Here is a 72,089-nt window from a genome sequence, read left to right on the forward strand (position 1 = left end):
ATTTTCAACACTTCTCGACCCAATGCTCACTGATATTGCAGTGAGTATAGAAGTTATTTTGAGCTCCTCTCAGCTCACTTGCCTTTAACCTTGGATGAGATTTTCCCTTTTTGGTATCAATTCCAGTAGACATAAACATCTTCTTGATGATTTCGTTCCTTTTATCACACTTATCTACATAATGGTTAGTTGAAAGGAAAAAGGTGCATGGAAAATACTCAACAAATTATTCAAATCTATGTGTTTTTTTCCATTATTAACAACATTTGAATTAACATAATGGATATACCTCTATTTGTTGTCCTTTGGATTATGCTGGCTACGTGAGGAAGTTGCGTGGCAATAAGAATTTAGCTTCCCTTCTTCTTCAACATTTCCATCTCTCTTTAGAGATGCTTTGCACTTTGAGTCCTCCTTATGCTTGAGGAACCAATTATGGATGAAACTCCCAACATCTTGCCTCCTCATGTCTTTTCTTACAACAAAAGGAACATGATACCCATGTGTTGTCGCTAGAAGACCATTCTTATTTTGCTACATAGCATAAGCCTTCGTATTTAGGACTCTTTGCGGCCTCAATTGGATTTTTAATGCCTTGTTGGTTTACTCAAAGGCCTCCTCCCTTGTAACCCATCTTGGTCAGGAGCTTGGATCCAATGCACTTACTTTGTTTTTCAAAGGCTAAAAATGAATTTACGTCAACACTTTCACATAAGGAAGAAGCATGTAAATTCTTACTATTTGTTGCATCTTTTGACTAACATACAAAGATGTTTTCAAACTCCCTTTTGATTTTGGATGTGTCCTCTTGGAATCTTTGGTTGTCTTCTTTCAGCTCCTCAAATTTAGGTGCTGGTAGAACCTCATCTTCCACATCATGTGGACAAAGGGTACAAAATTTTCCATCTATCTTCTCTGAAGGACTTTCTACACTAGCATCTTGCATAAGAGTTGTAAAAAGCCATGAATATTATGGAGAAGAAGGTGGTTTATCACTATTCTTGTTACCTTCTTCCCTTGGAGAACCTGGAGGTCTAGAGATTTCACCTTGCAATTTGGTATTGCTCTCTTCATAGAGGACTTTCACCATTTCTTCCATATCTAAGAAAGCCTTTCTAAAAGCCTTCACATCCTCTGACATCTTTGCAGGCTCTCCTCCTTGGGACATTATTTCCTTGAAGCTTCTACTACAATTTGAGGTACAACTTGGTGGTAGAGATTATAACAATCTATCTCTCTTTTCCAAAACCTTATCCTCACTTGAGCTTCGAAACACATTCACTTGCAAACAATAGTCAATTCCTCCTTGCACAAAGCAAACCTAAGATTTGATACCAACTTGATTTGTAATGGAGAATATTAGTAATGTTGTGCTAATTCCCCATTCAAAATATAAAAATGTGCTTGAGGTTTGTACTCCAAAATAGCAAGTAAAAACATGAATTTTATGTGCATTTACTTAATTTAGTTTCACAAAGAAAATTAAAACATGAAATCAAAACACTAAATATAAGCATGCATCAAACAGTAATACACGAGCCATTGTTAATGGAGGTCAACCCTCCTAGGCTACATCTCCTTGGATCAACTCTAAAGGCATGAACCCTTCTCATTATGCTCAAAATTCTTCAGTAATAAAGAGTACATAACTATGCTGATAAAAAAAGTGGCTAGTTTCCCCTTCAATGAAACATTATTCTGCAAAGAAATCTCACTCTAAACACATGACAACCTACAGTTAGTCATGAAACAATCAGCAAGCTAAGGGTTCTCAAATCAACACCCCATACTACAACTTACAAGAGCATAAACAATACTACAATCCACTTGAAGTACTTAAACAAGTCTGTTTCTCCATACATATATAGAGAAAAGAAGAAATAAAGCTATAACATTGTTGTAATGGCTACTGTAGAAATAACATGGAGGCTGAGAGACCCCTGCAAGGTCATGTCCATCTTCATACTCCTACATAAACTGAATCAACACTCTTGTTGACCATGGCACCCATAGGTTTCACTTTTCAAAAATCCTATCCAGGAGTGCTCCTTTGATTCTAAAAATTGTTCCAATGAGCTCAAAATGTCAAAAAATGGCTATCTAGCTACTTTTTGCATCCCATTTGGTTGAAAATTGCCTTAGTTATGACTTATATCAGTCTTTCCATAATTTTTTCCTTGAAATCTAGCTTACTACCAGTTAAATTCATTATTTGGAGTTAAGTATGGCATTTCCACCAAAATCGGTGATCCTTCCATCTTCCCCACCTATATTGTAGTTAAGGTTTGATGGTCACATACAAAGTGGTCAATTCGGCGGTTAAGGTGATGGTTCCATAGCTCTATCTCAAGTTGCAATCAGCATAAAATCCTGGTGGATGATATTGTGAACAAAGTTGGCAATGTACGATGCGATATCAGTGAACACATAGAGACTATTAATCGCAACCTATGGTGGCATTGCATATGGGATATCCTATCACATTTCGCATTAATGGAGAACCGAAAATAATATAATATGGGACTTTTCTGTGATTGCAATATGAGATAAATCACATCACAACTATGACTGCTCCAGGGGCCGATTCTGTAACGTTTTTCCACCTTCGATTTCTGATATGCGATATCGCTAATAAAAAATTGGCAATGCTTAGGGGCCAATTCTTAACCCACGACCTCTATTTTCCCCTATATGTGATATGTGGGACCCAATGGCAACCTGCCACTTGGAGCTTCCCATTTCCAGGGAGCTTTACCATGTCATCCAATCTTGCCATGTGTCCAAGTCAAACCTTAACTTTGACTTGATCTAACTTCTTCATACAAACATGGATTTGAGTGTCGTTCACACCATTAGATTCAGAATGATGAGCTCTTCTATCTGAAACTAATCTTATCAAGATTTTGATACGTTGATACTTTGGCAAATATTGAGCTCTTGATCACTCTTCCCCACAGAAAAAATTTTTGTCTCCAAAAGTTTACTTTCAATTGTTTCAGACAGAGTATTTGACGAGATGGGTGGAGGCACAACATGTGAAGGACTGTATGGGGGCAACAACAACAAAGTTTTTATTTGAATATGTGTTGACTAGGTTCAGTTGCTTGAAAGTATTGATGAGTGACTGTGGTACACATTTTCTCAACGAAACGATCAGTGCACTGACATAAGAGTTCCAGGTTTACCATCAAAAAAGTATGTCATATCATCCTTAGGCCAATGGAACAGTTGGGGATTTTCATAAGATATTGGAGAATGTGTTAGCGAAGGTTTTTAACACGTAGTGGAATTATTGGGACTTGCACGTACCAGCAGTATTATGGGCATACAGAACTACTTGCAAAAATCAAACAAGTTAGACACCTTTTAGGTTGGTCTATGGCATGGAAGCCGTAATGCCTATGGAGTCTATCATGACTAGTCTATACATAGTGGCTTTCATAGGAATGGTAGACTGCAAAGCCTTAGAAGAATGACTCGCATAGCTAATGGAGCTCGATGAAGATAGGATTTTGGCTGGATTCCATCAGCAGGTTTAGAAGGAACGAGAAAATGCTTGGCATGATCGGCGCATCAAATTGTGCACCTTCAAGGTAAATGATTTATTTTTACTATATCATTGTAAGTTTGCTAAGTTTCTAGGGAAGTTTCAAATTCACTAGCTATAGCCCTATGCCATCAAAGAAATTACAGATGGTGGCACAGTCCACCATGCAAGTTAACCAAAAGAACTGGTATGGAGGTTAATCTAGTTCTTTTGGTTAACTTGCATACCATTTCTTTCCATGAATAGCTCCCCTAGTTAACTGGGGGGTTAGACGGGGGGTAGAGCCCCCCGTGTCTAAGGGGTTTGAGGGGGGAAGGTAGCCCCCCTCTATGGGGTCCCGGGCAGTGCCCCGTGGAATTTTTTTTTTGGACCTTATATTAGGTGGGGTGAACCTACCTATGGTTTTGTGCATGGTTTTCACACATGGTTTTGGACGGGATGGTTTTCAGTCAATGGTATTGTATGCTTTAGCATGTATATATATGTATTGTAACATTCAAAGGAACATAATGAAAAATCAATCTAGTAGTCCCAGTTTTTGGATCCAAGGGAAACTCTCTATGTATATGTGTTTTAAGTGTTATGTTCTCGCATTGTTTATTTTATGTGTTTTATAATTCATATGCAGGTAATTTATGTACAGGGTTAAAGCCTACATTTGGTATCAAAGCTGTTTTAGCTTCAAGGGGATGCCTTTGTTGTTGAGGGGTTTCACTCGAGCCTGTGGTAGACCCTGTGGGATATCTGTTGGATTGATTCTAGTGGTGAAAGAATATGGTGAGTAGTGGAAAGATAGAGATCGAGAAATTTAGTGGTCAGAGTTTTGAGTTGTGGAAACTCAAGATGGAGGATTTGTAGGTGGATAAAGATCATTGGATTGCGGTAGATCTAGGTACTAAACCAACGAGTGTCCGATGAATAATGGAAGAAGTTGGATCTGAAGGCAAAGAGCACAATATGATTGTGTGTCTCAGATTCAGTATTGTTGAATGTATCAGGGAAAGCTATCATGAAGGCTTTGTGGGACAAGTTAGGGACTTTGTACCAATCTAATTCTCTGGTTAATAAACTGTTCCTATGTAAAAAGCTATATAACCTGAGGATGAAAGATGGAGACTTCGTGATAGAGAATCTGAATGCATTTAATATTGTGGTAAGTTAGTTATTGTCTGTTGACATTAAAATTTCAATTTGTTGTGTTCTCTAAGAGATTCATGGGATAGTCTGGTTATTGCAATAGGTAGCAATGCAACTACCTTGTAGTTTGATGATATAGTCTCATGCTTGTTTACATAGGAGATGAGATGGAAAAATATGGAGAGCCAGAATGGTGATGAATTGTCTATACGAGGATGGACCCAGAACAGAAACAAAAATAAGTCATCGAGTGGGAGATATAAATCTCGAGGAAAACCTAGAAAGGAGGTGTGCTGGGAATGCGAAAAGGAAGGGCACTACAAAAGGGACTGTAAATATAAAGCTCCTAACAAAGGAAAGGGATCTGATGATGCTCCTTCTGTAGAGGTGAAAACTACCTCAGATGAAGGTGGCGATGTGTACTTGGCTTCTTCAAGTACACATGTAGATCATGAGGCATGGTTGATTGACTCAGGTGCATCTTTTTCGCTTCACTCCCCATAACATTTCTTCTGCGAGTATGAGAAATATGATGGTGGTGATGTCTTTTTGGGGGATGACACGAAGGCTAGAATCGTTGGTCGTGGAAAAGTCAAGTTGATGTTGCAAGGTGCAAGGATTATAACACTTCTAGGTGTTCTAAATATTCCTACATTAGCAATAAATCTAATTTCTGTAAGCAAGTTGGATGATGCAGGTGTAAAAATAGTGTTCGAGAAAGATACCTACAAGATGGTTTGGGGAGCACTGGTATTGGTGTGGGGAGTTCGGATTGGAACTCTGTACAAGCTTCAAGGTAACACTATTATTGAAGGGTGAAAGAGTTTTTTGGTTCCTGAAAGTGGACTAGAAAATCTAGTGGTCTATGGAGAAAAGACCATGCTATGGCATGAAAGGCTTGGAAATATTGGAGAAAAGGGCCTTCTAATAATTCATGGTTGTTGGAGAGGTAAATCCCCTCTACGGATAGAGGCGATCCCTACTAGCCCAGCAAGGGTCTAGCAACAATCAAACAATGCTGCTATGCATGTTCCTAATTACAATTAAACAAGAGGCAAAGAGCACCTACTTGGATTCCAGCACTGTTGTTTGGCGAAGAGATGTTGCCTTCGCTCCTTCACTTTGGCTGGTCACAATCCTCCGCGATCCCCGCGAATGGATACCTGCACACACGAAGAGGAAACAAACACAAGCGTGAAATCTAGTAAAAGCAACCATACATCGGTCAGAAAAGATGTAATTCACATTTAACCATTGCAAGTACAAATGGGAATGGAACAATAATAACAGTCATCTATTATTAATCAGAATAGAGAAGAGTACAACCAAATGTTCTGACGTCGGTAACCTTCTCAGGAGGGGCCAGTCAGCATGTATCTCAAGCATTCACCTTTGAGGATGATTCTCCCAAGACCAACAACAACTCTCTCTCTCACACAAGCAACACAAAACAACCTTCCCTAAGCAATCAAACACTTCCACACCTAGCACACCAAATACCTATAGTAGCAGCAATCTGAGCACTATAAGCTCTATACAATCCAAGCTATGTCTAACTATCCAAAAAAAACTGCCCATGGTAATGGTGAGAGTTTATATAGGAGAATGAGTCTCCTATAAGGGTGGAAGGATGAGCTTATTTTCAAGGGAAGTTGTTGCAAAGGGTCGAACAGACACGCCATAGAAGGGAGTCGACATTCACAAAGCTAACAACCAAGCCTGGAGTTATCTGGAAGGCTGGTTGTTTGAACAAATTCGCCCAAACTGGATCAGCGCAGATTATAGGGAAACTGCCGCGCTGTCAGCACATATCAGTAACTGGACAAGTCACGTCAGCGTGGAAGAACACGGGAAAGGCGCGCTGTGCACCATCGCGGAAAAGTGATGTTCTTCCGCGATGGCAGCGCACAAAATACATTGGAAAGCGCCTGTCATCGCGGTTATTTTAGGAACAGACGCGCTGATGCACAAAACTTTGGAAAAAGTGGGTTTTTAAGCCAGTTCAGGGATCAAACACTTAGTGATTGTGAATTCTGGACACAGCAGGGTGACTGACAGGAAGGCAGTGATAAATTGTTGTGTAACAGATGCCCCCTAAAGCATGAAGCCCGAGAGAGTGGGAGGGGTGAAATGCTTTACAAAACTGCCGAATTGGAACACCACCAGGAAGGACCTGCACGTATGCACAACTGATAGCTTGATTACATGTAGTCTAGGTATGGGCGCAGCCATCCAAAAGACATATAAAGAAAGGTCTACGGTATGGACGCAACCACCCAGCTGAAGAGACCATGATGATAATAAGGTATGGTCGCAGCCATCCTAAAAGACTCAGGTATGGTCGCAGCCATCCATCAACGAGTCATGTAATATCGATCCACAAAAAACGCAGCCTGGCCCACAACAGACTAGAACCAGGGTCTTGCGCTTCATCCCAATCCGAACAAAGTACAAGTTCAAGCACGTGAATACATGAGTTGAAGTCGAACATGCATGAACATCGTCTGATTACCAGTCAATGATGAAAACTGTTAACAGACGCGAGAGGGGCCACCAATAATGACAATGGTCCTCAAGGTACTATAGGTACAATCCACGGCATGCGAATCAATGAGTTGGCGTCGAACACCCGCGGAATCATCCGATCGGAGGCCAATGATGAAAACCTCGCGTCAAACACGAAGAACCTGCCATTGAGGCATGCAGGCTATAAGGCACCTGGAAGGGGTCTCTAAGTCACCGTCCTGGATAATGAGCTGAAGTCGACAGGAGGCAACCTTGATCGAAGGTGGGCCATAATGTTTCCCACATCATCGACGCGAGACAAAGGAAGATTAGTGTGACGAATCAGAAGTATGTGAGGCGTCAAGGGTAGGTTGTAACTCTGCAGAGGTCAACTTCTCTTGAACATATCAGCGGCACATTGACGGACTTGGCAGTATTTGACATCAAATGAAGAGAGGTCATGGTGACAAAGCAACTGAGCAGATGAGAGGTCAAATAGGATATCCCAAACCCACGGAGGCCAGTGAAAAACAAGATGAGATGGTCCCACCTAGACACGAAGCAGAGGAGTGCCATGTTCAAGAGCGACATACTGCCGACACGACTGTGATTACAGTTCCATTTCCCCCACCATTTCTGGCAGGTACCCCGGTTATTTTTGGATGACAAGCTTGACGGGGATAGCATATGCTTGAAGAATGTCATTTCGACAATGCCCGATGTCATCAAGTGTTTAACGAGCCTGACAAAGGAAAAACTCGGCTTCTTTTCTTGTTTCGAGAGTCTGAAAAGAATGCGGAAAAGGAGACTCCAGGGGGGTCCTTTTTCGTACAGTTGTGTCCCTCGGGCCCGAAAAAGTATAAAACAATACCCGAAAGAACCGCCCGACCAAAATGATCGAGGAGTACTTTTCGTAAATAGTGACTTTGACCCGAAAAAGTAAAAAAGCGGTCAGAAGCACGTCGTTTTAGAGCTAATAACGAGTGTGAAACGACAAACACCCGGCAACCTTTTTAGTTTAAACGGTCGAAAAAAGAGCTTTAAAGGCGACCGCCTCTCATTCCTTTTAACGAGTCAAGAGGGAACTCGGCAATCTTTTCATCTTTAAACGGTCGGAAAAGAGCTGAAAGCAGACCTCCATTTTTATTCTCTTTAACGAGTCAAAAAGGGAAAAATACTCGGCAATCTTTTCACATTTTACGAGTCAGAAAAGAGCTTAAAGGTGACTCGTCCTAGAGGAACGAGTGGTATAAAAGGTAGCAACTGGTTCCGGCAAAGGTGGAACTGCTCAAAACATGTAATGGTCAAGAGGCTGGCTATCAAAACCACTCATAACTGCGGTCCCTCAGGAAAGGTAAAACAACCAAGTGAAAGCATATGATCGGCCAAAGAGATGGTGGCGATGGAATGAAAACAACCAAGGCTCATCTAGCGGAATTCAGCGGGTAAACATGGCAATCACGAGATGTAAATCAGGGTATGGGTTCATTTTTACACAAGCTTGAACCATGGAGAACTCTTCTTGGATTAGGTTTCATGTTTACACAAGCTTGAAACGAAAAACTATGCTTGTTATAAGTTCGCATGCCCCCAGCATAATGTCGCAAATCGCGGTACATGCCCCCCAAGCTTCATTGCATTCAACAAAGTGGATGGAATGAAGGTTCAATCTCGAGATCCATGAGAGACTCGACTTGTATTTTATGAGATCTTAATCAAAAGACGTGATTTTGAAAGGGAGGTGTTTCATTTTTTAATGAGGTTGACACAGTAAAAGAACTATCCTCATAACCCTTGTTTCATTTTTTAACGAGCTTGACACAAGATCAGGAACTATGCTCCGACACCTAGTTGCATTTTTTAAGGAGCTTGACATAGGAAAGTGAACTATGCTCCACCAGACCTGGTTTCATTTTTTAAGGAGCTTGACACCGGAAAGGAACTATGCTCCATCCAGACTTCATCATAATGAACGGGAAGTGGAGGCCCCCAAGAAAGTGGCTCCGGAGGGAAGGCCGACATCTTGGAAAGCAGGACCTAATGCCCCCAGGACACTATGCACGATGGTGTCATCACTGGGTACGGGCACGGGGTGGGTGGCCACGTAGTTGATTTGCGGCGAGGAAAATGCAACTTGTGGCTGAAAGCCAGGAGGGAAGGACGAGTGCGCCGGAGGGGCTTGTGGACGAACGAACGATAATTGATCGAACGTCACAATTCTTCCATCGTGTGGAAAGCAAACCACACGGAAAAGTGAAGAAACAAGGGCTCCCATGGCATACACAAAGTCACGACCAAGGAGAAGACTGAAGTCTAAAGAACCTTGGGTAACCGAGACGTCGATATAGACAGTCTTGCCTCCCAAAGTGATATTAAATTGTGGAAGGATCCCTAATGGCTGACTCGTTCCTCCATCAAACGCAGTGAGATGCGGTGCAACAGGTACAAGTGATGGGGAACCCAAAGCTCGCCAAGTAGTAACGGGCATGAGACTAACCGATGCTCCTTCGTCTAACACAGTGCCGGGCAGCGCCTTATTGCAAGCATAGGCGGTGACCCAGAAAGGCACGTGGGATGGAAGGGGAGGGGTAGTCAAACGACTCCAATCAAAGGAAATGACCGAACTACTTGGTGGGGGAACCATATGGTTGCCCCCCTGCTCGGAAAGAACCGACTCTAAATTCTCCGGAGAGGTTTCAGGAGAACCTTTATCAAGCTCAGGAGAATCTGAGGAGATGAGAAGAACATGAGAATTTTGCTCTTCCGAAACAGAGTGGTTGAGAGGAGATGAACTCGAATCAACACCCTGTCCGACCAACGGCGGGTCTGGAACAGGCTGGGGACAGCCAGGTTCGGGAAGAGGGGCCTGGACAAAAGGGGAATCTGAAGCGATCTCTTTGTCAACAGGGGTGCGATCGACAGTCGCAGAAAGACGTTGATAACCAGCGGGAAATGGATTCGGAGGAGCAGAAAGACTTTCCAACACAGCAGAGGCTTTATCCATGAGTGGACAAAGGTGAAGGGGATGTTTGCCTTCACAAAGTTGACAGGGGATTCGAAGGTTCCCTTTGTCCTTACCATTCCCAACTGATGAGGTAGCATCGCCATGATCACCAGTGGACGATGAAGGGCGGGCCGGATCGTGAGACCAAACTTCTAATACCCTGGGAATGCCAGGACAATCACGAAGCAGGTGGTCTTCCTTGCATAATCGACAAGGAAACTTAACCTTCCGCGGAGGGGCAGGAGGTGGCCCGATCTCAGATGTACTGGAGTGAATAGCTGGACTTAGGAGGGGAACTGTGTGTGTAGGCTCTCCCTTAGGGGACTTCTTCTTCTTGGTCTTCCTCTTCTTCTTCTTAGCCACCTGGTTACTTTCATCGAGAATTTCACCAGGCGAAGTACAAGAGGACGACGTAGAAGTAGGCGTCGAAGGGGAGAGATCCACCTTAGGATCAACATGATGTTGTTCAGGTGGAGGGACTGATGGACTAACAGCCGATACGGTAGGGACCAAAGAGGTTGAAAACAACCACACAGGCAACCCGACAGTTAACCCTGGTAGGGACAACGTCGCCATATACGGAGCACCAACATTCCCAAGAGGAGGGAATTGTCCTGGATTCCCATCAGAGGGGGAACCTGGGTTAGTGAATCCCGGAAAAGTTGCCATAGCAAACGAACACGAAACCTACTCAAGATAGCGCTCACAAGACCTAACATGAAATGTTATCGCGGCCGAATAAATTTTAAGACACAAGAACCAAACTTGACCTTTTCATGTTTCAGGAGTCGAGAAAAGGACGAAAAGATGACTCCAGTCTCCTTCGAATGTTTAATGAGCACGAAGTGACAAGACGCTCACAGGCACCTTTTCATTTAGGGAGTCCGAAAAGGATCAAAAGCGACTGCTCTGGAACTCTAGGTAGAGGGTGTGCCAAACTTTTCGCAAAACCACAGAATACTTTTTAGGGTACGGGTGGTCAATCTTCGTGAATGCTGTGTTCACTGCATTGCGAATCGTAGGGCGGCCGACTCGGCTTCCTATGGATAAAGGATAAAACCCTAGGGGGGTCTCCCTATATACGCGATGGTACGTGGGAGCACAGTCCGTGTTAGACCACTATCGAGTCACAGAAGGAGGAATCACCCAACCTAATGTGAAACAACAGTGACTGTGTTTAAAGACGCCGGAACACGTCTCTAACCTAGACCTCTAGATGCTTGCGTTTAGTTCCAATGCGTTTTTAGATTCATTCGGTTCATTTTATAGTTGATCTTGAGATTAAGTTTCGATTTCAGGTCCTATCGTATGTTCGCTCACAATTACCTAGATGCAAGCTATATGCCAAAGAACTTCGTTTTGTTCGATGAATTCTAGCTACGAGAGGGCAAGGAATCTTTAATCAAACAAAACAAATACAATCAATCAAACAGCCTAATGCAACTAAAAGCGAGGAAAGGAAACTTTTTCTTTTGAAAATGCAAATCAATGAAACATCCTTTTCCTTTTCAACTTTTTTAAAGCAAAGCTACTAGTTTGATTTCTTTTCAATGACACAAAGCACCTAAATGAATTTGGAGGAACCGGAACACCAAGTAAACTACTTAATGAAAGCACACAAAGTTCCCAAAACACTCAACCAAAGTTTCCAAATCAAAAGAAACAAAGTAATGCACGAGCTATGTGATCTAAGCTCTGCAAAACAAGCAAAGATTGTAAGCAAGGAGGAAGCGAAAAGAAGCCACTTGGAAACACAATCCAGAGCACTCCAACAATCACTGAACAAGTGCGTGAACAGATCTGAACTTGGCTGGTCGAACAAACAAACAAGCTCCCTACGGTAGGCTTGACACACACGCGACCTCTAGATGTCCTAGAGTTAGAGCGCGAAATCAATAGAAAAAGGCAAACACCCGAAGGACGAAAGTCCCAACCAGTCAACTAGAGACACAACACAACCCAGCGATTGCAAAAGTGATGGTGGGAGCACGAACCAAGCAGCGAAAGCAAAAAAGGGAAGGTATTTGCAAACTCAAAACCGAGCAAAACGAAACCCTATAAGGCTAAGCTTCGTAATCAAACAGTTCAAAGTTCAGACAGTGAAAAACAAGTCATTAGACAGGTGGAGAGAAGAAGGGAAAGTCACAGCAAGAGGTTTAGGAGGCCGATTTGGTCAAAAATGAGTTTTTCAGGCTCAGCGCGGGTAGCCTTCAGCAACTCAACGCTGACAGGGGGAGACCTTCAGCAACTTTGCGACGTCAGCGCGGAAAGACAGGGAAAAAGCGCGCTGTCTCAAAAAAACGAGGTCAGCGCGGATATAAAGCACACAGACGTGATGACCGAAATCACAAAGAAGAGGGGGCGCGATGTCAGCGCGGAAGGACACGAATAAAGCGCGCTGCCCTTGAAAACGAGGTCAGCGCGACTTTTAGACGTACAAGCGCGATGAAGAGAAAACCAAAGAACAGGGTCGCGATGTCAGCGCGACTGTTCCGAAATAAAACGCGCTGAGAGCAAAAAACAAGGAAAGCCAAAATAAAAACTTCCCAAACCAAAGGCAGGAGCTTTACAATAATAAAAATGCTTTCCAGAAACACCCAGAAAGTTCATAAGCAACAAAGACAATCCCAAAAACTCGAAAAGAGGTCAATCAAAGTCAAACACAAAAGTGGACTCAAGAGACAAAAAGGCTGATCCCCAGCAGAGTCGCCAAATTGTTGGAGAGGTAAATCCCCTCTACGGATAGAGGCGATCCCTACTAGCCCAGCAAGGGTCTAGCAACAATCAAACAATGCTGCTATGCATGTTCCTAATTACAATTAAACAAGAGGCAAAGAGCACCTACTTGGATTCCAGCGCTGTTGTTTGGCGAAGAGATGTTGCCTTCGCTCCTTCGCTTTGGCTGGTCACAATCCTCCGCGATCCCCGCGAATGGATACCTGCACACACGAAGAGGAAACAAACACAAGCGTGAAATCTAGTAAAAGCAACCATACATCGGTCAGAAAAGATGTAATTCACATTTAACCATTGCAAGTACAAATGGGAATGGAACAATAATAGCAGTCATCTATTATTAATCAGAATAGAGAAGAGTACAACCAAATGTTCTGACGTCGGTAACCTTCTCAGGAGGGGCCAGTCAGCATGTATCTCAAGCATTCACCTTTGAGGATGATTCTCCCAAGACCAACAACAACTCTCTCTCTCACACAAGCAACACAAAACAACCTTCCCTAAGCAATCAATCACTTCCACACCTAGCACACCAAATACCTATAGTAGCAGCAATCTGAGCACTATAAGCTCTATACAATCCAAGCTATGTCTAACTATCCAAAAAAAACTGCCCATGGTAATGGTGAGAGTTTATATAGGAGAATGAGTCTCCTATAAGGGTGGAAGGATGAGCTTATTTTCAAGGGAAGTTGTTGCAAAGGGTCGAACAGACACGCCATAGAAGGGAGTCGACATTCACAAAGCTAACAACCAAGCCTGGAGTTATCTGGAAGGCTGGTTGTTTGAACAAATTCGCCCAAACTGGATCAGCGCGGATTATAGGGAAACTGCCGCGCTGTCAGCACATATCAGTAACTGGACAAGTCACGTCAGCGCGAAAGAACACAGGAAAGGCGCGCTGTGCACCATCGCGGAAAAGTGATGTTCTTCCGCGATGGCAGCGCACAAAATACACTGGAAAGCGCCTGTCATCGCGGTTATTTTAGGAACAGACGCGCTGATGCACAAAACTTTGGAAAAAGTGGGTTTTTAAGCCAGTTCAGGGATCAAACACTTAGTGATTGTGAATTCTGGACACAGCAGGGTGACTGACAGGAAGGCAGTGATAAATTGTTGTGTAACAATGGTAAAGGTATGTTAGAAGGTATGAATAATAGCTCTCTGGATTTTGATTTCTATGAAAATTGTGTATATGGGAAGCAGAATCGTGTGAGTTTCCCTTCTGGTGGTAAGAGGCTGAAACAAAGATTAGAGCTTGTGCACAGTGATGTGTTTGTACCTGTGAAGGTTCCATCACTAGGTAAGTTTGTGTACTATGTATCATTTATAGATGACTTCTCAAGGAATACATGGATATACTTCCTCAAGAAGAAATCTAAAGTCTTTGATAGGTTTAAAGAATTTAAGGCTTTGGTGGAAAACCAGACAGAGAAGAAAAATGTGCTGAGGATAGATAACGGTGGAGAATTTTCCAATAAGGTATTTGAATAATTCTGTAAGAAGTGTGATATAGCACGACATAAGACTACTCCATACACACCTAAGCAAAATGGAATTGTATAAGGAATGAACAAGATGTTGATGGAAAGGGAAAGAAGCATGCTTAGTGGTGCTAGGTTAGGACAAGAATTATGGGCAGAGGTAGTTGAGACAACATGTTACTTGGTCAATAGATCACCTTCATCAGTGTTGGAGGATAAGACTCCACAAGAGGTATGGACTGGTAAGAAACCCTCTCTTTCATATCTGAGGGTATTTGGATGTGATGCATATGTACATGCTCCAATGGAGAAAAGAACAAAGTTGGCTAGTAAATTTGACAAGTGCATCTTTATTGGGTATAAGGATGGTTTAAAGGGTTATAAGCTTTGGAACTGAGTAACAAGGAAGGTTGTGTACAACTGAGATGTGTTGTTTAAAGAGGTGAAAGATGTTATTAAACATGAAGTCCCATCAAAGGACCCTGAGAAGATAAAGTTTGAGCTCAAGGAGGAAGAATCAAACTCTACAATAGAAGAGGAATCAGAAGATGAACAGCCACAAACTTCAGTTGTGAGAAGATCAGTTTGAGAAAGAAGGAAGCCAGAAAGGTATAGTCCATCTACTTTCTATTCAAATTTTTCTCTACCTATTACTGATGATGATCCCAGAACTGTGAAGGAAGCATTAGATTCAGAGGATGGAAAACTCTCGAAAGAGGCCATGGTTGATGAAATGGCATCCTTGCACAAAAATGCGGCTTGGGATCTGGTGAAGTTGTTGGCTGGAAGGAAACCCATTGGCAACCAATGGTCGTTCAAGAAGAAGACAAATGTGAAAGGAAAGGTGGAGAAATAAAAATATTGGTTGGTAGAAAAAGGGTTTTCCCAGGTGACGGGAATTGATTTTGGTGATATTTTTTCTCCTGTTGCCAAGGTAGCTTCCATTAGATTACTTTTATCTGTTGCTGGCGCTTTTGATTTTGAGGTAGAACAGATGGATGTGAAGAAAACATTTCTCCATGGGAATCTGGAAGAGGAGATCTACATGAAGCAACCTGAAGGCTTTGTGGTGAAGGGTAAAAAAGAACTGGTATGCAAGTTAAAGAAGTCTCTATATGGGCTAAAATAGTCACCAAGGATGTGGTATCAGAAATTTGATACATTTATATGGGGACTTGGCTTCACCAAAAGCAAAGAAGTTCACTGTGTCTATTTTAAATTAATTGGTGACCGTGTTATTTATCTGGTCTTGTATGTGGATGACATGTTGCTGGTTGGAAATGACAAAGAAATTTTCTAGGATTTGAAGATCCAATTTTCCTCCAAATTCGACATGAAAGATGTTGGTTCTACAAAGTATATTTTGGGCATGGAAATTAAAAGATATTGGGCAAGGAGGAAGCTCTCGTTAAACTAGAGGAATTATGTTGAGACAATATTGCAGAGGTTTAATATGCAAGATAGCAAATCGTTGAAGGTTCCTATTCTTGTAGATGTAAAGTTATCTGCTGAACATTGTCCCAAGACACAAGAAGAGGAAGTGGACATGTCCCGTGTTCCATATGCAAGTGCAGTCGGTAACATGATGTATGCGATGGTCTGTACTAGACCAGACATTGTACATGTAGTGGGAGTATTGAGCAGGTTTATGCCAAACCTAGGGAAGGAGCATTGGACAACAGTGAAGCGTGTTTTCAGGTATTTGCATGGCACTAGTGATTATGGTTTGTGCTACCAAGGAAGACCAGGATTGGATAGAGTTTAGGATATTCATGGCTTTGTTGATGTAGACTGGGCTGGAGATCTAGATCAGAGAAGATCTGCAAGTGGGTATGTGTTTAGCGTATTTGGAGGTGCAGTCATTTGGATGAGTAAGAAACAATCTGTAGTGGAATTATCAACTATAGAGGTAGAATACATGGCATCCACTCATGCAAGCAAGGAAGCAGTTTGGTTGCAAAGATTGTGTTCAAGTATGGGGTTAGTACAAGGAGCTATAAGGATAGACTATGAAAGCCAAACTGAAATTTTCTTGGCAAAGAACCCTGCTTATCATTCAAGGACAAAGCACATTGATGTTCAGTATCACTTTGTGAGGGATATGATAGAAGACAAAAAGGTGTTGTTGGTAAAGGTGGACATTTTGAAGAATACTTCAGATGCATTGAAAAAATTTGTGAGCTCTGAGAAGTTCTCTTGGTGTAGAGAAATAATGGACATTGCAGGGTTGGATAAATGACTAAGCTCTCCTGTGGACCCCTATGGAAAGGAAACAACAAATGGGAGAATGTTGGGTTGTGTTATATTCTTTCCATGACTAGCTCCCCTAGTTAACTGGGGGTTAGAGGGGGGCAGAGCCCCCCTTCATTGTTCCAATTGCACAGTGGGTGGGTCACAGGAGGGTAGAAACCCCCTTCGTTGCGTCGATTTCGCAGTGGGGCAGTCACATGGGGGCGGCAGCCCCCCCTGTCCAGGGGGTTTGAGGGGGGCAAGTAGCAACCCTCTATGGCATCCGGGTAGTGCCCTGGGGAAATTTCTTTTTTTGGACCCTATATTATGTGGGGTGAACCTACCTATGGTTTTGTGCATGGTTTTCGCACATGGTTTTGGGCACGATGGTTTTCAGTCCATGGTATTGGATGCTTCGACATGTATGTATATGTATTGTAACATTGGAAGGAACATAATGAAAAATCAATCTGGTAGTCTTGGTTTTGGGATCCAGGCTAAAACCTATGTGTATATGTGTTTTATGCGTTATGCTCTCACATTGTTTATTTTCTATGTTTTAGAATTCATATGCAAGTAATTTCAGTGCGGGGTTAAGACCTACATTGACTAGGTTCGGTTGCGAAGAAGTATTGATGAGTGACTGTGGTACACATTTTCTCAACAAAATGATCAACGCACTGACATAAGAGTTCTAGTTTTACCATCAGAAGAGTACGCCATATCATCCTCATGACAATGGAACAGTTGAGGATTTTAATAAGATATTGGAGAATGCACTGACGAAGATTTGCAACACGCAGTGGAATGATTGGGACTTGCATGTACCAGTAGTCTTATGGGCATACAAGACTACTTGCAAAAATCCCATAGGTCAGACACCTTTTAGGATGGTCTATGGCATGGAAGATGTAATGCCTATGGAGTCTATTGTGACTTGTCTATGCATAATGGCTTTCATAGGAGAGGTGGACTATGGAGCCTTAGCAGAATGGATCACATAGCTAATGGAGCTTGAGGAAGATAGGATTTTTGCTAGATTGCATCAGCAGTTTTAGAAGGAACTTGAAAAAGCTTGGCATGATCGACACATCAAAATGTGCTCCTTCAAGGTAAATGATTTGTTTTTACTATATGATAGAAAGTTTGCTAACTTTCCAGGGAAGTTTCAAATGCACTGGCTGGGGCCCTATGTCATCAAAGAAATTGCAGATGGTGGCACCGTCTAGCTTGGAAAGTTGAATGGAGAATCATTTTCGGGAAGGGTAAATGGAAGCCAATTGAAACCATACACAGGGGATCTATCCCAATGACTACATGATGGCAAGACAGTCTTAGTGCTCCAGGTAGCTGCAAGGGAGCGTGGGACTATAAACTACACTGCATGGTTTGTAGAGCTACATGACAGAGGGGTTGCACGAAAAAGGGTACTATCACAGTATGAGAAGCCACATGAAGGGGGTTGCGCTATGAGAGGAGATACCACACAACACAATCGGAAAATGACCGTTACAGTCACTATTCATGATTTGACTACTAGGAGACGATTAAGACGAGCAGGGGCCAACATTTAAGGCATTTATGGCTAAAATATTTGGAGATCTACCTCCAAATCAACATTTATGGATGGATTTTTGGGGGAACGATCGAATTTGAATTCAAATTTGCCTATAAATTATGAGTGGCTGTCCAGAAGAGAACACTTTACATCCTTATAATTTTTATGTTGTGGTATCCATTGTTTATGAATCCTCGGGTTTTCACAGATTTGGTTGCTAGTTCTATGTTTCAGAAGTTACCCGAGGATACCCAGTGGTTTACTCTCAGCACGATGTCCAAGCCAGGAAAAACTACCAGCACTGGAGGAATTGTCACCTTTGAGGGAGATAATCTAGAGGTTGTGAGCATGGATGCTCCTGCTGCTATGCCTATGACACCGAGGTCGCCTAGGCCAAAACCTAAACAGGTACAGGAAGTTCCCAAACCCAAGAAATACAAATAGAATAGGCCGATGCTGGTGTGTGAGTCACTAAGGAAGCATTCTACTACCTAGGCCTAGAAGAAAGAAAAGGAGCTGGCAAAGGATAAGGGGAAAGTGGTAGATTTGGAGGTTGAAGAGGGCGCAAAGGATATAGATGCCGAGGGCATGGAGGCTATCTCTAAGTTGCCAAATTATATCCCTCCCCGTAAGGGAAAAGTGAATTTAACCAAAGACCCAAACACAGGGAAATTCCTCATAAATACACCCCTATTGCCAAAGGACATCACCTTTGAAGTTCCGCACTTATCACAGATTCCCCATTTAAATCTATAAGACTGGGATTTGCCTGACCATGAAAGGTTTCCCCACCTCGTAATGGAAAACTACTTGAAAAGGGTATATTACAATGAATCTATTGTCACCATGTTGGAGCTAGTTGAGTGGATTTGCGGAGTGAATCAGTCAGGGTGGTTGAACCAATTGTGGGTGCCCCACTACCATTGATCCAACATCAACCTCATTTGTATTAAGTAGTTCCTGACCATCGTGCATAATAGATGTTTGTGGTTGAGCGTGGTGATCTCTATTACAAACATGTTGATCCATCAAATCACGCTATTATCGCACTCAGGCTTGAATCTAGCCAAGGAGTTTGGTGGAAAGACGAGTGAGCGCGATGTGGCAAAGAAGATGAAGGAAAAGTTCAAGATGGTTAAGAAGCCATGTGGGTACTCCATCACATTTATCACCAACCACGCAGTGCAAGTTGCTACATAGATATTAGTTGGAAAGGTCATGAGAAAATGTGATGCAAACAAGGTTCCGGCGCCTGTAATTTCATTGGCTGCATAGTGCGCGGAGGGTGTGCAGTTCAATTAGTCATGCTACCTCTGTATCAAGTTCCTCGTGAATTGTTGTGAGGCTCAGGATGAGAGAAAAACCTTCCACTACGCGTGGTTGTTTCTATTCATCGTGCTAGTGGCTTGGGACTTGCTAGAGAATAGTCATCTTCCTCACCTGGAAAAAGGATTGTCAGTGGCTGCCCAGTTTGCCCCCCTTTGGGCCATAAAGGACGTTACATGGGTCATGGCGACCAAAGTTTTCTTAGTGTTGATGGAGGTGAGCATTCGCATGGCCATCAATTAGAAGCTATGATTTTCCCCAACAATGTTTGAGGAGCTATCTATGTATGCGGAGTTTAAGGCAAACTTCCACTGCATATGGATTGGGGCGTAGAAGGATCCGCAACAAAAATGGTTTGACCTACCTCACCTTGCTATTTATGATGCTATTCAAGAGGTTATAAAGCGATGGCTAGTAGATTGGCATTATCCATCTGATCTAGCCGCAGACACTAGTAAATCCACGGAGAAGAAAAATAAGGAAGAAGCAAAGCAGACGGTCTAGCAGTTGGCCGAGAAGCAAAGGAAAGAGTCCGATGAGAAGGCACAACAAGAAAAGGAGCACGGTGTGAAGAAGCAAGCTGAACAAGAAGAACATGACTCCAAGAAGAGTGGTAAGTCCCCTTCGCCCCAAACAGAGGGAGAGGAGCAGTCAGCGCAGGGTGGTGGCAATTAGGAGGAACATAGCACTCCCTTCCAGGTAAAAACTTATAGGGATCAGCAGAAGGAGGGGCCCTAAAAGAAGTCGAAAATGAAAAAACCATCGTTGGATCTGATCACACTAACAAAAGGATATCTCAACGAGATCGAAGATAAGGTGTGCGACAACACAATGGAACTGCTGCAACAGTTCAAATAGCAGCAACAACAGGCGGTAAGTACTATCCAAAAGGATCTGCACGAGTTGTAGATTCAGACCAGTAGGAACCAGGTGGCCATGGGGAAGGTAAGAACCGCAAAGAAAATCTTGGCACCATGAACATGTCAAGAAGCAAATATGGCTAGATCACTGGATCTTTGGGAAGCACTACTGGAATGATCATTGAGTGTGGAGGCGGACGTGGATAAGGTAATCATGAGTTCTATAAAGAGCATTGGCCTCCACCTTGTCATGCTCCCCAATGAGTATCTTGACACGCTGCAGATAGGTGTGACAACAGAGTTAAGTGCATAGGTGCAATGCGCCCTCAGCCGCATAAGCGAATATCAAGTGAACAATGAGTAGATGTTTGCTGAGAAGACAAAGGCCTTGAATGAAAAATAAATCATCCAAGAACAGAGCACTCAGTTAGTAGCCATGGTGATAGAAGCATGCAAGACAGTGCCAGAGTTGCGCTTACCTAAGGAAGCACTGTTGGAGGCCAAGATCAAAAAAATTGTTGCGGGTGTGCATGGTGCCAAGGTAGAGGAGGCCAAAGTTTAGTGTGAGATGAATATGAAAATCATTGAATTGGAGATGAAGTCACAACCTTCAACCCCACCAAGGGTTAGGGAACAACATGGAGCCATTGTTACGGATGGATTCGCTACGGTCGATGTCGCGGTTGTGGACTACACCACATTGTTTGAGTTGGCTGTGGAGGTAGTGACAACCCTACAGGAAGATCCCACCCTATAGGTATTAAATACAGAGGTCTGTGAGCTCCAACACCAATACGACCACGTGAGGGCAACGACGTGCACCGTTCCTACGGCACACCACCTCTCCATGCTAGAGGAGGCTAAGAAGCTCCTTACACAGGTGAAAGCAGTGCAAAAGAAGGAGGCAGTCCTAAAGGCCAGGTTGGGGCCTTGGTTGGATGAAGCCTACATAGTCTTGGCCAACATAAAAGAAAAGTTGGCGAAATTTCATAGTACGTAGCAGAAGATTAAGCAGGATAGTGGAGGACCACCCACAGAGTAGCTGATAGAACAAGTCAAGCAGGTAGCCACATAGAGAGTGGCTGAAATAGCGGTTTCACAAGTGGAGTTGCGGGATCTTCACAGCAAGATCTCCATGCCAGCCGAGTGACTCGAGGGCAAGTCACAATATTTGTGTTGGGGCCTATTGGGATGGGGTTCCCTGGATCAATTTTGGGGCAAAATCCCTAGTTTTGGGGAAAATTCCCAAGCTTTATGTAAAAAGATGCAATGTCTCTGCAAATTCTGGTCATAGAGCGCATAGATAGTAAAGAGTCAAAAATGATTTTTACCCACTTTTATGTAAGTTAAGTTGGCCTTTTGAAGATCTACACAGACCATGGGATTGTATAAATAGGTTCGTCTTAGAGATTCTAAGGCAGAGGAGAAGAATAGAAATTGTCTATAGGTACAACAGAAGGAGTCTAAGTTAGTGCAGAAGATAGAAGAAAGGCTCTACAGCTGATTGCGTGGAGTCTTAGAGTAGAGTCTGCAACAAAATGCGCAGACCCCTACAACTGAGTGCGCAGGGAAGTCTTGATTCTGTAAGCTTAACTGATTATCAATAAAAGAAGGTTATTCCAGAAATTCCTATGTTCTATCTCTTTACTATGTTGTGAATGAATGTTCTTTATGTTGTGATAAATAATGCTTTTATGAAATAATGATGTATTGATGCACGACTTTACTAGAGCTATATTTTTATCTGAATGCAATTGATGTTAATTTCTTACGCAGAGATTATATCATTGTATGTTAAAATTATCAAACACTTAAGTAGATCTGAGTAAATACTGGGCTAAGAGTAATCTATGATTCACATAAGTAGCTAATTCACCTGTTCAAGGTCCACGAGAGCCAGTTGTAGACCTTCGTAGAGGTCTAGAGGTTGATTAAAGGAATTTATGTTGATAAGCCATAAGAGCCTATCAATCTGCGCGAAGGTAGATCTAGATCACAAAAAGACATCACACTGCTCTCTGGGTGCGGAAACTTGGTTCTAGCATCCCCCCATACTACTTCGGGTGAGACTTTAGTCCGAGCTCCATAGATTGATGCCAAAAGGGCTAGTATTGTATGGATTTGTTTGGCACAACTAACTCTAAACCTCGATCAGGACCCACTAGGCCAACACTTCCTCTTCTGGTGCTTGCATCATTTTCTTTCCCTTACTAGAATGAAGTTGTGGAAACAATTTCCAACACTTCTCGACCCAATGACCACTAATATTGCAATGAGTACAAAATATCTTTTTAGCTCCTCTCAGATCACTTGCCTTTATCCTTGGATGAGATTTTCTATTTTTCAGTCTCAATTCTAGTAGACATAAAAATCTTCTTGATGATTTATTTCCTTTTATCGCACTTATCTACACAATGGTTAGTTTAAAGGAAAAAGGTTCATGGAAACATATTCCTCAACACATTATTCAAATCTACGTGTTGTTTTCCATTATAAATTACATTCGAATTAACAAAATGGATATACCTCTATTTGTTGTCCTTTGGATTACGTTGGCTGCATGGGGAACTTGCGTCGCAAGAAGAATTTAGCTTCCCTTCTTCTTCAACATTTTCATCTCTCTTTGGAGACACTTTTCACTTTGAGTCCTCCTTACACATGAGGAACCAAGAGGGAGCCAATTCTAGATGCATTTCCCAACATCTTGCTTCCTCATGTCCTTTCATACGGAAAAAGGAATACGACACCCATCTGTTGTCGCTAGAAGACCATTCTTCTTTTGCTACATAGCCTAATCCTTCATATTTACGCCTCTTCGTGGCCTCAATTATATTTTTATTGCCTTGCTAGTTTACTCCAAGGCCTCCTCCCTTGTAACCCATCTTGGTCAAGAGCTTGGATCCAATTCCTTTACTTTTTTTTCAAAGGCTGCAAATGCATTTACGTCAACAATTTCGCATAAGGAAGAAGTATGTGAAATCTTACCATTTGCCACATCTTTTGATTGACATATAAAGATGTTTTCAAATTCCCTTTTGATTCTGGATATGTCTTGTTGGACTCTTTGGCTCTCTTCTTTCAACTCCTCAAATTTAGGTGTTGGTAGAACCTCATCTTCCACATCATGTGGACAAAAGGTATAAACTTTTGCATCTATCTTCTCTGAAGGAATTTCTACACTAGCATCTTACATAAGAGTTGCAGAAAAACATGAAGACTATGGAGAAGATAGTAGTTTATCACCATTCTTGTTACCTTCTTCCCTTGGAGAACATTCTCCTCTTGGAGGTTTAGCTATTTCACGTTGCAATGTGGTATTCCTCTCTTCATAGAGGACTTTCACCATTTCTACCATGTCTAAGAAAGCCTTTCTAAAAGCCTTCACATCCTCTAACATTCTTGTAGGCTATCCTCCTTGGGACATGCTTTGCTTGAAGCTTCTACTACAATTTGAGGTAGAACTTGGTGGTAGAGATTGTAACAATCTTGCTTTCCTTTCCAAAACCTTCTCCTCACTTGATCTTCAAAACACATTCACTTCCAAACAACAATCAATTCCTCCTTGCACAAAGAAAACCTGATCTTTGATACCAACTTGGTCTATAATGGGGTAGATTAGCAATGTTGTGCTAATTCCCCATTCAGAATGTAAAACCGTTCTTGTGGTTTGTACTCCAAAATAGCAAGTAAAAACATGAATTTTATGTGTGTTTACTTAAGTTAGTTTCGTCAAGAAAATTTAAAACATGAAACTAAAACACTGAATGGAAACATGCATCAAACAGTAATGCATTAGCCATTGTTAAAGGAGTTCACCCCTCCTAGGCTACATCTCCTTGGATCAGCTCTAAAGGCATGAACCGTTCTCATTATATTGAAAATTCTTCAGTAATAAAGAGTACATAACTGTGCTAATACAAAGAGCGGCTAGTTACCCCTTCAAGGAAACATTCTTCTACAAAGAACTCTCAGTTAGTCATGAAACATTTAGAAAGCTAAGGGTTCTCAAATCGAGACCCCATACTCCAACTTCCAAGAGCATAAATAGTACTACAATCCACTTGAAGTACTTAAACAAATATCTTTATCCATAAACATATAGAGAAAAGAATAAATAAAGCTAAAACATTGTTGTAATGGCTACTGTAGAAAGCACATGGAGGTTGAAAGATCCCTACAAGGTCATATCCATATTCATACTCCTCCATAAGCTGAGTCAACACTCTGGCTGACCATGGCACCCATAGGCTTCACTTTGCAAAAATTCTATTCAGAAGTCCTCCTATGATCCTAAAAATTGTTCCAGTTAGTTCAAAATTTCCAAAAATGGCTATCTAGCTTCTTTTTGAATCCCATTTCGTCGAAAATTTTTATGACTTCTATCAATATTTCCATAACTTTCTCCTCCAAATTCAGAATGCTACCAATTAAATTCATTATCTCGGGTTAAACATGGCAGTTCTGCTGAAATTGGTGGTCCCACCATCTTCCCTTCCTATCTCGTAGTTAAGGCAGAGTGGTCACATGCAAAATGGTCAGTTTGGCAGTTAAGGCGATGGTTCCATTGCTTTGTTGCAAGTCGAAATTGGCGTAAAATCTTGGTGGATGATCTTATGAAGAAATCTGGCAATGTACGATGTGATATCAGTGGATTCGATGAGAGTCTTAATGGAAACCTAGAGTGGCATCGTATCTGGAATATCCTATTGTATGTTGCATCGATGGAGAATTGACGATAATATAATGTGAGACTTTTATACAATTACGATATGTGATAAAGAGCATCACAACCGTGACTTCTCCAGGGACTAATTACCTTATCCACTTGTGATATAACCCTTCTGCACTAGGGGTTGATTATGTAACACTCGTCCACCTCCGATTTGCGATATGCGATATCGCTAATTGAAAATCGACACTTCTTAGGGGCCAATTCTTAACCCATAACCTCTCTTTTCCTTGATATGTGATATGAAGGACCCAACGACAACCTACCACTTGGAGCTTCCCCATTTACTGGGACATTTTCCATGTCATCCAATCCTTCCTTGTGTCCATCTCTAGCCTGAACTTTTCCTTTCAATAACTTCTTCATACAAGCATGGATTTGAGTTTCGTTCACACCATTGGATTTAGAATGAAGAGCTCTTCTATCTAAAGCTAAGCTTATCAGCATTCTAACACTTTGAACTTTTGGAAAATTTTGAGCTCCAGATCAAACAAGGGAAGAGAAATGTTGTTGCAGATGCACTAGCAAGAAAGGATGAGGATGTGGAAGCATTGTTTTGTGCCATTTTGATTATCCAACTAGATTGGATAAGCAAAGCAAGGGATGAATGGAAGAATGATGAAGAAGTGTGCGACCCCATTCAAAAGTTGCAGCAAGATCCTAGTACATTTGATACATTTAGCTGGAAAAATGATTCGTTATGGTACAAAGATCACTTACACCATTGTAAGAATTCCCAACTCAAACAAAATATTCTTCTGGAATTGGACACGTATCCCTTAGGAGGGAATTCAGGATTTTTAAAAACTTACCACAGGGTTAAGAAGGATTTCTTTTGGAATGGCCTTAAATATGACATTGAAAAGTTTGTGGTGGAATTTTTTGTTTGACAAAAAAAAAAAGTTGATACAAATAAGACCCTAGGTCTATTACAACCTTTATCCATTACAATTTAATGTATGGAGGAGGATTCAATGGATTTTATCATAGGTTTACCCAAGTCCGAAGGAAAGAGTATCATCATGGTGTTAGTTGATAGAGTTACCAAATATGCACACTTTTGTGCATTATCTCATCCATTTAAAGCTAGTATAGTTTCTATTTCATTTATGGAAACAATTCAAAAGCTACATGGAAAACCAAAGATTATTGTAAGTGACAAAGATCCTATTTTCCCTGGAAATTTTTGGAAAAAAATATTTTCTTGTCTGGGTACTTAGTTAGCTCATAGCTCATCTTATCATCCTTAATCTGATGGGAAAACTGAGATAGTGAACAAATGTTTGGAAGGATATCTTTGTTGCTTTGTATATGATAAACAGACACAATGGGTCAAATGTTTGCCTTTGGCTTAATGGTGGTATAACACTTCCTTCCATACTGTAGAAAAAACGACCCCATTTATGGCACTTTATGGATATCATCCACTGTCCATCACATCATATTTAAGAGAAAATTCTAAGGTTCAAATAGTAGAAGATCACATCGAGCATAAAAAAAAAATTCTCCAACTCTTAAAGAATAACTTGACTTTGGCGCAAAATAAAATGCAACAACAAGAATATCAAGATCGCAGCGAAATAAGTTTTGATGTATGTGACTAGGTCTTTCTACAACTACAACCATACAAACAAATGTCCCTCAAGCAATCCAATAATGTTCATAAATTATAACCAAAGTATTATCATCCGTACAAGGCGTTGTAAAAAATTGGTACTATGGCATACAAATTGGAACTTCATGCATCTTCCTGGGTGCACCTATTTTTCCATGTTTCATGCTTAAAGAAGGTTATAGGTGACAATCTCCTAGTTTAAACAATATTGCCAGAACTTAATGAGGAAGGAAAAATCATATTGGAACCTGAAGTAGTCACTGAAACTAGAACTCAACAACCATGAAATCGATCAATTTCAGAGTATCTCACCAAGTCCAAGAACTTACCCACTGAAGATTCCACATGGGAGGATGAGAATTTTATACAAAAGAATCCAAAACTACTCAAGCACTGAGGACAACACTTTTTTGAAAGAGAAGGGAATGTTAGGTCCCTATAATACTAGTGTATTCCCTTATTATTATTCTCATTGTAGCTGCTTATTGTTATTGTTGTGCCCATGTTGTCCCCATATTATTATTATTGTGCCCCATAGAAGCCCACTATTTTTATTGTTGTGCCCTTACATTCTTATTGTTATGTCGGCTCTGATTATATTGTGACACCTTAGACTCCTATATATACAAAGGAGGTCTTTTCATTTATATCATCCAAGAATTGTTCATATGTGTAATTTAAAGGAGGTTTCCCCCTAGAAGAGTCTACTTTTTAATTCGTTGATCTATCTCATTCTTCTATTTTGTGAGCTAGTTACATAACAAGGTAGGGAACCTAGTTTAGGAGACTAAATCTACTATGATAGAGCTCACATAGATTTTCATCACTGGTCAACAAATCTCTCTACATCTGAGATTTTCTAGGAGTTTGTAAAGGCCACCCTCCTTGGCTCCCTTAGCCAACACTTGTTTTGAACCAATGTTTAGATTTTCAATGATTATGTTTTATGGTAAAAAAACAAATGTCTACTTCAAATTCGCTAGATAGGAAACCAAAAGGAAATTTTTTAGTCATACATAACTCATGTGGATACGATATTTCTTTGTTTGGCACATGTAACAGAATGGATCCAAATCCAACTATTGGGAACTTTCCATTGTCAACAAGCTCCACTTTCATGTTGCTATCTTTTAATTTCTAGTTAAGAGAGATGATTCGTTTGTGGATGTGTCTAGAGGATTCATTCTTAATATAACACCCAACACCTAGAATCCACCATTTTTTTTAGTATTGACACTATCTCCCATATTGTATACATCATTCTTCATGATGGATTTGCACTCTGCCATGGCATCCAACCACACCTGCTTTATTGTTGTGTCCTCATAACTAGAAATTTTTATATCAATAATGGAAGACATCAATGCAACATAACTAAGGAAACTTTTAGGAGGATGGCTTACCTAAATTGAAGTAGATGAAGTGCCATCCTTCTCTATTTCCTCCTGCAATTTTTGTGCAAGCCACCTAGGCTTCTTGGCTCTATGGCAAGGCAAAACAACATGTATTCCTGTATTGGAACCTATGTAAATTGCACCTGGTCTCATTGAAAGATACAAATCAACACAATGGGTAGGAAGTGTTCTCTTATCCTTAATTAATATTGGGTGCTCTTGGAACTTGGAATTCTATGTATCATTATCTGTATTCACATCTTATCTTACTACTATATTCCTTTAAGAAGGAACATAGATCTTGTAAGCTTTATAGGACTCATTGTAGCCAACTAAAATACCCTCCAAGTTGGAGGGTTCAAGCTTCATCCTCTACTCCTATGGAACATGAATATAAAGTAGACTCTCAAACACATTGAAATGAAAAACATATGGTTTCTCCCTTGTGAAGGCTTCCTTGGGAGTTTTTTCCATCAACACCTTGTATGGACATCTATTTAGTATGTAGATTGCAATATAGCAAGCTTCTACCCAAATGAACATGGGAAAATCTAAGTCATGAACCATAGATTTAGTAGTCTCTACTATAGACTTGTTCTTCCGCTCAACAAAACCATTCTTTTGCAAATTTTATAGTATTGTCATCTCTCTCTTGATCCATGCCTTTTAGAAAAAAGGAATCAAAGTCATTAGAGGTATACATGCCTCCATAATGCAATCCTAGTACTTTGATTATCCTAAATGATTAGTTCTCAATGAGAGCTGCAAACTGTTGGAAACTATTGAAGGCCCCATCTTTGCTATTCCTAAAATATATTTAATTTTTCTTGGAAAAATTATCAATGAAAGTAATATAATAAAGATCACTTGTCTATAAAGTTGATGACATGGATCACAGACATATAAATGGACTAAATCAAGAATCCCTCTATATCTATAATTTATGTTTAGGAAAGAAACATTGACATGCTTATCGATTGCAAATTCCTTGCAAACCTCTCTCTCCTAGACCCTGAAGACAAGGAATCCATCCACCATTTTCCTCAAAATAATTAGGGATCCATAGTCTAAGAGACTAAATCTTTTGTGCTAGAGCTCACATACATTGTCACTACTGGTCAACAAATCTTTGTGCTTCATTGGATTTGCTAGCAGTTTGTAAAGGCCACCCTCCTTGACTCTTTTTGCCAACACTTGATTAGAATCAAGGTTCAAACATTTGATGATTACTTTTTGGTGGCTAAAACCAGAATATTACCTCTCTACAAAGTTGATGACATGGATCACAGATATTTGAATGAACTAAATCAATAATCCCTTGAAATATATGCTTGCTACTTGGGAAGGAAACCTTGGCATGCTTGTTGAGTGCACATCCCTTGCATGCCTCTCTATCTCCTTGACCTTGAAGTCATGGAATCTAACCATCATTTTGTTCAAAAGAGGTAGGGATGCATCGTTTATGAGACTAAATCTATTGTGCTAGAGCTCACATAAATTTTCATTGTTGGTTAACAAATTTCTCTGCTTCTGGGATTTTCTAGGAGTTTGTAAAGGCCACCCACCTTTACTCCTTTATCCAGCACTTGATTCTAGTCAAGGTTTATATTTTCAACTGTCACCCTTTGATGGTCAAAAATAACCCTCTACTTCAAATCCGCTAGATAAGAAACCAAAAGGAAAATTTTTAGTCATACATACTTCACATGTAATGGGATGTATCCAAATCCAACTATTGGGTACTTTACATTGTCACCAAAATCCACTTTCATGTTGTTATCTTGTTCTTTCTAGTTAAAATAGATGATTTGTTTGGGGATGTGTCTAGAGGCTTCACTGTTAACATATCACCCAACACCTGGAATCCACCAATGCTTTTTTTGTATTGACACTATCTCCCATATTGTATACATGATTCTTCATGATGGATTTTCACTCCACCATGGCATCCTGCTACACCTAAATTATTGTTGCTTCATCATAACAAGAAAGTTTTATATCTATAATGGAAGACATCAATACAACATAACTACGAAAGCTTTTCAAAGGATGGTGTATGTAAATGGAGGTAGATGTAGAACCATCCTTCTTTATTTCCTCTTGCAGTGTCTGTGTAAGTCACCTAGGCTTCTTGGTTATATGGGACGGTAAAACAATATCTATTCCTATGTTGGAACCTATCTTAATTGCATTTGGTCTCCTTGAAACACACAGATAAACACAAAAGGTAGGAAGTGTTGTCTTCTCCTCAATTAATATTGGGTGCTATTGGAACTTGAAAGTCCATGTATCATTATCTAGCTTCACATCTTAGCTTACTAATATCTTCCTTTGATCAGGAACATAGATCTTGTAATATTTAGAGGACTTACTGTAGCCAATTGAAACATCCTCCAAGTTGGAGGGTTTAACCTTCATCCTGTATTCCTATGGAACATGAATATAAGGTAGACTCTCAAGCAAAATGAAATGAAAAACATATGGTTTCTCCCTTGTGAAGGCTTCCTTAGGAATTTTTTCCTTGAACACCTTGTATGGACATCTATTTAGTATGTAGACTGCAATATAGCAAGATTTTTCCTAAAGGAACATGGTGAAATCTAAGTCATGACCTATAGATTTAGAAGTCTCTACAATAGACTTGTTCTTCTAGTCAACAACACCATTCTTTTTTAAATTTTATAGTATTGTCATCTCTCTCTTGATCCATGGCTTTGATTAAAAAAGAATCAAGTTCATTAGAGGTATGCATGCCTCCATAATGCAATCATAGTACCTTGATTATCATAAATGATTGGTTCTCAATAGGAACTATGAGCTCTTGGAGCCTACTGAAGGCCCCATATTTTGTATTCCTAAAATATATTTAACTTTTCTTGGAAAAATCGTCAATGAAAGTAACAAAATAAATATCATATGTCTATTAAAGTGTGCACATGGATCATAGACATCTGAATAGACTAAATCCAGAATCCCTCTAGATCTATACCTTATGTTTAGGAAAGAAACCTTGACATGCTTATCAACTGGACATCCTTGCACACCTCTCTCTCCTAGACCTTGAAGTCAAGGAATCCATCCACCATTTTCCTCAAAATAAGTTGGGATCCATAGTCTAAGAGACTAAATGTTTTGTGCTAGAGCTGACATACGTCAAAAAATATTTTTGCTTCATTGGATATGTTAGAAGTTTGTAAAGGCCACCCTCCCTGACTCTTTTGGCCAACACTTGATTAGAATCAACGTTCAAATGTTTGATGATTAATTTTTGGTGGTTAAAACCAGAATATTCCATCTCTGCAAAGTTGATGAGATGGATCACATATATATGAATGAACTAAATCAATAATCCCTTGAAATATATGCTTACTTCTTGGGAAGGAAACCGTGTCATGCTTGTTGAGTGCACATCCCTTGCATGCCTCTTTATATCCTTGACCTTGAAGTCATGGAAACCAATGATCATTATCTTCAAAAGAGGTAGGGAACCATAGTTTAGGAGACTAAATCTATTGTGCTAGCACTCACATAGATTTTCATTTTTGGTCAACAAATCTCTTTGCTTATGGGATTTTTAGAATTTGGAAGGCCAAATACCTAACCATTTTGCTTCCTTTATTGGAACTGTGTAGTGACTCTTTTTTATATTCGATCTTGTCACCTTTATACCTTTTCAGAACTTTATCTTAGCAAGGGTGTGTTATAATTTCTATGACCTCACAATGTTGAATAGTATGTCTTTTAATTCCCATGAAATGGGTCTTGAGTAATGTATGAAAAATGTTTCTAATATCTATACCACATAATGTCCACATTGGAGATCCATATATTGCATAATTTTCTATTTATAAATTGTTTTGTTTACTAAATCTCTGTTATTGTTATTGTCATTGTTTGTTAAAATATGCCCTCATTTGATCAATTGAACATACTATGAATAAGAATAAATGTTATTCTCAAAGGAATTTATGGGATGTAATTTCTCTAACTCCCGTCACAACATGTCTAGCCCCTGTATACATAAAAATCTGTATTTTCTCTTATTTGGAAGGCATGCATGACCTTTACATGTACAATTATTCTATAAACAATACTCCTCTATAAATGTTTTTCTACTTCCATGATTCACTCACCAAGATTAGTGTTGTTTTTCAGTGGAATTCAACTTTTTTGCATAGGAAATTTGAAGAACATCATAGAACATTAAATACATTAAACCAACCTCAGATAGCTCTCAAATCTCCCATATGCCAAAAAATATCCTGCTTCAAGTTTTCTATGCATAATTTTATTTTGACAGCATTGGAGTTATGCTAGCTTAAGCACCTTGAGAATAGGGAAAATGTGTATCACTACATAGTAGTCTCAAAGGACCAGAAGGTAGAATGAATATGAATCATATGAGTCTACCACTTTCTACAATTGATCATACTTGTAAAAATTCTTACCATCAGTTCCTTCTTGTTGGATAAGACCAAGGCCATTGTGATAATCTAGTACCAATAGCATTGCAATGTTGGTTAAAGATAAAATCAGCTAATGGGCTTCTATCTTAGAGAAGACCAACTGCACGAATAATTTTCTTCTTCAATTTCTGCATTGGCATTAATATTACCTATATTAACAAAAGAAGGGGATTCTACAGACTCTCCAATTTTCTCACCAGGTATGCCTGGTTGTGAGAAATCATTTGCACTCTTCTTGATTTGCTTCCTAGGTCTTCCTTTCTGTTTAGAATCGCTATTTATTCTCAAATATTTAGGATAAATTTGTTCTAGAGGTACCTATGAATCCTTCATATTTTTCTATGCATTTCTAGGTTTTGGAGATGGCTTCCTCTCTGAATTAAATTTTCTCTTTCTAGTTCCTACCTTTCTATTATATAGTTCAATAGAATTCTTTCATACTACTTGAGAATCCTCTAAATAAGAATCACCTTCAACATTTATCTGAATAGCTTGTGTTGTGTTGGACATGGCCTTTCTCTTTCTCTACCTATCCTTACCCTATCTAGGTCCTTGTTCCTTTATCTTCTGCTCAAGTTGAGCATCATCCAACAACAAGGAAACATATTCACGATGCAGTAAATCACCTTGTGCATGACCCCCCATCATAACAAGTTGTTGAACATTATTCTTTTTACTATCTCCTTGAAAAATTTTCTATTCAACAGTCTCCTTGCAAATCAGTATGTACACTGTGACTTCCTTCATTTGTCCAAGTTGATGTGCCCTTTCCATGGCCTATAAGTCCAAAGTTGGATTCCAATCACTTTCATAAAATATAACAGTATCAACAACTGTGAGATTGATTCCCAGGCCCCCAACTCTTGTGCTCAACAAAAAGACAAATATATCTTTCTTGTTTTGGAAGTCCCTGACCATGTCATCACGATCCATTATGGTTGAAGATCCATCCAAACAAAGATATTTGTACTTCCTATAATTCATGTAGTCCTCAAGAATATTGAGCATTTTAGTGATTTGAGGAAATAAAAGAATTCAATGGTTTTTAGCATGGAGGCATTTCAACAAAGAATCTAATGTTTGTAGCTTCCCAGAATCTATAGGAATTTTTGTAAGATCAAAGTTTTGCAAAGGAGGTGAAGATCTGAATATTCTATTTGTAAGTTGAAGAACTGGTTGTTCAGAGAATAAATCTGAGTCTATTTCTTTAATCAAATAATGAGGATCCTGAGGTTTTGTAGGACCATTGAACTTGGATGTACAAGAAAAACCAACAAGTAGCTTTTTCATCAATGGATGATGAAGTTCTTCTGCATCTTGATATGAAAAACCCCTGTCTGAGTAGATGACATCAATCGGGGGAGCTTGAATTGGCATAATGAATGAATAAACATATTTTAACAATCCAATATTATTAATACAACGGTTTTGATGGGAGATGACTAATCCTTCATATCGTACATTTCTAGGACTAGTAGCACACTTTCTTCTTCAAAATATTGACTATGCACGTGCTGGAAACATCAACAATCTACTAACAACTCTTACTTTGTCTTCTTCAATCTGATCATACTGCAAGATATCCTTCTCACTTTCCATGAAACCTTCAGTAATTTCATCTAAAAATCAGTGATCCCATTTCGATTAAAAATAAAGTAGCCACTCCACAACTGAACCTATAGCAAGAAAAACAACCACAACTGGCAATAGGTCAATCATCTGATAAAATCCAAATATGCCACTTTTAGCAAGAAAAGTAGATTCCGCTTCTGATTTCCATGTAAAAATTGATGAATGAATATTTCAGCGAATAGACATTAAACAAGTTGTTCGAACATCTCTACCGAAACCCCTGAACTAGTCCAGAATATAACATGGGTTGGCTCTTAATACCTTCTTTATAAACTAGCTTGGGAATCTTGTATGAGATAATATTTCGACTTCCAACATAGTTTATATCTTCCAGTTCATAAAAAGGTGTTGGTAAAATAGAATTCACAATTTACTTGAAGTACATAAATATGCACCCTTCATTCCTTTCAAATAACTCTAGATCATTGTATACCTTCCACAACTAGATAAAAATGTTCATGAGGTTTTTAACTTTTTTGTAGTTTATATAACCTCAGGAACTATCAATTAATTTGGCTACATAAATATTATTCTTGATAGCCTGATAAAAGGCATATTGTGAGAGCTCAATGTGCAGTTCATAGTTACTTCCTTTTTATTGGTCATTTCGATGATCACATCTTTCTTGGAAAACATGTAGTTGATTAAGTTGGTGTTCATGCAATGTGCCTCCATGATTTGCATGGTTTTTTATGCCTTTGGAGAACCATTCATTTAATTTCTCATGGCTATCAAACAACTTTGGCATGATAAAATAAAGTAGTGCCCAAAGTTCTACCATGTTATTTTGAATAGGTGCTCGAGTAAGAAAAATACTATTTCAACAGTTGAAACCCAAGAGCGTTTTCCACCGTATATTTTTTGAATTTAATGTAGCAGCTACAACCACCCTCCAAAAGTTTTCCTTAGCTTCGTTTTGGAGCCTCCCTATCAACCATCCTTAGCAACATGTTTTATACTATCTAGCTATATATGATTCAGTTGAGTTTCAGTGGCTTATCAGCTTGTGTTTGTCAGCTTATTTTCCTCCCATCACGGGCTGAAATTCCAGAGTTTGGTCATTTTCTAGTTGTTATGCTCACCTAGAAAATTGTGCAAATCTGGAGGGGACCCAACCTTCCTCTCCAAAATTGTGCAATCCATCTAGGCTATCTGTTGCTCTCCAGAAATGTGCAGAACAACCAGGCATCCTTCCCTCTATAAATTGTGCAGAGTAGCCCATCACTCAAATTTCTCTAAAAAAATACACAATTCTAGCTGACAGCTAGGGCTTCAGTGTAGAAATTGGGTAAATCCTCAAGAACAACCAAACTAACTCAGCCCAGAAACTATGCAAAAGCCACTCCAGGGCTTGTCGGTTATTGCATGTGTTCCTAAGTTCACTGTTCCCTCCAGGACTGAGAAATCTTGATTTTCATGCATGGGTTCCTTTTCCCAAAAAAAGAAAAAAAAAAGAAAAGAGAAAAAATCATGCTTAGATTTTAGGGATCCATTTTTAGGAGCTGGAGGTTACATTCAAAAGATGTTTTAGAAACCTCCTGCCAAGTGTTGCTTTGTCCTAGATTTATGGCATGTGCATCATAAACCTCGATCTTATCAAAACTATTTATTCAATGCTTCAAATCTCATTCTTCACATCAATCTTAGAGCTCTAGCATCCCACATCACATCTAGGAGCATTCGGCACATTCAACTCAATTTTTTCTAGGTAAGTCAGCTTTTCATGTCTTTTGTTTCTTTTCTATTTCTTTTTGTATTTCAGTTTGTGTGAGTGCTTCTTGCTTGGTTTTTTTGAATGTTTGTTGTCGTTTTAATGCATGTTATCTTGTGGAAGTATTGTTTCAAGTTTTTCATTGCATCTCACTACTGTCGCATGTATGACATTGTTTATGCATTAATGGTCATCATTGCAGTGACTTGCTTCACAAAAATACTTGTTTTCCTATTTTTTATTCACTCTTGTCTGCACTTAGCTTCACACATGCATTCAGCCTTTACATGTTTTCAGTCACCTGTCGGTGGGTCTGGGCTGCCTTGGCCCAAACCTTGCCTTGCCCGACTTGCACTATACATTTTTGAGAATGAAGGCTCTACCTTCCTCCCATAAATTGTGCAAAGTTGGCCCAACACTGGCCTCTAGGCTTGTTATACACAATCTTGAGAGGCAATTCCCTATTGGCCCCCAAAATTGCGCAGATGCATTTTCCTCGATTGAAGTCATTGTTGAATGAAACTGCGCATTGCATAGTTTTAGTCCTCAGCAAGCTAAGATGGACTGTGCATTTCATAGTTCCAGTAGTCAGTTAGCCTGCTGACATTTCATACCATGTTTTGCGTAGTTTTGGTAGTCAGTCTCCCAGCCTCCCAGTGAAAATTGTGTAATCTTTCCAGTCAATCACCTAGGTGTGTTGCATGTCAGTCCTTAAGTTTCTTTTGGTTTTCAACTAACATTGTGCTTTCCATGAGTGTTTCTATGTCTCAGGTATCACATTTGTTTGTCTTCATTTCAACAGTATGGGTACAATGGCCTTCAGGAGAGCAAGGTCAAAGGACACCATCGTGAGTGCAATTGCATATGCAGTATAGCAAGTGTCTATGAGCTTGCCTATCTATGAAGACAATAAGTTGTTCATAGACAAGGATATCAAGATGAAATGGAAGGACATCAATGACACATTTTATGGCACATTTGAGGAGAATCTGGAAGACTGTAGGGTCTATTTCAACATTCACAAGACTACCTTATATCAGATTGCATGCAGGTATCCCACATTTCCATGTGTGGACATGATCCACTAGATTGTCTCACATATTGATCCAAAGACAATGGTGTTGAGTAGTGTCAATGGAACACAACTTGCTACCTTCAGGGTGAAGGACTTTTAGGATATGTATCACTTGCTGCAGTCAGTGATCACCATGGATACACCCTTCACCAAACCCAGTAGCAGTGCAAACTAAATAGACATCTTGTGGAGTTGGGTGAAAGAGTCATCCAAGTTCAGGAAAACACCCAACCAAGTCTAAAAGACAAGGATACTATGGAATTCATATCAGCTCTTGGTCATCTTTTCATGCGGCTTATACGGCTAAGAGAACACATAAACCTTCCCACAAAGTTGGGTGATTGTGTTGGATCAACTAGAAAGAAAAGGAAGACCTTTCAATTGGTCTGACATGTTAGCTCTCAGGTTGAAGTAATAGGTGACAGAAGCCCGACATTTTCCCAAGGGTCAGCTAGCAAAGTTATACATGTCCGCTTACATACTTGATGTAGTTTGTGCCCATCAACGGTTCCCAGGCTTGGGTTGGGCATGGACACCTTCAGAAATCTCTGTGCACACTTATTTCTAGTTGTTATCTGAATGCAGCTTTCATGGAGTTATCATACAATTATCAAACCACTTAGTCACCCCAGTGTAAAATATGATCTTTGAGCAGGATCCACCTTTCATGTCGCAGGCAACAATGGAGGCATTGATTGACATAATAGATTGGTATGCCTCACCCCTTAGCACCTTCATCCGAATGTACAATGCGGAGAAGGCTCCACATGTTTTACCTAAGTTTTCCATGGAAAAGGTCATCATGCAAGAAGTGTCATATCACATCTTGACAGGGTTTTCATCTAGACTACATAGGAAGAAGAAGGCACTTTGGCCGACTCTTCCTTTACGGATCGGGTTGTATGAGATCTGGAATCTCAAGCATGTTGAGGTCAAGATGTGGATCCATGGGGAGTGTCATTGGCCTAAGGAAGACCCATGGAGATATTGCTATAACTTCTCAAGACTAAATGAACCGATCATCATAGTGTAGAGTGGTTAGTAACTCAGAAGGCAACAACATCTTATAGAGAAGTATCATTAGCAACAGCAAAGGGTAGTGGACCTGCATGTGACAAAGACAAGAGGAAGGTTGTTGACAACACAAAGGAAGAGAAAAGTTGCAAGTTCAAAGCAAATCCACTTGTGTTAAGAGAGGCTATGGAGATTGAGGCTAAGAGGGGACATCACAACAGAAGGATTTTGCAAAGGCCGCAGGAGAAACAAAAGCTGGAGGAAGCAGAAAAGGAGTTGTAGGAGTTGAAGCAACAACTCAGGGAAGAACAGGAGCTACGCAGAAGAGAGAAGGAATCATAGCAGGAACAAGAATAGTAGGAGGTGCAACATGCATATGTTGATGAAATTATTCCCATATAGGTTATTGACTCATCCGAGCAACTAGCACAGAGCAGATAGGGTGAGAAGTCACAGGAGAAGGACTTTGCTCAATAGATTGAATAGATGCTAGAGTATATGCACACAGATATGGTTCACCCAGAGTCAGATCAAGATATTGACCTCATGCCTCAAGAGTAAGAGGTCACCCCATCAGTTTCGCTAGATCCGGAAGCAGAGAAAGTCCCAAGCGATCAAGGAGACACTGAAATCCTTGAAGAAATTTGGAGGCAGAGATGCACAACATATCTTTCAATGAGTCACAACACAGAGTTATGTAGTCACACAAAGTGCCTACTCTAGATGTCCATGTATCTCTTGTGTAGTTTGAAGAGCAAGTGATCATTTCTGATGTGCGCAGACATCTAGATGCATTGGTCCATGCTACCAAAACATATGTTGAAGCCACCAGCTCAAGTGATTAGACTCCTGATAGCTAAGGAGTTATAAGTGGGAAAGCAAGGAGGAGAGTAGATTACAACATCCACCAAAGAAGAGTTGAGTAGAGTGATACTAGATGAAGTATCGTCTCTTAAGACAGTCATGTGGAAGTTGTACTTTAGATTCATCACCGTGCATATGTTAGTTGTCCATATCAATGGTTGGCAGGAGCGTTGTGCTAGGAGAGCATGCATCTTGTTAGATCTACACACCGTTGTTGATCACATGCAAATATGGACGAGGTATGAAGGAGCCCCATTACACTTGCCAAATATGATGAAGCAAAAGGAGGTAGATTTTAAGGCACGCATCTGGAGTCATATCAAGAACTATGAGGAACTCCCACAGTTCATTTCTAGTTTTCAAGATTCATATGCAAAGGCGTTCAGGATCATGGATGCCATTGTGCACATGCATGCGATCCCATCCATTGGCATACTCACCAAAGTGAAGTCAAAGAACCAAGTACGACTTGAGCTAGACATGTGCTTTGCTCAGTTGATGTGTGCAGCCACTAGTGCAAACTTGTAGATGAGCGCAAACACTATGCATCAGTATGTTGTTGATCCGACCGCACTCAAGACATTTGATGCACAGTTATCTGATGAGTTGGATAGAGGTTACAAATTAGTGTACCTAGATGCAATGGAGGCAAGAGTTTCTTTCAGAAGGATGTCACCATAGAGCACATAGACACCATAACAGACTACCATGCTTGGCATCAGTTTGCCACTGCCGATCGTCGCGAGTATGTCGAAGAGTTAGTCTTGCCACAACTGTGTGAGTCTTAGTGATGTCTTACATGGCATACTCAAGCATACTTTTGTCTGACATGGGTGCAGGTGCAGATTGTAATGTAAACATGTTATAAAAGTGAAATACCAACTATCAATAGTAGAATGTAATAGTCATGTAGTAGTTGAAGAGTCATGAGGTTAGGTGAAGAGTCACAAAAGGGAATGTCAAGGGTCACCCCACCCTTTTCTAATTATAGAACCTCATAACTCATTGTAGAGGCTTTTGGGAGCCAAGCTTTCTATAGGATAACTTAGAGAAAGCTTAGAGTATATTGTAACGAGCCTTGGCTTCTCCATGATGCAGAGTTAGTATATCAATTTTGAGTAGCAGGCACCAGTGACTGTAATGTTCTACTATCACGGCTAGTGGAAGTATTGGTTGTATGTGTTGTAACATGTGTTTTGTTACTTGTAGTATTCATTTTTCATTCAAGAACTTGAAAATATTTCAAAAAAGATAAAAGCAAGAGGAAGAAGTGATAATTACATAGCGGAAGACCCAAAACATTGAAGAAACCTGAAACATAGAGGAGACATTAAAGAACAGCGCAAAAACACAAGTATGAGAGTAACGAAGAGATGAATAATAAATGCATAAGAGCTGTTGGATCTAGAAGATCAATGGATGAGATTTGTTCACGATGAGTGGCGAGGATTAAGTCATAAGATAGAGCTAAGAAATGACTGACAAAGATTCAATCTAGCACTAGTGAAAGGAGAAAGTCAGGAATCGATTTGGATTGTCAGATCTACAGATGGGTGAAATCGATGGATATTGAGTTAGAAGATGCACGCTCGTTAATTCAAAAGCCAGACCCTAAATTTTATAGGTTGAGATTTTATAATTCCCATCGAGTCCGAAAATGCATTAAAACTTGTGTAAGTGTTCCACCCGACATCGTTTTGGACCGTCAGATCACACGGTTCTAGATCAACAGTCACAAAAGCATCGGGCTAGTTTGGTGATTGTAAAAAGACATCAGCCGTCAGATCGAGGAGAAGATCGATGATGGAGAAAGGTCGCAATAAAGGAATTGGAAGGGAGAAACTGAAGAGGTTATAGGTGTGACTTTAAGTTATTTGAAGTCCATTTTTAATCGCATATCGCATGCGGGAGGAAAAGGAGGAATGTAATGGCTTGATGCGATAATGTGATATTGTGATAAAGGGAAGCGTCAAGTAATGTGCGAGAACCAAGGAAAAGGTGAATAACCATAGTTATAGAGTGGATTTGGTTATATATGCGTGGAATTAAAGATTGGGTGGAGTTTAACGAAGGGCTGAGTATAGAGTCCCGATTGAAGAATTAATGAAGGATTAATGAAAGATTAAACTAAGGTTTATGAATAATTATAAGTGTTTTATAATTCCGATGGGTCCGTTGTATCTAAAATCATTAAGGTTCAGTATATGGGTTCCGTTGATTACGATTTGTGATAGGCTAGACCCAATATTACATATATTATGTTTAATTTTCCTGTCGCATCCATTATATAATGTATAGTTAAGTTTTGGATTGATACACCAATTGAAATCTAATTGTGATTTGCGATGGAAAGTTAGTGGAGCATTGAAAGGGTGGATTCGATGGCTTTATGAGGAAAAATTAATTCTTTTTGAGTTCCATATTAATCAAAGGTTTGCCTTGATTTCGCTGTGTAAAGGGAAAAATCAGTGTTAGAGAGGAATTTAAAGGAAGGTAATTGGTGTGGTTCTTTTGTGTTTTGGCCAACTGAAATGTGCCCGATACATGTGTAAGCCCAGGTTTACACAAGTCAAACACATTTCATTATGGCTTAAACAAATTAAATATCATTAAGGCATATACAGAGGAAGTCGAGAAAGGATTAACAGAGCAAGCCAACAATTATCGTCCTCTTATAAATTCAGTTATTTTCCTATTATTTCATGTTCTTTGAGGTGTCTTTTACCCTCTGTAAAATTTTGTAATAGTTCTTAATTCTGATAGTTAGGGAAACAATTTAGTAGTTTGAAAGTTTCAGAGATCAGCAACTGTTTCACAAATGTATAAAAGGAGGAAGATTTACATAGAAAGGGTTCAAATTTTGGAGAACCTCAAGACTAAGCCACTATATTCCTGATATAGCTATTGATTACTAAAAGAATCAAAAGTTTCCATGAATTGTTGGGTATAATTTTTTACTTCTCTGTCATGTGACATCTTATGTTTTCCTCTTTCAAGTATAGTAATGAAGTTGTAGGTCTTTATTTTCTTATGTAGATAAAGTTAAAATCCCTTAAAAGAGCACTCTTATACTTGAAGTTTTCACCTTCATTTCTAAGTTATAGATAATAGTTTCTGTGTAAGGCAGCATATTATCTTTAACTTCTCCAAGGGTCGCTGATAATAGTTTTTGCATCAAGCATCATATTGTCTATGATTCAATTCTCATTTTCATAATTATTCTAAGTGACGGATAGTAGGTTCTGTGTTAAGCAACATATTATCTTTAACTTCTCCTTCAAGCTTTCTTCATTCATCATTTATATCTAGCAACAAATGGAATTCTAAGATTTTCTAGTCACATATGTATTAAGGGATAAAGACCAAGTTTTCTAGGTCCTTCATTTAAGAATACAACAAACAATGAAGTGAAAAATAAGTGACAACAAACAATAATCATTAATGTCTTAAGCACAATTTCTCCACAACCAGGAAATTGGTTTCTTGAGGTACAACATTAATTTGAGCTATTGCCGGGGAGAGAAGACAAGAACACTTTTCCCTAGGTTTTCACTATTTTCCTTTGGTCGTACAGTGAGGAGGAAATATTTGGTTGTTTTGAATCAAAGCAATAACTCTAGCTTCAAGGAGACCCCATACAAGATCAGACACTTCACAACAAAAGGATCAAGCTCTTTCAGATCCTGAAAGGCTAGTTTCTAGGAGGGCTAGAAAGTCTAAGATCCCAATTACACCCATCCCCACATTATCTGTATCAGGCAGTAACTTACCTGAACATTCATCTGATAAAGAGGCATATTTTTCATCATCTTCATTTCAGGAACCTAACTGTCAAGAACAATCTTTAGAGTCTGTTACTTTTCATTTATCTACTATAATTATTCATCCTGAACCAATATCCACATTACCACCTCTGCACACTCCATTTACTTCTAAGTCAGGTTCTGCATTTGTTGGTAATCAAAGTTCAATAAACATGACAGTACTTGCATTCTTGATGAATAGGTATGCACCTCTTCAATTGCCACAACCATTAAATAAAATGCCACAGGAATACCTCAAAATTCTTCCTCATTTTACAGCGGAAGATGAACAAACTGCAGAGAATCATGTGTCAGTATTTTGCAATTTTGGAGAAAACAAAAATGTTGAGCATGTAGATGTTGTTCTAAGATTTTTTGTTCAGTCATTGGATGCAGAAGTAAGGAAATGGTTTAAAGGACTTCCCAGTAATTCTATTCCTTCTTGGGAAGAGATGGAACATTTGTTCATTTAGAAATGAGGAGAAAAAAGAGATCATGGGTATTCATTAGCAAATTTTAATGCCATAAAGAAAAATTTTGATGAAACTGTGGCCAAATTTGTCATAAGGTTTAACAAATTGTACAATAGTCTTCTAGTGGAGATTAAGCCTCCTCCTGCTGGTGCAAAAATAACTTTTGCAGGGGCTTTTGAATCAAATTTTGGATTCACATTAAGGAAAGAATATCTCCAACCCTTGATCAAATCCAAACAGATGCATTAGAGATAGAAGAAAATCTAGTGGCTACAGGAAAAGCACTAGAGACACAGCTTATCCAATACAAGGGAAAGGCAAAGATGGGATCCTCTCAAAGTCAAGCATTGGAGGATATATGTAATGTAATTAAAACTTTGTCAGACAAGCTAAATAAATTAGAGTTAGAAAATAATAATTTTCAGAAGAAAACACAGTATAATAAGAACTTTAATCCACAATACAGAAGACAACCTTTGCAAATCTTGAAGAAAGAAAGAAAATATCAAAATCTAATTCAAGCACCGTTATATATAGAAGTAGATCCTGGTGAAGAACAGGAGAAACCTGAAGATCAAATTTCTACATTATATGCAGTAGATGAAGATGAATTTGGTATTGAAGAAGAAGAGTAAGAATATGATGAAACATATGCTATTCATGACGAAAAAAAAAATGATTAATATTGGAAGCAATTCTCTGATTTTATGTAGGCTGAACTACATAATAAATATGACTTGAGATCGAGGAAAAGATCAAGAAATCAAGAAAATGAAAGTGAGCAGAAGTTTCAACTTCCTCACCAAAGGCGACTCCACAAGAATTTGAGCCTACAAAACAAGTGAATAAAGGAAAGCAACAACAGAATGTAAATGGCAAGACACAGATACTTCAAGGTGAGCCTTCTCAAGATCAAGGTGAAAAAATTCCTTTGGAGAAACTTGTTTCAATTCCTCAAGTAATTCCAATCATGAAAAAAAGTGAAGAGGACAACGAAAGGACAACTAAATAGGGTCACTTATTTAGTCTTACTAAGGAGTTGGAAAAGGTAAGAATTCAGGTTCCTCTTATAGAATTGACAGAATACCTATTTATCAAAAGGAGATGCTGACTTTGTTAAGTTGAAAGAAAATGATATTATAAATGACATTGTAAATCTACAAGAAGACAAACTAGTAGTGGTTTTTGGTCCACATGTTGAGGAAATAGACTCTTCAATACTGCCTTTTTACATTTCCTTATTGGTCCATGATTTCCTCTTACATAATTGTATGTTTGATTTGGGAGCTTCACATAATCTTAGCCTTTATCAATAATGAAGCAACTAAATCTACAAGTTACCAAACCCTATAGGGACTTGTATTCTTTTGATTCGAACAAAGTCAAGTGTCTTGGGGTCATTAAGGATCTAGCAATGTCAACTACCCAAATTCCTGCTAGAAGCTTGGTCATGGATGTAATAGTAGCTGATATCCCTGCTAGATTTGGAATGCTTCTATCTAGGTCTTGGGGGGCTAGATTGGGTTGTGTTTTGAAACTAGACTTTACATATTCTATTATACTGATTTTTAGTGAGGATGAGAGGAGATTATACAGAGAAACTAGATTTGTAAAAACAATTACAAAAATTGGAGCAAGTAATTCACCTGTATATAGCCAGGAGAAGGATGACTTTGTTTGTTTCACACTACATGATAATGCAGAGTTGGTTGAAGATAATCAAAAACAGCTCACTTAAGCCAATGTAATTACAGAGCCACAAACTGAAGGAGTGTGGAAATGTTTATTTTATGGAGCTTATTCAAAGGAACGAACAGGTGCCGGTTTTCTTCTAATTGCACCTGGATGTAATATGTTCCCCTTTTCCTTTAAATTAGAGTTCAAGGCAACAAACAATGTGGCAGAATATGAGTCCTTGATTATTACTCTACAAATAGTTAAACATGTTGGTTCAAAGCTAGATTCATCTTCATTGATCAAAAAATAATAGTTACATCACTAAACTGTCTACAAAAAGAGCTCAAAAATGAGTTGAGTATAAGGCTACGCTAAAGTATGAAAATAGACTATCAAATGGCTAACCTACTGAAGCTTGAAGCCTTCTCATTTATAAAAGTGAGGACTCCCAATAGTCCTCCTAAACTTTAGGAACTCAGCTGCTTAAAGCTGCAGATAATGGCAACTTCACTAGACCTGCTCAGCTGCCCCTTGGAATCATCGTTTATGGGCTCTTGTATTCTGAGCTGTTGATGGAGAACTCAAGTAAGGGGTTATTAATGAAGGAGACATCCGTCCTATAAGTCCTTAGCCATGTTTCCTTGAGTTTGGCTACCAATTTGCTCATAAATGCCTGGTCTTGGTCCAAGAATGTCCAAAAATCTGCAATAAACACTCATTAGACTATGTGGCAAAGTACTATCCCCATTCAGTCTATTGACATAAATATATTCAAAAAAATGCACAAAACTATCGAGAATGGTGGATTAAATGAAAATAATAGGAGGAATGAGCCCATATAGTTACCCATTTCTGGGGCTCATCATCACCCCCCTGCTGAATGTGTTACTCATTCTCTGAGAAACTAATCCAGTTCTTCATCTTTGATAGATTTAACAGCTTCGCTGAAATCCTAGGCCTCTGAGGTGATGTCCTTTTCTCTATCATGAAAACCTGCTTTCATGTCCACTTCCTCCAATTGTTTCTGTTCTTCCTTCTCCTTAACCCTTTCCAACAGTCCTAACAGTAATGGAGGAATGAACTTAAGACCAATCTAGTTGGCTTTCAAGTTTTGCATTGATTGTTTTTATAGGGGTACTCTCCTCATAGCTTCCCTCATTCTGGGTTTGGGAGTGATACTCCCTTATATTTAGGCTATGGGACAATGTATTCCATCTTCTTATGCAAGCATGAAGGCAGTTATCACCAAACAGTCTCTCCATATCTTCAAAGTGAGCAATAGCCTGTGCTTGCAATTCAACATAGTCAGGGGCAACCTGAGGATTTTTTGCAAGGTGCTGGTGGGAATATATGAGATCCAATGGTTCGGCCCTTATCATGAGGGGCTCACTTAATTCCCTGGCCATAATCTTCTAAATTTCTGCTGCTCTCTTTTCCTCATGGCTCAACCAAGAAGCCATAGCCATGAGTTGTAGGTCTCCTAATGTAGCGTTTGGATCCCATAGATTCATGTTATGAAGTGTCAGGTTGTGTAAATAGAATTATGCTAACTTGGCTTTATCTTCAGCTGAGCTACTATCACATAAATGCATAAACTAGTTGTAATTTTGGAATGGGATTGTGCCCCTTTGGGCCAATGTTTTAATTTGGAATTGGAGCCATTGGTCTTTAAGATACAATGCATAGGATTTAGCTGGTTGTCTGCATTGCAAGGCTTCCATTGCCTAGTTGGCCATGCAGGCCATTTGGGCTTCTTTTTCATGTAACTGCTTTTTTAAAATCTGCACTTCAGCTACTGCCTGAGACTCTTCTTCTTGCAGCTGTTTCATTAGTATTTCAAAATCAGTCTGTGGCTCTACCTCTTGCTGCTGTTTCTCTGCTACTTCATTGTCTACTAGGGGACCTTTTTGATGTTGTTTCCCTTCCAAGATTGGCAACCTGTCTCCCTTTTCAATTTCCCATTGCTATAACTGTTGTTTCAGCAGTTCATTTTCTTCTTGTAGTTGGGCTCTTCTACTACTCTCTATGTGCCTTACCATGGCCAACTCTATTCTCAACACTTTCAGCTTGTCTTCCATGTGCCCTATATCTTCAACTCCTTTAGATTTAGCAATTTGCATCCAGGTGTGGGTTCTAACCCTTTCTTTTTCTAATTCAAGGAAAAGAGGCACCACAAATTTTTGTGGGATGATCTTCCCACCTTCTAGCAGATTGGAATAGGAGCCTAAATTAGGCTGAGGGTTTGGTTCAGGTATTTCATTGGCCTTGCCTTCCCCTCGTGATTGTTCTGTTGCCTTCTCTTCTAATTTTTCAGTTTCTTTTAGCATTGCTAGTGTTTCCTGTTGAGATGTTTTAGCTTCCTATAGGACATCTTTGGAGTCCATCAACTTGATTCTTTCCTTCCAGGTGGATGTTTTGGGACTTCCTCTCTCATAGGTGATAGAGATCTTAGAGGGAGATTCTTCCTTCTTTTTAGTAGGTGTATCCTCAATGACAATTGGTTCCTTTGATGGTGGCTGGGGCTTGCCCACCTTAATCCTGGTGCTCCTTCTGGCTTTGAAATACATATAGGGTGTCCTTTTTGTTTTTCCATTTTTTTTTGTTGGAGTGCTTAATGCTGCAAGCACAGCTGTTGCTTCCCTTGCCAATGTTTCAGGGGATGTTTCTTCCTGTTGTTCTTTTCCTTCATCTTCCATAGTCTTTCCTGTGTCTGCTATCTTTGCTTGTGTCTCTGCTATCTCTGGTGGTGTCTTCTCCTTTTCTTGTTGGGTCCCTGCCTTGCCTATGGCAATCTTCTTTTGGGCTTTCTTGGGCTTTTTCCTCTCAACCCTTGTCCTTTTTCTCTTCTCTGTTTTTGAGGTTGTCTTCTTTTATGCCTTAGGCTTAGCAATAGTTTTGTTAAATTTCCCTTATTCTTTCTGTTTCTCCTCTGTTTTTCCTTCTGTTTGAATGTCTTGTGTTTCCTCATTACTATTCTTCTCAAGTTCCTTGGTTTGCTCGTCCTCTTCACTGTTGGATGGGCTAATGTCCTCAGTGAAAGTTTTGATGTCATCTTCTATGGAAATATTCCTAAAAATTTCCCAAGCTATGGGGATGGTATATGTGTGTAGGGCATCTTCTACCAATAGTTTGATGAGCCCATGGTGGGCCAGCTGGTCTGGGACCTCTGCACTTAGCTTGGTGCCACATTCTATCAAAGACTAGAGGAGAAAATATGGGAGACTGAGTTTTCTAGCTAGAGGTAGGTCCATCCCATATCTCAATTCATGCAACAACCTGAAGTGATAACAAAAATTATGCTAAACCTCCCTTCACAAGTGATATATTTCATTATCTAGTCGCTGACTTCACTCCATGGAGGAGGTAAGCTTGTCCTTCTGACCGTATTTTTATCCTCTACAGGATGCTCCTCAGGCTAAAAAAAATTCTTCTTAGCAACCTGTCCCAATGCTTTTTCCTCCTTGCTCTAAGGGAACCCAAGTGGAAGACCTATGATTCTACTTATGAAATCAGGTGTAAGCTCTAGGGTCAGACCCCTAAAACTGACTGAAGCATGTGTTTTTGAATGGGATCTTAGGGACATAAAAAATTCTTTAGTCACGTCCTCATCATATCCATGAATTCTTTCAAAGAAGGGCATCCAATTTTCCCTGGTGAAGAGGGCCACCACCTTAGGGTGCTCATGCAATTCACTGGAGTTCAAAGGTTCTTTTCTCATGAAACCTCCTGGCATGGTGTTGAGTGATTTCTAAAAATGCTCAGGTGAGAAAGCAGCCAAAACTAAAAATAGAGGGATAGCTGAATTTTGTGTTTTTCTGAAACTAGATAGGGAATTTTCCCGTGTGCTTTCTCCTTACAACATCAAATTGCAATATTTCCCTTGTTTCAAACTACTTTTATCCTAAATTTGATTCTTAGTTTTTGGAAGAATTTTTTTTTTTTTGACAAAACAAAGGATAAATAACACAGGGTTTTTTTCAGAGAGTAGACAAACATGAAAATTCGGTTTTTTTTCACAGGCTGGTTTCTATGGTTGCATGTGTTTTCTTTACAGTAGAATGTGAGAAAGAAGAAGACAGACTTCAAACGCAGAGAAGAAAACAAAGAACTGTGTAGAACTCAGAGAAAATATGCAGGCACACTTTTAAGCTTCACTTTCCTTTCTTTCAACCCAATGTTGTGTTTTAAATCCACCCCCTTATACAAATAGGTCATATGCAGAGGGGTTTCCTGAGCCTACCTCATTTCAAGCTCAAATTTTGACAAAAATCTCGGGTTTTCCTTCTGCAGCACTACTCTTTGCCCTTCCTGTAGAAATCTTCCGGCTCTTGTAGAATGCAACAGTGCTCCTATAGACCCCGATAGGCGGGAGGGTTTTGAAAAACTGGCAGAAAACTAGCAAAAGACGACTGGTTTTTTGTTCTGAAGGTGGTAGGTGAGTACTGCAGTAGAGAATGTCATGAATGAAGAATGAAACACAGGGTGTTGGAGGCTTAGACTGCATCGTCCTTTAACTGTTGGTGTAATCTGTGGTGAGGAGGTGAGGTGGCCGGATGGGTACGTTATCCCATCTGGACCATTGGTCCTACGTCACGGTCACAATGGTTCTGCATGTTGCTTGACCGCCATCACCTCCCTTACTCCTGTTATATGCCGCCACCACTACCAGTCCTGAATTTTTTCTTCTCGAGTTGACATGCCACATGTGCTGGCTGCGTACCTGATCAACAATTTGAATTTGACGGGGCTCATTTGAATTCCACGAGGGTGTGTAACTAAACCAGGGTGGCCAGTTAGCTGGCCATTGATTCCATTTAATTGTGACCATTCCCACAGTTCATGCAGTTTTCAAATAATATTCATGTAATTGAGGAATAGGTTTAGGCACTTACCTGCTCAGCCATTGTTGTGTTATGCATGCTTCTGACTTTTGGCACTTCATTTCCTTGTTGTTGTTGCTGTTGGTGCTCTACATGCTCAGCCTTGGCTTATGCTGATGATCTCTCGTTCAAACTCTACTCCTTGCATGCTTCATACGTCCTGTTGCGGTGACCCTATCTCTAGAGTATGTTTTTCAAAGGGATCAGCTGCTACAATAATCTTTTAGGATTTCCTCTAGCTGCTTCTCCTTCTAAAATTTCGGCTAATACTTGAGTAGGGCTAACAAAACTGTTGAAGAAGGTCTTGACTAAAAAGAAATAGTAGCTGGAAGGTATTAGGTAGGAATGAGTAAGAATGCTGCTACTTTTATTTGTCATCATTTTTTTTGGTTTTACAGAATGAAAGAAACAGAATTTTTGTATGTGGCTGTGCAGGGACAAAAAAATGAGTGGAAATGTGGGTGTACAGGGATGGAATGGTGAAATAGGAAGATGGATGGTGGCAGGGAGGTTCACAGGCCTCATAGACAAATTTCCAACCCTCGGGTCCTTCTCTGAGATTGATTTTGGCCTTTCTATAGTTTCTACAGGATCTTCCAATAGAATACACAGAGTTTCCTGTAGGATGTGAAATTTTTAGAAAAAATGAGACCAAGACTTGGGAAAGGATAATGATGATGGGGGGATGGACTGTGAAGGGTGCATGCAGCCTGGCCATGTCTTTTTCCTCTTATGCGACCCTCCCGCAACTTGCAATGACCCTCCAGCAACCTGCAATTTCTTCAAAAGAAGTTAGGTTTTTCTTTTTTTTTCTCTTTTTTCATTTTTTGAGATAGCTGGGGCACCTCCAGGAGGTTTTCACCATCATTGCCTGCCCTACGTGCCTCTAAGAGGTTTTCACCTAGTGATATTTTATTCCATTTTCTTTTTTCTCTTTTTTTTCTCTTTTTTTCTCTGTTTTTTCTTTTTTCTGTTTTTCTGTTTTCTTTTTTTTTTTCTCTTTTTTTTTTTTTTTTTTTCTCAAGGTGTCAGTGGAGTGGAGATAGGGACCTACTCCACTACCAACACTAATTTACCTAGATTCTCAATGAACTCCTGCTTGGAAAAGGGCTTCTTGTAGATCTTCAATCTATGTCCATTGACAAGCATGGGGATGGCTTCTTCATCAATGGTCTAGATAAGGACTGAACCATTGTCATTGCATTTTTCTACTGTATATGGTCCCAGCCATCTTGTCCTCAGCTTCCCTTGAAATCCTTCTATCTCGAATCATACAGCAAAACCCAATCTCCTTGCTGGAATTTTTTTCTTTGAGGTGTCCGTCATGCCAGATTTTTCTTTGAAGTTGGACTACCTCTGAGTGGATAAGGGCCTGTATTCTATGTTCATCTAATCCATTTAGCTGAAGCAATCTTTCCTTTTGTGCATGGCTAAGATCTAGGTCCAGTTGAGCTGCCATCCTTAATGTGTTATATTCAAATTCTATGGACAACAAAGCCTTCTTCCCATAGACCAGCTCATAGGGTGTGAAACCTGTGGTGGTCTTCCTAGTAGTGTTATAGGCCCAGGTGGCCTCAACTAATTGGTCTGCCCAATCTTTTCTGCTACTCCTCACTACCTTAGTCAAAATCCCTTCCAAAGCTCTATTAGTGACTTCCACTTGTCCATTTGCTTGCGAATGATAAGGGGTGGAAGTTTTGTGCTTAATCTTGTGATGTGTGAGCATGTCTTCAATTGGATTGGAGGTAAATTGACTTCCTTGATCTATGACTAATTCTCTTGGATAGCCAAACTTGTAGAAAATATTTTCCCTAAAAAACTGAACTACTTTTTCTTCTGTTGCTGCTTTGATTGCCTTTGTTTCTGCCCACTTTGTCAGATAATCCGTGTAGACAATGATGTAAGACTTTTGTTTTGAAGGAGGGTTGATAGGACCCACAAAGTCCATGCCCCACTTCTCAAATGGCTCAAAAGTCACTTGAGGTTGCAGGGGCATCTCAACCTTTGGAGTAGGTTTCCCCATTCTTTGACATTGGACACATTGGTTGATGTATCTCTTGACATCTTGATGAAGAGTGGGCCAATATTAACCTGCCTACAGAATTTTGAAGGTAGTTCTTCTTGCTACAAAGTGGCCCCCACAGGGCCCATCATGACAGGTTAGGAGGATGTCAAAAACTTTCTCCTCCTTGACACATCGCCTCAAAATATGATTTGGGCTAAGTTTAAAAAGATTTCCCTAATCCAAGTGAATGGGGCACTTTTCCTTACGATTTTTCTCTTTTCTTTTGAGGATAGGTGTGGCGGAAACTGTGCTGAAACTAAATAATTTGCTATATCAGCAAACCACAGAGAGAGTACTGAAATAGCAAATAGGTGTTCATCTAGCATTTGATCATCCACCATTCCTTCTTCACCTACAAGCAGATCTACTCTAGACAGAAAATCAGCAACAACATTTTCCTTACATGGCTTATCAATAATGGTCAAATCAAATTGCTACAATAAAAGTAACCATCTAATGATATGAGCATTTACATCAGGTTTATTCATCAAATACCTAATTGCAGCATGATCAGTGTGTACAAATGTTTGATAGCTAGTGATGTAGTGTCTAAACTTGTTTAGGGAATGGACTATAGCCAGGAGCTCTTTTTCAGTTACAGTGTAGTTTAGTTTCGCCTTGGATAGGTTTTTACTGACAAAATATATGGCATACAATAGCTTCTCTTCAACTTGTTCTAAGGCTGCTCCTATAGCTTTGTTTGAGGCATCTGTGTGAATGTCGAAAGGTAGGGCCCAGTTTGGACCTCTCAAGATTGGGGCAGTTATTAGCTTAACTTTCAAGGCATCCAAGCCTCTTGACAGTTGTCAGTCCATATGAACTCATCATCTTTTCCCAAAAGACCAAACAATGGAGAGAATAGCTTACTAAAATCCTTAATCAATCTTCTATAATACCCTGCTAAGCCTAGAAAACTCTAAACATCTCTTAGCCTTTGAGGAGGTGGGACCCTTTGGATGATAGAAATCTTGTTGGGATCCACTTATAATCCTTGCTAAGAAATTGTATGACCTAGCACGGTCCCTTCAGTCATCAGGAATTCACATTTATCAGTACTGAGGGATAGGTTCATTTCAATACACTTGGCTAAAACTTTCCTCAGGTTAGTCAAAAGCTTCTTGGAAGTTAGAGCCATAAGGGGTAAAGTCATCCATATAGATTTCCACTGAGTTGTGAACCAGTTCAACAAATATGCTCAGTACTACTCTCTGGAAAGTGGCAGGAGCATTGCACAACCCAAAAGGAAGGACCCGATAGGCAAAGGTACCCATTGGACAAGTGAAAGTGGTCTTATCTTGGTCTTCGAGGCTGATTTGGATCTAGTCGTACCTACTAAACCCATCTAGGAAGGAAACGAACTTCTTCCCTGCCAGGCCATCTAACACTTGATCTATGAAAGGCAAAGGGAAATTGTCCTTCTTGGTGGCCTTGTTGAGTTCTCGATAATCTACACAAATTCTCCACTTCCTGTTTTTCTTTGGCACTAGCACCAAAGGAGAAACCCATTTGCTGTCAGAGATGGGGTAGATGAATCCTGCATCCAACAACTTTTGTAGTTCTTCTTTGACAATGTCCTTAAGGGCTAGATTCATCCTCCTTTGAAGCTGCCTGACTGGTTTACAATCTTCTTTAACGTAAATGTGATGAGTATAGAATGAAGGCTGGACTCCCTTCATCTCCTTATAGCTCCAAGCAAAAGCATCCAAATGGTTGTTCAATAAGCTACACAGTTCTTTCTCCTAAGAGGTGGATAGGAATGAGTTGATCTTCAAGGTTATTTCTGGGCCAAATTCCACATTCTTAACTCGAAGAGAGGTCGGATAAGCCACACAAAGAGTAACTAAAGCATTGGCTTGGGTTTCCTCCACCAACTCTTCTAATGGAAAAACACTGGGGGGTGGATTTTGAATCAAATTCTCAATAAGATCATCCTTAGTTTGAGGACCCACCTTATTAGCTTCCACTGTGCACAACGGTGTGGAGTAGACTTCATCCTCATCTTCCTCCTCCAACTAGAGAGGTAATTCATTTTCTAGTAGAGGTTGGGCAGGAGGAAATAGGACTAGCTGTTTGGACATATGCCCATTCTTGATGATCATGCTCCCAACTCGACAACTGATGTAAGCATATGCAGTAGCTAACCAAGGTCTTCCCAGGATGAGAGGATACCCAGTGAGCTTTGCCTTTGGCTGAAGAACCAAGAAGTTAGCAGGGTACTCCCAGGAATCAATAGAGACCATAACATCTTCCACAATCCCCTCAGGGGTCACGGTGGAGTGGTCTGCCAACTGCAGTACTGTTGAGGTCTTTCTTAGGGAACCCTAAAGGTTGAGTTTGAGCATAGTGTCCCTGGTCATTACGTTAATGGCAGCCCCTAGATCAATCAAGGTGTGGGGGGTTATGGTTCCATTGATGTGGACATCAACTACAGGACTCCCAGGATTAAGATATTTTGGAAAGATTACCTACCCCAACATCAGGTCAGACAGTTGTCCTATGACATTGATAGTTGGGACATCTCTCTTGTGCCTGCCTGGGTGCCTGAAGCACTTAACTTTAATCAAATTTTTGTAGATTGGTACATCTTTTATGGCTTGGAGAAGTGGTATTTTTACACATAACTGTTTTAGTTCTCCCAGAAGTTCAATTTCTTTTGGGGTCAGTTGTGTGGTTCCAGTTAGTCTCTCATGAAAGGGTGGAATGGATTTTGGTTCACTTTCCTATTTATCTTCCTCATCATCCTTAGGGGGAGGTTAGCTATCTGGGAGGACCTTCCTAGATCATAGGTTGATCTCCTGAATCTCCACAGCATAGGTAGGGCTTGTTGTTTCTCCAGTATATACCTACTGGGCCTATCTATTATTGGGGTTCGGGTTCGGTTGAGTAGGTATTTAGGGTTGTCTTGGAGAAGCAGGAGGTAATGGTTGTGGTTGTGTAGGTGGTGGAGGAAAAAGAGCAGGAGGAGAGTTGTATTGGGGCCTCCACCCCTGATGAGGTGCATTCCATTGAGGTTGTGGCTGAGCGTGAGGATGAAACAAATGAGCAGTTGGTTGAGTATGGTATTGAGATGGTTATGACCAAGGAGGGGGTGTGGGCTAGGAAGGATGAGCAGGGGGACCCCAAGAAGGCATGGAAGTGGCTTGATTGGAGTTGTAATAAGTCTGGGATGTCCCTTGCACTCCCTGCTAGTAAGCTCTAGGTCCATGTGGCCTCCTTTGGTTCATGAAGTAGAGTGGTTTAGTGACTCCTTCAGCCCCTTGGTACATAGCTTTAAATCCGGGTAAGGAAGGGTACTAATTTGTAGGATGGTCTTCTTCACAAACAAAACACATTTCTATGGAGTGCAATGGACATTCGTTCCTAGGATGCTTTCTAGTGCACCTGGGACAAAAGATGGCCAAAGCGCTCTCAGCTTCCTCTTGCTTCTTTTAGATTCACAAGGTATCCATTTGCATGGCAATAGTCTATCTCAACTTGATTTTGAAATATTCCATCTGATTTGCAAATTCGTTTTCAAGGAATGAAATGGATAAGGGGGTACTGGCCAAAGGTTGACTTTCCCTACCTCTCTTTCTAGCTGCCCTAGAATGGTTTCTAAACACAGTATTTATGTCATCATAAGGTAGCTGGTAGTTGTCTCCCCCAGCCAGCAAATGGAGGGTATTTAGAAGGTCTTCAAGGACTCCTCTGAGCAGAACCAACTTCAGATATTCGGGGTCAAGTGTGCACCTGGAATTTTTATAAATGAGTTGAAACCTCTCTTGATAGTCTTATAAAGATTCATCACTTCCCATGGTCATTCAAAAGATTCCCTCCTTTGTATCTTTTAACCTACAGTATTCTCGGTACTTTTTGTTAAAGGATTGCTGCATCTGAGCCCAAGTTGTGATATAATTTCCAGGTAACCCCATGAACCAGCGTAATGCTGCATCCTTGAGGGTAGAGGCAAAGAGTTTCAACTTTTGCTCGTCTTCTGCATAGTCATAGGTTTGGCAAAGGACAACAAACTCAAACAAGAAGGTATCAGGGTCTTCAATAGTCAATCCATGGAAGTGAGATAAGGCTGAGGGACCTATGTTTTTCATATTTGTGTCCCCATTGGTCTCTCGGATAGGAAAGGCACCTTCTATTCTTTCCCCATTTCCTCTAACGTTTCTGTTTTCAGCCATAATCTCAGGAGGAATAGTTTCTTGCTCTTCTTCTATTATAGGATCTTCGTATATCTCTGGAGGTTCACCTATAAGTTCTTCTGGATCACTGCCACCAAAGAAGAGAGAAGAGTGACTTAGTGATGTGGTGGGGGTGTTGGGTATGAATTTTCCTGAATTGTCTCTGTTCCTACAAGGCATGAAAGGAAATCTCTTTTTGGGTAATTTTTGTGTTTTTTTTTCTGCTTGTACTTGCAAAAACTGAAATGGATTGAACAACAAATTGCAACTAACTAAAATAAACCTATTCTTGTAGATGTAAAGTTATTTGCTGAACAGTGTCCCAAGACACAAGAAGAGGAAGAGGACATGTCCTATGTTCCATATGCAAGTGCAGTTGGTAACATGATGTATGCGATGGTCTGTACTAGACCATACATTGTACATGCAGTGGGAGTATTGAGCAGGTTTATGCCAAACCTAGGGAAGGAGCATTTGACAACAGTGAAGCATGTTTTTAGGTATTTTCATGGCACTAGTCATTATGGTTTATGCTACCAAGGAAGACCAGGATTGGATAGAGTTTTGGATATTCATGGCTTTGTTGATGTAGATTGGGCCGGAGATCAGGATCAGAGAAGATCTACAAGTGGGTATGTGTTTAACCTATTTGGAGGTGTAATCATTTGGATGAGTAAGAAACAATTTGTAGTGGAATTATCAACTATAGAGGCAAAATACATGGCATCCACTCATGCAAGCAAGGAAGCAGTTTGGTTGCGAAGATTGTGTTCAAGTATGGGGTTAGTACAGGGAGCTATAAGGATAGACTATGATAGCCAAAGTGAAATTTTCTTGGCAAAGAACCCTACTTATCATTCAAGAACAAAGCACATTGATGTTCAGTATCACTTTGTGAGGGATATGATAGAAGACAAAAAGGTGTTGTTGGTAAAGGTGGACACTTTGAAGAATACTTCAGATGCATTGATAAAATTTGTGAGCTCTGAGAAGTTCTCTTGGTGTAGAGTAATAATGGGCATTGTAGGGTTGGATAAATGACTAAGCTCTCCTGTGGACCCCTCTGGAAAGGAAACAACAAGTGGGAGAATGTTGGGTTGTGTTATATTCTTTCCATGACTAGCTCCCCTTGTTAACTGGGGGGTTAGAGGGGGGCAAAGCCCCCCTTGATTGTTCCAATTGCGCAGTGGGTGGGTCACGGGGGGGTAGAAACCCCCTTCGTTGCATCAATTGCACAGCGGGGCAGTCACACGGGGGCGACAGCCCCCCCATCCAGGGGGTTTGAGGGGGCGAGTAGCAACCCTCTATGGCATTCTCGGTAGCGCCTTAGGGAAATTTCTTTTTTTGGACCCTATATTATATGGGGTGAACCTACATATGGTTTTGTGCATGGTTTTCACACATGGTTTTGGGCACGATGGTTTTTGGATGCTTTGGTATGTATGTATATGTATTGTAACATTGGAAGGAACATAATGAAAAATCAATCTAGTAGTCTTAGTTTTGGGATCCAGGGGAAAATCTATGTGTATATGTGTTTTATGCGTTATGCTCTCACATTGTTTATTTTCTATGTTTTAGAATTCATATGCAAGTAATTTCAGTATGGGGTTAAGACCTACATTGACTAGGTTCGGTTGCAAAGAAGTATTGATGAGTGACTGTGGTACACATTTTCTCAATGAAACGATCAACGCACTAACATAAGAGTTCCAGGTTTACCATCAGAAGAGTACGCCATATCATCCTTAGGACAATGGAACAGTTGAGGATTTTAATAAGATATTGGAGAATTCACTAACGAATATTTGCAACACGCAGCGGAATGATTGGGACTTGCATGTACCAACAGTCTTATGGGCATACAGGACTACTTGCAAAAATCCTGTAGAAATTTTGAATAATATGACACATATTCACAGAGATTATCCCGATTATACACTATTGCGAAATACATGCATAATACATAACCTCCTCTACGTTGATCATCAATTTACAGAAGCAGAAACAATAACATGTGCACATAGAAGCATCAATCACACATATCAACACAATATTTTACCGGGGAAAGCATCTCGCTAAAAACCCCAACTATCTGTATATAATATTGATTGAGAACATGTAACAATACATAGTACAATACTCCTCACAATCAGTACTATCTCCACCTGTTACACACAATACAGCTCAGATCTGATCTCCAAATCCCTTCCGCTGCTTGCCTGCCTCCACTGCACAATACCTGCTGAGAATGAATGAGAATGGCTGATCCAAACTCGTTTTTACCTTGTGAAAGTCACCCACACTATAAATCACGTGATCACAAGCTATATTTCACTTGGAATTGGCCCCATACTGTGCAATTGTCATTGGCATTACTCAATCCATGCATGTGCAAAATCTCATGCACAACTAATAGCAATCTCAACCTCTAACACCTGTCTCCACTGAACTGTACATGCACTGAGTTAACTGATGTATTCTTCAGTTGCATTATGAGTTAATAATTAGTGAATTAATTAATAACTAATTCACATAACTCATCACTTAGTCTATTGATCAGTTAGACTAAATACAACTAGTTCAACTAAGTCAAACTAAACACAACTCCATTAACTGCTCATCCAACTCCATAGAACTCACTGCCTGAGTTCTAACTGATGTCATGCATGCAATAGCTCAACTGACTCATAAGAAAACGTATTTCCTTCTGACAGCTGCATGTGCCACATCTGTAGCTCAATCTGAAGTGCTCCAAGAGGATAAGATAAAGTTTATAGTCTAAATATTATTATGAGACAATAATATTTGACTTTTCTATTTTTGACTAGCAGTCTAAAAATAGACTCTGATCACTCCTGCTGTGATCCAAAAATAGACTTTGCGCCATAATTTTCCTGTGGGCCCACTTAGTGAAGCCGACTCCTTTCCACTAAGCTCCATCATCTTATTGCATTCTCAACAAGCATTTCTTGTTGCACACTTTTCAACAAATCCCATAGGTCAAAGACCTTTTAGGATGGTCTATGGCATGGAAGATGTAATGCCTATGGAGTCTATTGTGACTTGTCTATGCATAATGGCTTTCATAGGAGAGGTGGACTATGGAGCCTTAGCAGAATGGATCACATAACTAATGGAGCTTGAGGAAGATAGGTTTTTGGCGAGATTGCATCAGCAGTTTTAGAAGGAATGTGAAAAAGCTTGGCATGATCGACACATCAAAATGTGCTCCTTCAAGGTAAATGATTTGTTTTCACTATATGATAGCAAGTTTGCTAAGTTTCCAGGGAAGTTTCAAATGCACTGGCTGGGGCCCTATGTCATCAAGGAAATTGCAGATGGTGGCACCGTCCAGCTTGGAAAGTTGAATGGAGAATCATTTCTGGGAAGGGTAAATGGAAGCCAATTGAAACCATACACAGGGGATCTATCCCAATGACTACATGATGGCAAGACAGTCTTAGTGCTCCAGGTAGCTGCAAGGGAGCGTGGGACTATAAACTACACTGCATGGTTTGTAGAGCTACATGACATAGGGGTTGCACGAAAAAGGGTACTATCATAGTATGAGAAGCCACATGAAGGGGGTTGCACTATGAGAGGAGATACCACACAACACAATTGGAAAATGACTGTTACAGTCACTATTCATGATTTGACTACTAGGAGACGATTAAGACGAGAAAGGGCCAACATTTAAGGCATTTATGGCTAAAATATTTGGATATCTGCCTCCAAATCAACATTTATGGATGGATGTTGGGGGGAACGATCGAATTTGAATTCGAATTTGCCTATAAATTATGAGTGGCCATCCAGAAGAGAACACTTTGCATCCTTATAATTTTTATGTTGTGCTATTCATTGTTTATGAATCCTCGGGTTTTCACAGATTTGGTTGCTAGTTCTATGTTTCATAAGTTACCCGAGGATACCCAGTGGTTTATTCTCAGCACGATGTCCAAGCCAGTCAAAACTATCGGCACTGGACGAATTGTCACCTTTGAGGGAGATAATCTAGAGGTTGTGAGCATGGATGCTCCTATTGTTGTGCCTATGGCACTGAGGTCGCCTAGGCCGAAACCTAAACAGGTACAGGAAGTCCCCAAACCCAAGAAATACAAATAGAATAGGCCGATGCCGGTGTGTGAGTCACCAAGGAAGCATTTTGCTACCCAGGCCCAAAAGAAAGAAAAGGAGCTGGCAAAGGATAAGGGGAAAGTGGTAGATTTGGAGGTGAAAGAGGGCGCAAAGGATATAGATGTCGAGGGCATGGATGCTATCTCCAAGTTTCCAGATTATATCCCTCCCCGTAAGGGAAAAGTGAATTTAACCAAAGACCCAAACACAGGGAAATTCCTCCTAAATACTCCCCTATTGCCAAAGGACATCACCTTTGAAGTTTCGCACTTATCACAGATTCCCCATTTAAATCTATAAGACTGGGATTTGCTTGACCACGAAAGGTTTCCCCACCTAGCAATGGAAAACTACTTGAAAAGGGTATATTATAAGGAATCTGTTGTCACCATGTTGGAGCTAGTTGAGTGGATTTGCGGAGTGAATCAGTCAGGGTGGTCGAACCTGTTGTGGGTGCCCCACTACCACTGCTCCAACTTCAACCTCATTTGTATTAAGTAGTTTCTGACCATCGTGCATAATAGATGTTTGTGGCTGAGCGTGCTGATCTTGATTAGAAACATGTTGATCCATTAGATCAAGCTATTATCGCACTCAGGGTTGAATCTAGCCAAGGAGTTTGGTGGAGAGATGAGTGAGCGCGATGTGGCAAAGAAGATGAAGGAAAAGTTCAAGATGGTTAAAAAGCCACGCGGGTACTCCATCACATCTATCACCAACCACGAAGTGCAAGTTGCTACATAGATATTAATTGGAAAGGTCATGAGAAAATGTGATGCAAACAAGGTTCTGGCCCCTATAATTTCATTGGCTGCATAGTGCGCGAAGGGTGTGCAGTTCAATTAGTCATGCTACCTCTGTATCAAGTTCCTCGTGAATTGTTGTGAGGCTCAGGATGAGAGAAAAACATTCCACTACACCTGGTTGTTTCTCTTTATCGTGCTAGTGTCTTGGTACTTGCCAGAGAATAGTCAGCTTCCTCCCCTGGAGAAAGGATTGTCGGAGGCTGCCTAGTTTGCCTCCCTTTGGGCCATAAAGGAAGTTGCATGGGTCATGGAGACCAATTTTTCTTAGTGTTGATGGAGGTGAGCATTCGCATGACCATCAATCAGAAGCCACGATTTGCCCCAACAATGTTTGAGGAGCTATCTGTGTATGCATATTTTAAGGAAAACTTCCACTGCATATGGATTGGGGCGTAGTAGGATACACAACAGAAATGGTTTGACCTACCTCACCTTGCTATATATGATGCTATTCAAGAGGTTATAAAGTGATGGCTAGTAGATTGGCATTATCCATCTGATCTAGCCGCAAGCACTAGTAAATCTCCGGAGAAGAAAAATAAGGAAGAAGCAAAGCAGGCAGTCTAGCAGTTGGCCGAGAAGCAAAGGAAAGAGTCCGATGAGAAGGCACAATGAGAAAAGGAGCATGGTGTGAAGAAGCAAGCTAAACAAGAAGAACATGACTCCAAGCAGAGTGGTAAGTCCCCTTTGCCCCAAACAGAGGAAGAGGAGCAGTCAGCGTAGGGTGGTGGCGGTTAGAAGGAGCATAGTACTCCCTTCTAGGTAAAAAGTTATAGGGATCAGTAGAAGGAGGGGCCCTAAAAGAAGTCGAAAATGAAAAATCCATCGTTGGATCCAATCACACTAACAAAAGGAGATCTCAACAAGATCGAAGATAAGGTGTGCGACAACACAATGGAACTGTTGCAACAGTTCAAATAGCAGCAACAACAGGTGGTAAGTACTATCCAAAAGGATCTGCACGAGTTGTAGATTTAGACCAGTAGGAACTAGGTGGCTGTAGGGAAGGTAAGAACCACACAGAAAAGCTTGGCAAAGTGAACAAGTCAAGAAGCAAAGATGGTTAGATCACTGGATCTTTGGGAAATTGCACTACTAGAACGATCAGTGAGTGTGGAGGCAGACGTGGATAAAGTAATCATGAGTTCTCTAAAGAGCATTGGCCTCAACCTTGTCACACTCCCCAATGAGTATCTTCACACGCTATAGACAGGTGTGACAATAGAGTTAAGTGCATAGGTGCAATGCGCCCTCAGCCGCATAAGCGAATATCAAGTGAACAATGAGTAGATGTTTGCTGAGAACACAAAGGCCTTGAAAGAAAAGTAAATCATCCAAGCACAGAGCACTCAGTTAGCAGCCATGGTGATAGAAGCATGCAATACAGTGCCAGAGTTGCGCTTACCTGAGGAAGCACTGTTGGAGGCCAAGATCAAAAAAATTGTTGCAAGTGTGCGTGGTGCCAAGGCAGAGGAGGCCAAAGTTCAATTTGAGATGAATATGAAAATCATTGAATTGGAGATGAAGTCACAGCCTTCAACCCCACCAAGGGTTAGGGAACAACATGAAGCCATTGTTTAGGATGGATTCACTACGGTCGATGTCCCGGTTGTGGACTGCATCACACTGTTTGAGTTGGCTATGGAAGTAGTGACAACCCTACAGGAAGATCCCACCCTATAGGTATTAAATACAGAGGACTGTGAGCTCCAACAGCGATACGACCAAGTGAGGGCAACGATGTGCATCATTCCTATGGCACACTGCCTCTCCAGGCTAGAGGAGGCTAAGAAGCTCCTTACACAGGTGAAAGCAGCGCAAAAGAAGGAGGCAGTCCTAAAGGCCAGGTTGCGGCCTTGGTTGGATGAAGCCTACATAGTCTTGGCCAACATACAAGAAAATTTGGTGAACTTTCATAGTACGTAGCAGAAGATTAAGAAGGATAGTGGAGGACCACCCACAGAGTAGCTAATAGAACAAGTCAAGCAGGTAGCCACAAAGAGAGTGGCTGAAGTAGCGGTTTCACAAGTGGAGTTCCGGGATCTTCGCAGCAAGATCTCCACACCAGCTGAGTGACTCGAGGGCGAGTCACAATATTTGTGTTGAGGGCGTATTGGTATGGGGTTCCCTGGGTCAATTTTGGGGAAAAATCCCTAGTTTTGGGGAAAAAGCCCAAGCTTTATGTAAAAAGATGCAATGTCTCTGCAAATTCTAGTCATAGAGTGAATAGATAGTAAAGAGTCAAAAATTATTTTTACCCACTTTTATGTAAGTTAAGTTGGCTTTTTGAAGATCTACACAGACCATGGGATTGTATAAATAGGTTCATCTTAGAGATTCTAAGGTAGAGGAGAAGAATATAAATTGTCTATAGGTACAACAGAAGGAGTCTAAGTTAGTGTAGAAGATAGAAGAAAGGCTCTACAACTAATTGCGTAGAGTCTTAGAGTAGAGTCTGCAACTGAGTGCGCAGACCCCTACAGCTGAGTGCGTAGGGAAGTCTTGATTTTGTAAGCTTAACTGATTATCAATAAAAGAAGGTTATTCCAGAAATTCCTGTGTTTTATCTATTTACTTATGTTGCGAATGAATGTTCTTTATGTTGTGATAAATGATGGTTTTATGAAATAATGATGTATTGATGCATGACTTTACTAGAGCTATATTGTTATCTGAATGCAATTGATGTTAATTTCTTACGCGGAGAATATATCATTGTATGTTAAAATTATCGAACACTTAAGTAGATATGAGTAAATACTAGGCTAAGAGTAATCTATGATGCACGTAAGTAGCTAATTCACCTATTCAAGGTCCACGAAAGCCAGTTGTAGACCTTCGCAGAGGTCTAGACGTTGATTAAAGGAGGTTATGTTGATAAGCCATAAGAGCCTATCAATCTGCGTGAAGGCAAATCTAGATCACAAAAATACATCGCACTGCTCTCTGGGTGCGGAAACTTGGTTCTAGCATCCCCCCATACTACTTCGGGTGAGACTTCAGTCCGAGCTCCATAGATTGATGCCAAAAGGGCTAGTAGTGTATGGATTTGTTTGGCACAACTAACTCTGAACCTCGATCAGGACCCACTAGGCCAACACTTCCTCTTCTGGTGCTTGCATCATTTTCTTTCCCTTACTAGAATGAAGTTGTGGAAACAATTTCCAACACTTCTCGACCCAATGACCACTAATATTGCAATGAGTGCAAAATATCTTTTGAGCTCCTCTCAGATCACTTGCCTTTAACCTTGGATGAGATTTTCTATTTTTCAGTCTCAATTCTAGTAGACATAAAAATCTTCTTGATGATTTATTTCCCTTTATCGCACTTATCTACACAATGGTTAGTTTAAAGGCAAAAGGTTCATGGAAACATATTCCTCAACACATTATTCAAATCTACATGTTATTTTCCATTATAAATTACATTTGAATTAATAGAATGGATATACCTCTATTTGTTGTCCTTTGGATTATGTTGGTTGCATGGGGAACTTGCGTAGCAAGAAGAATTTAGCTTCCCTTCTTCTTCAACATTTTCATCTCTCTTTGGAGACACTTTGCACTTTGAGTCCTCCTTACACATGAGGAACCAAGAGGGAGCCAATTCTAGATGCAGTTCCCAACATCTTGCCTCCTCATGTCCTTTCATACGGAAAAAGGAATACGATACCCATCTATTATCACTAGAAGACCATTCCTCTTTTTCTACATAGCCTAATCCTTAATATTTATGCCTCTTCGTGGCCTCAATTATACTTTTATTTCCTTGCTAGTTTACTCCAAGGCCTCCTCCCTTGTAACCCATCTTGGTCAAGAGCTTGGATCCAATTCCTTTACTTTTTTTTCAAAGGCTGAAAATGCATTTACGTCAACAATTTCACATAAGGAAGAAGTATGTGAAATCTTACCATTTGCCGCATCTTTTGATTGACATATAAGATGTTTTCGAGGTCCCTTTTGATTCTGGATATGTCTTGTTGGACTCTTTGGCTCTCTTCTTTCAACTCGTCAAAGTTAGGTGTTGGGAGAACCTCATCTTCCACATCATGTGGACAAAAGGTATAAACTTTCCATCTATCTTCTCTGAAGGACTTTCTACACTAGCATCTTACATAAGAGTTGTAGAAAAACATGAAGATTATGGAGAAGATAGTAGTTTATCACCATTCTTGTTACCTTCTTCCCTTGGAGAACATTCTCCTCTTGGAGGTTTAGCTATTTCACGTTGCAATGTGGTATTCCTCTCTTTATAGAGGACTTTCACCATTTCTACCATGTCTAAGAAAGCCTTTCTAAAAGCCTTCACATCCTCTAACATTCTTTCAGGCTATCCTCCTTGGGACATGCTTTGCTTGAAGCTTCTACTACAATTTGAGGTAGAACTTGATGGTAGAGATTGTAACAATCTTTCTTTCCTTTCCAAAACCTTCTCCTCACTTGAGCTTCAAAACAAATTCACTTGCAAACAACAATCAATTCCTCCTTGCATAAAGAAAACCTGATCTTTGATACCAACTTGATCTATAATGGGGTAGATTATTAATGTTGTGCTAATTCCCCATTCAAAATGTAAAAATGTTCTTGCGGTTTGTACTCCAAAATAGCAAGTAAAAACATGACTTTTATGTGTGTTTACTTAAGTTAGTTTCGTGAAGAAAATTTAAAACATGAAACTAAAACACTGAATGGAAACATCATCAAATAGTAATGCACTAGCCATTGTTAAAGGAGTTCACTCCTCCTCGGCTACATCTCCTTGGATCAACTCTAAAGGCATGAACCCTTCTCATTATATTGAAAAGTCTTCAGTAATATAGAGTACATAACTGTGCTAATAAAAAGTGCAGCTAGTTACCCCTTCAAGGAAACATTCTTCTACAAAGAACTCTCACTCTAAACACATGAAAACCTACAATTAGTCATGAAACATTTAGAAAATTAAGGGTTCTCAAATCGAGACCCCATACTCCAACTTCCAAGAGCATAAACAGTACTACAATCCACTTGAAGTACTTAAACAAATATCTTTCTCCATAGACATATAGAGCAAAGAATAAATAAAGCTAAAACACTGTTGTAATGGCTACTGTAGAAAGAACATGGAGGTTGAAAGATACCTACAAGGTCATGTCCATATTCATACTCCTCCATAAACTAAGTCAACACTCTGGCTGACCATGGCACCCATAGGCTTCACTTTGCAAAAATCCTATTCAGAAGTCCTCCTATGATCCTAAAAATTGTTCCAATTAGTTCAGAATTTCCAGAAATGGCTATCTAGCCTCTTTTTGGATCCCACTTCGTCGAAAATTTCCTTAGTTATGACTTCTGTCAGTCTTTCCACAACTTTCTCCTCCAAATTCGGCTTGCTACCAGTTAAATTCATTATCTGGGGTTAAATATGGTAGTTCTGCTGAAATTGGTGGTCCCACCATCTTCCCTTCCTATATCGTAGTTAAGGCAGAGTGATCACATGCAAAGTGGTCAGTTTGGCAGTTAAGGCGATGGTTCCATTGCTTTGTTGCAAGTCATAATCGGCGTAAAATCTCGGTGGATGATCTTATGAATAAATCTAGCAATGTGCGATGCGATATCAGCGGATTCAATGAGTGTCTTAATAGCAACCTAGAGTGGCATCGTATCTGGAATATCCTATTGTATTTTGCATCGATGGAGAATCGACGATAATATAATGCGAGACTTTTCTACAATTGCGATATGTGATAAATCGCATCACAACCGTGACTTCTCCAGGGGCTAATTACCTTATCCACTTGTGATTTAACCCTTTTGCACTAGGGGTCGATTATGTAACACTCGTCCACCTCCGATTTGCGATATGCGATATCGCTAATCGAAAATCGACACTTCTTAGGGGCCAATTCTTAACCCATAACCTCTCTTTTCCTTGATATGTGATATGAACGACCCAATGGCAACCTACCACTTGGAGCTTCCCGATTTACTGAGACATTTTCCATGTCATCCAATCCTACCTTGTGTCCATCTCTAGCCTAAACTTTTCCTTTCAATAACTTCTTCATGCGAGCATGGATTTGAGTGTCGTTCATACCATTAGATTTAGAATGATGAGTTCTTCTATCTGAAGCTAAGCTTATAAGCATTCTAACACTTTGAACTTTTGGCAAATTTTGAGCTCCTGATCAAACAAGGGAAGAGAAATGTTGTTGCAGATGCACTCGCAAGAAAGGATGAGGATGTGGAAGCATTGTTTTGTGCCATTTTGATTATCCAACCAGATTGCATAAGAGAAGCAAGGGATGAATGGAAGAATGATGAAGAAGTGTGCAACCCCATTCAAAAGTTGCAGCAAGATCCTAGTACATCTGATACATTTAGCTAGAAAAATGATTCGTTATGGTACAAAGATCACTTATACCATTGTAAGAACTCCCAACTCAAACAAAAGATTCTTCTGGAATTGGACACGTATCCCTTAGGAGGTCATTCAGGATTTTTAAAAAGTTACCATAGGGTTTAAGAAAGAATTCTTTTGGAATGGCCTTAAATATGACATTGAAAAGTTTGTGGTGGAATTTTTTGTTTGACAAAAAAAAAAGTTGATACAAATAAGACCCCAGGTCTATTACAACCTTTATCCATTCCAATTTAATGTATGGAGGAGGATTCAATGGATTTTATGATAGGTTTACCCAAGTCCGAAGGAAAGAGTATCATCATGGTGTTAGTTGATAGAGTTACCAAATATGCACACTTTTGTGCATTATCTCATCCATTTAAAGCTAGTATAGTTGCTATTTTGTTTATGGAAACAATTCAAAAGCTACATGGAAAACCAAAGATTATTGTAAGTGACAAAGATCCTATTTTCCTTGGAAATTTTTGGACAAAATTATTTTCTTGTCTGGGTACTCAGTTAGCTCATAGCTCATCTTATCATCCTTAATCTGATGGGAAAACTGAGATAGTGAACAAATGTTTGGAAGGATATCTTTGTTGCTTTGTATATGATAAACAGACACAATGGGTCAAATGTTTGCCTCTAGCTTAATGGTGGTATAACACTTCCTTCCATACTGTAGAAAAAATGACCCCATTTATGGCACTTTATGGATATCATCCACTGTCCATCACATCATATTTAAGAGAAAATTCTAAGGTTCAAACAGTAGAAGATCACATTGAGCATCAAAAAAAATTCTCCAACTCTTAAAGGATAACCTGACTTTGGCGCAAAATAAAATGAAACAACAAGAAGATCAAGATCGCAGCGAAATAAGTTTTGATGTATGTGACTGGATCTTTCTACAACTACAACCATACACACAAATGTCCCTCAAGAAATCTAATAATTCTCATAAATTATCACCAAAGTATTATCGTCCGTACAAGGCGTTGTAAAAAATTGGTACTATGGAATACAAATTGGAACTTCATGCATCTTCCTGGGTGCACCTATTTTTCCATGTTTCATGCTTAAAGAAGGTTATAGGTGACAATCTGCTAGTTTAAACAATATTTCCAGAACTTGATGAGGAAGGAAAAATCATATTGGAACCTGAAGTAGTCACTGAAACTAGAACTCAACAACTATGAAATCGATAAATTCCAGAGTATCTCATCAAGTCCAAGAACTTACCCATTGAAGATTCCACATGGGAGGATGAGAATTTTATACAGAAGAATCCAAAACTACTCAAGCACTGAGGACAACACTTTTTTGAAGGAGATGGGCATGTTAGGTCCCTATAATACTAGTGTATTCCCTTATTATTATTCTCATTGTAGCTCCTTATTGTTATTGTTGTGCCCATGTTGTCCCCATATCGTTATTATTGTGCCCCATAGAAGCCCACTATTTTTATTGTTGTGACCTTACATTATTATTGTTATGTCGGCTTTGATTATATTGTGACCCCTTAGACTCCTATATATAGAAAGGAGGTCTTGTCATTTATATCATCCAAGAATTTTTCATATGTGTAATTTAAAGGAGGTTTCCCCCTCGAAGAGTCTACTTTTGAATTCGTTGATCTATGTCATTCTTCTATTTTGTGAGCTAGTTACATAACAAGGTAGGGAACCATAGTTTAGGAGACTAAATCTACTATGATAGAGCTCACATAGATTTTCATCACTCGTCAACAAATCTCTCTACATCTGAGATTTTCTAGGAGTTTGTAAAGGCCACCCTCCTTGGCTCCCTTAGCCAACACTTGTTTTGAATCAATGTTTAGATTTTTAATGATTATGTTTTATGGTAAAAAAACAAACGTCTACTTCAAGTTCGCTAGATAGGAAACCAAAAGGAAATTTTTTAGTCATACATAACTCATGTGGATACGATATTTCTCTTTTTGGCACATGTAATGGAATGGATCTAAATCCAACTATTGGGCACTTTCCATTGTCACCAAACTCCACTTTCATGTTGCTATCTTTTTATTTCTAGTTAAGAGAGATGATTTGTTTGTGGCTGTGTCTAGAGGATTCATTCTTAATATAACACCCAACACCTAGAATCCACCATTTTTTTTAGTATTGACACTATCTACCATATTGTATACATCATTCTTCATGATGGAATTGCACTCCGCCATGGCATCCAACCACACCCGCTTTATTGTTGTGTCCTCATAACTAGAAATTTTTATATCAATAATGGAAGACATCAATGCAACATAACTAGGGAAACTTTTAGGAGGATGGCTTACCTAAATGGAAGTAGATGAAGTGCCATCCTTCTCTATTTCCTCCTGCAATTTTTGTGCAAGCCACCTAGGCTTCTTGGCTCTGTGGCAAGGCAAAACAATATGTTTTTCTGTATTGGAACCTATGTAAATTGCACCTGGTCTCATTGAAAGATACAAATCAACACAATGGGTAGGAAGTGTTCTCTTATACTTAATTAATATTGGGAGCTCTTGGAACTTGGAATTCTGTGTATCATTATCTGTATTCACATCTTATCTTACTACTATATTCCTTTAAGAAGGAACATAGATCTTGTAAGGTTTATAGGACTCATTGTAGCCAACTAAAATACCCTCCAAGTTGGAGGGTTCAAGCTTTATCCCCTAATCCTATGGAAAATGAATATAAATTAGACTCTCAAACAGATTGAAATGAAAAACATATGGTTTCTTCCTTGTGAAGGCTTCCTTGGGAATTTTTTCGATCAACACCTTGTATGGACATCTATTTAGTATTTAGATTGAAATATAGCAAGCTTCTACTCAAATGAACATGGGAAAATCTAAGTCATGAACCATAGATTTAGTGGTCTCTACTGGAGACTTGTTCTTCAGCTCAACAATGCCATTCTTTTGTAAATTTTATAGTATTTTCATCTCTCTCTTGATCTATGGATTTTAGAAAAAAGGAATTAAAGTCATTAGAGGTATACATGCCTTCATAATGTAATCCTGGTACTTTTATTATCCTAAATGATTAGTTCTCAACGCGAGCTGCAAACTGTTGGAATCTATTGAAGGCCCCATCTTTGGTCTTCCTAAAATATATTTAATTTTTCTTGGAAAAATCATCAATGAAAGTAACATAATAAATATCACCTGTCTATAAAGTTGATGACATGGATCACAGACATATGAATGGACTAAATCAAGAATCCCTCTAGATCTATACTTTATGTTTAGGAAAGAAACCTTGACATGCTTATCGATTGCACATTCCTTGCACACCTCTCTCTCCTAGACCTTGAAGTCAAGGAATCCATCCACCATTTTCCTCAAAATAAGTAGGGATCCATAGTCTAAGAGACTAAATCTTTTGTGCTAGAGCTCACATAGATTGTCACTACTGGTCAACAAATCTTTGTGCTTCATTGGATTTGCTAGCAGTTTGTAAAGGCCACCCTCCTTGACTCTTTTGGCAATTACTGATTAGAATCAAGGTTCAAACATTTGATGATTACTTTTTGGTGGCTAAAACTAGAATATTACCTCTCTACAAAGTTGATGACATGGATCACAGATATCTGAATGAACTAAATCAATAATCCCTTGAAATATATGCTTGCTTCTTGGGAAGGAAACCTTGGCATGCTTGTTGAGTGCACATCCCTTGCATGCCTCTCTATCTCCTTGACCTTGAAGTCATGGAATCCAACCATCATTTTGTTCAAAAGAGGTAGGGAACCATAGTTTAGGAGACTAAATCTATTGTGCTAGAGCTCACATAGATTTTCATTGTTGGTCAACAAATCTCTCTGCTTCTGGGATTTTCTAGGAGTTTGTAAAGGCCACCCTCCTTGACTCCTTTAGCCAGCACTTGATTCGAATCAAGGTTTATATTTTCAATGATTACTTTTTGATGGTAAAAAACAACCCTCTACTTCAAATCCGCTAGACAAGAAACCAAAAGGAAATTTTTTAGTCATACATACCTCATGTGGATCCAATATTTCTCTGTTTGGCACATGTAATGGGATGGATCCAAATCCAACTATTGGGTACTTTCCATTGTCACCAAACTCCACTTTCATGTTGTTATCTTGTTCTTTCTAGTTAAGAGAGATGATTTGTTTGGGGATGTGTCTAGAGGCTTCACTGTTAACATAACACCCAACACCTGGAATCCACCAATTGTTTTTTTGTATTGACACTATCTCTCATATTGTATACATCATTCTTCATGATGGATTTTCACTCCACCATGGAATCCTGCTACACCTACTTTATTGTTGCTTCATCATAACTAGAATTTTTTATATCTATAATGGAAGACATCAATACAACATAACTATGAAAGCTTTTCAACGGATGGTGTACCTAAATGGAGGTAGATCTAGAACCATCCTTCTTTATTTCCTCTTGCAGTGTCTGTGTAAGTAACCTAGGCTTCTTGGTTATATGGGAAGGTAAAACAATATCTATTCCTATGTTGGAACCTATCTTAATTGCATTTGGTCTCCTTGAAACACACAGATAAACACAACAGGTAGGAAGTGTTGTCTTCTCCTCAATTAATATTGGGTGCTACTGGAACTTGGAAGTCCATGTATCATTATCTAGCTTCACATCTTAGCTTACTAATATCTTCCTTTGAGAAGAAACATAGATCTTGTAAGATTTAGAGGACTTATTGTAGCCAACTGAAACACCCTCGAAGTTGGAGGGTTTAACCTTCATCCTGTATTCCTATGGAACATGAATATAAGGTAGACTCTCAAACAAAATGA

At 39.8% G+C, this 72,089-nt stretch overlaps 1 pseudogene; it reads right to left on the minus strand.

Annotated features, from left to right (window-relative positions):
* Positions 1–32,671: 32,671 nt before the first annotated feature.
* LOC149193702 (chromatin-remodeling ATPase INO80 pseudogene) lies at positions 32,672–35,365 on the minus strand (annotated as a pseudogene).
* Between the last annotated feature and the right edge of the window lie 36,724 nt (positions 35,366–72,089).

The sequence above is a fragment of the Pinus tabuliformis genome, chromosome 2_2 (assembly GCF_031772625.1).
Source record: "Pinus tabuliformis cultivar Carrire ecotype Pingquan chromosome 2_2, CPIR1, whole genome shotgun sequence".
Classification (NCBI taxonomy): Eukaryota; Viridiplantae; Streptophyta; class Pinopsida; order Pinales; family Pinaceae; genus Pinus; species Pinus tabuliformis.